At 43.1% G+C, this 64296-nt stretch overlaps 1 protein-coding gene across 1 annotated transcript; it reads left to right on the forward strand.

The window, feature by feature from the left end:
* Positions 1 to 16631: 16631 nt before the first annotated feature.
* Positions 16632 to 46330, forward strand: LOC106561209 (hepatocyte growth factor). The gene is made up of 18 exons (XM_014124920.3): positions 16632 to 16979; positions 18042 to 18198; positions 21408 to 21520; positions 21862 to 21976; positions 28321 to 28463; positions 29551 to 29671; positions 31720 to 31838; positions 33082 to 33247; positions 33694 to 33827; positions 34695 to 34782; positions 40581 to 40717; positions 40813 to 40845; positions 40952 to 41048; positions 41251 to 41325; positions 41415 to 41564; positions 41666 to 41772; positions 41898 to 42040; positions 42161 to 46330. Exons 1-18 carry the CDS (start codon positions 16931 to 16933, stop codon positions 42338 to 42340), a joined length of 2127 nt encoding a protein of 708 aa, XP_013980395.1. The 5' UTR covers positions 16632 to 16930; the 3' UTR covers positions 42341 to 46330.
* Positions 46331 to 64296: the final 17966 nt, after the last annotated feature.

Consider the following 64296-nt stretch of genomic DNA (forward strand, 5'->3'; position numbering starts at 1 on the left):
AGACCGTCATTGAAAATAAGAATTTGTTCTTAACTGACTTGCCTAGTTAAATAAAGGTAAAATAAATAAATAAAATGTTAATGCAGTATATTCAGAAGTTTGATTTAGAACAGTCAGAATGACATCCTAACTAAAATGACTATTTAACAGGTTTTTATTTAACTACGCAAGTCAGTTAAGAACAAATTCTTATATTCAATGACAGTCTAGGAACAGTGGGTTAACTGCCTGTTCAGGGGCAGAACGACAGATTTGTACCTTGTCAGCTCAGGGATTTGAACTTGCAACCTTTTGGTTACTAGTCCAATGCTCTAACCACTAGGCTACCCTGAGAGGTATGCTTAGATAACCTATGCAAGGGGGTTCCCAAACTTTTTCTGGACACAACACCAAATTGACACTAGAAAATGCAGGGGATCCCACTTTGAAAAAATGATATTCCCTAGTTAACTCTGTGTGTTCATATTCTCTCAGTTTTAGGTCTCGCAGGCTTCTCCAACACATAATAATGACACAGAAATGTATTATAAGACTGTAAAAGGCCCTTAGTTGAAACTAAAAGGTTGTATTCTATACCCATTTGAGAGAAACAAGTTTTTACTTTGTTTGATAAGATTATAGTTTTTCTCAGGGGACCCCATTTCAATTCCGAGTTTGGGAACCACTGACCTTTGCAGAAAAATATATTTTTGACAGAATTTGTCATAATGATAAAACTGTTCCATCCTCAAGTACTTCGTGCCCCCTCTGAAATAATGGGTTCATGACGCCCCTGTCTGTGTGTGTGTCTGTGCATGCACGTATGCATGTGTGTGTGTGTATCTGGTGGATTGAAAAGGAGCTGCTGTATATCATTAGGGAGTGTGTGTGTGTGTCTGGCAACAGTTAAAAGTCTAAGGGCCTTGGTTTACAGACTGGAAGGAGGTTTGACAATGTATATAATGATTGCAACATCAAAATGTAGTAGTTTAATTTATAGTTAGCTACAGAACAACATACCATGTTTATGTAGCAAAAGAATGTGAGTGTGTGTGTGTGTGTGTGGACTGTGCCTGTCAGCACGTTTTAATTAGCAGTGGTGGTCTGACAGGATGTGTGTGTTTGTTTACAGCAGGATCGTCTGACACTGTGTCTGTGTTTACGCCCTCTAAACAAACACACACACACACACACACACACACAGCAGGACACAGGAATATGTTTATAAAAGGATGTTTTTATTTCCTTTACCCCCAATTAGAGGTACATATCTGAGACCCCACTCCCCAAACCCCTCATCCTTCAGAATCACCCAGTCTAGGCTAGTGGCAAGGCCTCCACATTTTTTTATTTGTTTTCTTCACGTCTCTAATGCCACCTTTTTATGAAATAAATTGCTGCAAAATTGGTTACATTTATAGATATTGTGACACACCCCTAAACCAGCAGTTTCCAATCTAGGGGTGACGACCCCATGTGGGGTTGGCTGATAGGAAAATGGGGTCAGAGGAGAATTTCCAAAACCCTGAAGAAAAATAATATATACAAATACAAAAATATTATAATATTGTCTTTGTATCTCAAAATCATTGTAATGTGCTTAACCTTAAAAATATAAAGAAAAATTATTAAAATCTCGAAGATAAAATTCAACCAGAGAGTGCCCTTAGATCATGGGAGAAGGCTGCACTTGACCTTTGCACTTGAATCATTCCCACCGTGAATGGCTAGGCCCGCTACGCTATGAAACCATACACTGTTGCAGAGACCCTGATATTACCATCCACAATTGATATGGTGAAAACAATGTGTGGGGAGGCAGAGGCACAGAAACTTACAACAATACCTTGTCAGATATCACTGTTTAAATACAAAAACACTGACTGAACGACTCAAACTCCACAGTTTATGCTCTCCAAATGGACTTTAGCTGTGAAGGCCGAGATGCCCATGCATTGACTTATGTTCGCTATACATGTCAGGGGATGCTATTCACAAGGACATCTTGTTCTGTCTCACGATTCCTGAGCATAAAACGGCATATGGGATGTTCAGTGTGCTGCCTGGCTATATTGACGAAAAACAGATTCCACATGGGATTCCACATGGGATTCCACATGGGCTTTTGCACAGATGGGGCTCCATCTATCACGGGACGGCGGGCAGGTCAAAGGGAATACGCTTCCTTCTCCCTCTGAGCATTAATGCTGCGTTCTAAACAACTGGGAACTTGGAACTGGAAACTCGGGAATCTCTGACTTTAGATTTCAGTGCATTCAAGATAACTGGGAACTCATAAAGAAACAACCTCCTACTGGGATTTTTTTTTTGAACAGTCATCCAACTCGGAATTCCAGCTCGGGAACTTGGGCCTCTTTCTAGAGCTCTGACTTTCCAACCTGAAGTTCACTGACGTCATGATTTGATCTCGTATTTTTACGAGTTTCCAGTTGTCTTGAAATCACCATAAAATTCATGGTAGGCTACCCTTCACCAGCTCATAACTGGTGAAGGGTAGCCCAGGGGTCCTGGGCCAAAAAAGTTTGGTAACCCCTGCCCTAAACTCAAACAGTGCAGAATAATGCCAGGATGGAGGGGGATGGGCCACATAAACTAATGTAATCCTATATCGCAAGCTCTAATAGACAACTTCCAAGTCAAGTGTGCTCTCAATCAGTGCTGTATGGTCCCACCTGACAAAAATACATACAGTTACACATGTATTTTGACATTGTGGTTATTGTAATCGGCTCTAAGGAAAACAAGTGGGCTCAGACATCGAAATTACATTTTTGGGGTTCAAGGTTCCTTGAAGGATTTTGTATCTTTACCCCTTACTCTTGCAATTTAGTCAGCGGGTCTACCACAGATTATATTTGGGGTCAGCCTGGATTTGGCCTCAAATCCAATATGACATCAAAAATCCAATATAGCTGTCATAATACCATTTGTGGAGGTTAAATCACGTGTAAATATACATTTTGTAAATGAGGCATATATATTTTTAAATTGTATACAACACTCATGCCCATAAAGACTGTTGTGGTGTAAAGAAAATAGATTCTGCTTCAAATATGGCCAACTGAATTTACTCGTTCACCTACAAAGAAACTGCCCTGGTTTAATTTGTGTTGTGTTATTCTGTCTTTAAAAGGGTTTCCATAAGGCTCTTGGTATAACTAGGACTATGAGTGTGTTTGAATAGCTGAAGCCAACTATCTTTTCAATGTGTGTTCAGGTTTTTCACGATACAAGCACATAGCCACTGGGCACAGACGTCAGTTCAACGTCTAGTTTTGATTTACATTTGGTTGAGATGTCAAATAACGTGAATTCAATGTGAAATCAACAACAAAAATGTAATATCATATTTAGGTTAAAATCTGGGTGAGAAATAGGGCTTCCTGAGTGGCACAGTGGTCTAAGGCACTGCATTGCAGTGCTAGAGGTGTCACTACAGACCCGGGATTGATCCCAGGCTGTATCGCAGCCGGCTGTTACCAGGAGATCCATGAGGTGGCGCACAATTGGCCCAGTGTCGTCTGGGTTAGGGGAGGGTTTGACTGTCTGGGTTAGGGGAGGGTCTGCTCTAGCTACTCCTGTGGCAGTCCGTGCTCATGCATACCTATTTCGGTCACCAGTTGTACGGTGTTTCCTCTGACACAATGGTGCGGCTGGCTTCTGAGTTAAGTGAGCAGTGTGGTGTGGCAGGGCCATGTTTTGGGGGAGCAAGGCTCTTGACCTTCGACTCTCCCGTACGAGAGTTGCAGCGATGGGACAAGACTGTAACTACCAATTGGGGAGAAAAAGTGAAAAGAATACGAAATGCCCTTGCGTTGATGACTTTTGCAGCGTGTCACTGGCCTACACACAAAAACCCCATAATGTCAAAGTGGAATTATGTTTTTAGAAATGTTTGCAAATTAATAAAAAATGAAAAGCTGAAATGTCTTGAGTCAATAAGTATTCAGTTCAGGAGTAAAAATGTGCTTAGCAAGTCGCATAATAAGTTGCATGAACTCACTTTGTGTGCAATAATAGTGTTAAATGTGATTTTTTTTATGACTACCTCATCTCTGTACCCCTACACATACAATTATCTGTAAGGTCCCTCAGTCAAGCAAGGCATTTCAAACATAGATTCAACCAGGAAGACTAGGGAGGTTTTCCAATGGCTTGCAAAGAAGCGCACCTATTGGTAGATGGAAAATAATTTAAATAAAGCAGACATTTAATATCTCTTTGAGCATGGTGAAGTTATTAATTACACTTTGGATGGAGTATCAATACACCCAGCCACTACAAAGATAAAGGTATCCTTCCTAACTCCGTAGCCGGAGAGGTAGGAAACTGCTCAGGGATTTAACCATGGTGTCTTTAAAACAGTTACAGAGTTTAATGGCTGTGATAGGAGAAAACTGAGGATGGATCAACAACATTGTAGATACTCCACAATACTATCCCAAATGACTGAGTGAAAAGAAGGAAGCCTGTACAGAATAAAAATATTCTAAAACATGCATCCTGTTTTGAATAAGGCAATAAAGTAAAACTGCACAAAATGTGGCAAAGAATCTTTATGTCCTGGATACAAAGCATAATGTTTGGGGCAAATCCAACACATCACTGAGTACCAGTCTTCATATTTTCATGTTCTGGGTATTTTTAAAATCTTTATTTAAGTAGGCCAAACATTAACCCTGACGACACTAGGCCAATTGTGCACCACTGTATGGAACTCCCAATCACGGCTGGTTGTGATAGAGCTTGGAATTGAACCAAGGTCTGTAGTGATGCCCGCAAGCACTGAGATGCAGTGCCTTAGATCACTGCGCCGCTTGGGAGCTTGTCATTGGCAAGGACTAGGGACTTTTTGGGGATAAAAGAAATGGAATAGATCAAAGCAGGTAAAGTCCGAAAGGAAGACCTGGTTCAGTCTGCTTTCCAACAAACACTGGGAGACAAATTCACCATTCAGCATGACAATAACCTAAAACAAAAGGCCAAATACAGAGTATTCGGAAATTATTCAGACCCCTTGACTTTTTCCACATTTTGTTATGTTATAGCCTTGTTGATTGATTAAATTGGTTTTCCCCCTCATCAATCTACACACAATATCCCATAATGGCACAGCAAAAAGTTTTTTTTAGAAATGTTTGCTAAATAATTCAAATTAAATCGCATTTACATAAGTATTCAGATCCTTTACTCAGTACTTTGTTGAAGCACCTTTGGCAGCGATTACAGCCTCAAGTCTTCTTGGGTATGACGCTACAAGCTCGGCACACCTGTATTTGGGGACCTTCTCTAATTATTCTCAGCAGATCCTCTCAAGCTCTCTCAGGTTGGATGGGGAGCGTCACTGCACAGCTATTTTCAGGTCTTTCCAGAGATGTTTGATCAGGTTCAAGTCCGGGCACTGAATGCCACTCAAGGACATTCAGAGACTTGTCCTGAAGCCAATCCTGCGTTGTCTTGGCTGTGTGCTTAGGGACGTTGTCACATCCTGACCAGTATTTAGGTATTATTTGTATTATATTTGGTCAGGACGTGGCAGAGGTATATTTGTTATGTATGGTGTTTTTTTTTAGTGTGCTTACATGGAGAGACGTATGGAGTGGAGGGCGCCGAAGTTTGGAGAAGTGCGCACGATCTCGCCCATACGCTCGCACAGTCCCGTGCGAGCTATTCCAGCCCCTCGCAGATGCCGTGCTAGAGTGGGCATCCAGCCTGGTAGGAGGATGCCTGCGCAGCGCGTCTGGTCGCCGGTACGCCTCATAGGACCAGGCTACACTACGCCCGCTCTACGCACGGTAACTATCAAGCCCTTACACAGCCCAGTTCGACCTGTACTAGCACCCCGCTCGTACAGGGCTGCTAGTTCCACCCAGCCAGGACGGGTTGTGCAGGAGGTGCGAGCAAGACCACCTGTGCGCCTCCATGGCCCAGTCTTTCCAGTTCCCGCCTCTCGTGCTGACCCGGAAGTGCGTACCTCCAGTCTGGCACAACCAGTACCAGCACCACGGATTAAGCTTCCCATGGGTCAGCCTAGTCCTAGTCAGCCTATTCCCGCTCCTCGCACTAGCCATGGGGTGTGTGGTTTAAAACTGGCAGTTCCAGTACCAGCACCACGCATTAGGCCTATAGTGCATAAGAGTAATTCCTCTCGGCCGGTTCCTGCTTCCCGCACTAGCCCTAGGGTGCGTGTCTTCAGCCTGGTACCTCCTCTACCAGCCCCACGCACCAGGCTTCCAGTGCGTCAGCCCAGCCTCGAGAGTTCGGAGACTGTGCCCCATCCAGAGTATCCGGCACCAGTGTGCAGTCCAGAGTATCCGGCACCAGTGTGCAGTCCAGAGTATCCGGCAACAGTGTCTAGTCCGGAACCTGGGGAGACTGCCTGCGACCCGGAACCTGGGGAGACTGCCTGCGACCCGGAACCTGGGGAGACTGCCTGCGACCCGGAACTGAGTAAGTCTGTTGGCGACCCGGAACTAAATGTGATTAACTGTGTACAAAATGAGTTTGCTTACAGCATGGAATGGAATGGGTCTGCCTACGATCTGGAACGGAATGGGTCTGCCTACAATCCGGAATGAGGGGAGTCTGCCTGAGCAAGTCTGTCTACAGTCTGGAGTGCAGTAGGCCTGAGCCGGAACCACCTCCAGTTTAGGTGGGTTGGGGAGGGGGGGTGTAGCACAGGTGCCGTCGTTGTTGGCAGCCACCCTCCCTTCCCTCCCTTTAGTTTCGTTTTTTTTGGGGGGGGGGGGGGTTGTCTTTGTTTAGGTGCATTCGGTGTATGCACCTTTAGGGGGGGTAATGTCACGTCCTGACCAGTATTTAGGTATTATATTTGGTCAGGATGTGGCAGGGGTATTTGTTTTGTATGGTGGTTTTTTTTGTGTGTGGTGTAGAGGGGTGTTTTATTTATGTGTTCCTGGGTTTTGGGTGTATGTTCTGGGTTAGAATGTTCTAGGTAATTTTTTCTATGTGTAGGTTTGGGTGCTGGACTCTCAATTGGAGGCAGGTGTTTCTAGTTGCCTCTGATTGAGAGTCCTATAAGTAGGTATGTGTTTGGTTTGTAGTTTGTGGGTAGTTATCTTTTGCATTGCTGTCTGTTCAGCCTGTGAAACTGTCATCTGTAGTGTTTATTGGTTTTTTTTCGTGTACATCATATTTAAATAAAATGATGTGGAGCACGCAACCTGCTCGCTGAGTATTGGTCTGACAGTGATTTCAAGATATCTTCAGATGAAGGTGAAGATTGTGACAGACGTTGTCCTTTTGGAAGGTGAAACTTCGCGCGAATCTGAGGTCCTACACTAGAGTTGCTTACCAGGATGATATTGAGTGTTCCTGAGTGGCCAATTTACAGTTTTGACTTAAATTGGCTTGAAAATCTATGGCAAGACTTGAAAATGGCTGTCTAGCAATGATCAACCACCAATTTGACAGAGCTTAAAGAATTTTTATTAAAAAAAATAATGTGCAAATATTGTACAATTCAGGTCTGCAAAGCTCTTAGACTTACCCCAGAAAGACTAATCACTGCCAAAGATGATTTTAACATGTATTGACCCAGGTGTGTGAATACTTACGTAAATTACATATTTATGTATTTAATTTTCAATGCATTTGCCAAATTTTCTACAAACATGTTTTCACTTTGTCATTATGTATTGTGCATCGATATGTAACAAACAAATCAATTTGATCCATTTTAAATTCTGGCTGTAACAAAACAAGATGTGGAATAAGTCAAGGGGTATAAATACTTTCTGAAGGCAGTCGGGTAGGATGATTATTTGGCCTATATTTACTGTTGGTAGTTGGCTGGGATTCTGGTTTCGGGCAGGCCCAGCAGGAGATGAGGAGAGTGACAGAACCTGTGAGGGTAATCTCAGGTTACCTAGAGGTTACTTAGAGTGTAGGTCATAGACTATGAATATGTTGGTTATGAGGGACGTACACAGCTCCACACAGATACACATTTGATGGTCCCTGGGATTTGATGGAAAGTAAAGGTGTTGCAGGGTAGGTGGAACTGATCAAACATGGTGCACAAAGGCCACTCACTCACAGTCAATCCCCAACCATCATACACGACGACATACAGCATCTTAAGGCAATGCACGGCAGAACTTTCCAGATGGCATTTTGGCTGTTGAATGCCCTCCTGACATGTGGCAGTCCAGATCCACGGCGTCTCTGTCTTTAACTGCCAGAGGGGGGACTGATGGTGGAGTGGGCCTATCAAGGACAGTCTTGGGAGATTCAGGAGCTGCACAATTTTCTATGACATGTGAAGGTCCACTAAGTTAATGGCATTTCTTGTCAATAAGTGTCAGGTTGTGTTGGATCATTGTAGTGAACACCTGCCGTATGCGCTTGTCATCATGTGTTTTTGCATCCTCCCCATACACCATAATGTCACCAAGTCAACTCATACGGCAGCTCCAGGGCAGAAAGACAGGGTGGTGGACATTATTTTGGGGGAAAAAAACAATGTGCCAGCTCAACCCGAACAGCATAAGAGCGCATACACCAATGTGGTACACAAATGTAGTGAGCCAGCGAAAAGTCATGTTGGATTCAGGCAGCTGTTTTGGACTAGCAATAAATCAAAGCTTACTTGTAAATAATATGGAGGTGACTTAAGAGCCCAATCCTGGAGGCACAAGTTATCCCACAGTGGGGGCAAGTTGTAGAGCTAGGGAGATGGTATCCAGGTTTCTCTTTCCTTTCATTGGAGCCTCTGAGTTTCCTCATTGATCCTTAGAGGCTTGTGACTTGGAATTCTTTGTGTTGCCATGCCATGCAGTCTGCTGGTTTTTCTATATCCAGACAATGGTGTTTGAGTGTAATTATGGCAGGCCTATTGGATTCCCAACATAGTTGAATTACACAAAAAATTGTATTGCGTACAGGTCATAATTAGAGTACACAAATCTGAAAGATGTCTTTGATTAAAAACATGTACAGTATCAGTCAAAAGTTTGGACACACCTACTCATTCAAGGGTTTTTCTTAATTTGTACAATTTTCTATATTGTAGAATAATAGTGAAGACATCAAAACTATGAAATAACCCATATGGAATCATGTAGTAACCAAAAAAGTGTTAAACAAATCAAAATGTATTTTATGTTTAAGATTCTTCAAAGTAGACAACCTTTGCCTTGATGACAGTTTTGCACACTCTTGGTATTGTCTCAACCAGCTTCATAAGGTAGTCACCTGGAATGCATTTCATTTAACAGGTGTGCCGTGGTCAGATTACACGGATGCTATGCTACAGGACTTTTTTGCAAGCACGGACTGGAATATGTTACGGGATTCATCCAATGTCATTGAGGAGTATACTCCCTCAGTCACCGGCTTCATCAATAAGTGCATTGACGACGTCGTCCTCACAGTAACCGTACGTACATTTCCAAACCTGAAGCCATTGATTACAGGCAACATCCGCACCGATCTAAAGGCTAGAGCTGCCGCTTTCAAGGAGCGGGACACTAATCTGGATGCTTACAAGAAATCCTGCTATGCCCTCAGACGAACCATCAAACAGCCAAGGCGTCAATACAGGACTAAGATTGAATCCTACTACACCGGCTCTGACGCTCGTCAGATGTGGCACGACTTGAAAAATATAACGGACAACAAAGGGAAACCGGTACGCCTCATAGCTGCCCAGTGACGTGAGCCTACCAGATGAGCTAAATGCCTTTTATGCTCGCTTCGAGGCAAGCAACACTGAAGCATGCATGAGAGCACCAGCTGTTGAGGATGACTGCGTGATCACGCTCTCCATAGCCAATATGAGCAAGACAGTTAACCTGTTGAGGACAGACGTTCCGCCTGCGGAACCCCTAGCCAACAGCCAATGGCATTGCACGGCGCGAAATACAAAACCAACTAAAATACCACAATTCAATTTTCTCAAACAATCAACTATTTTACACTATTTTAAAGATAAGACTCTCGTTAATCTAACCACATTGTCCGATTTCAAAAAGGCTTTACAGCAAAAGCAAAACATTAGATTATGTTAGGAGAGTACTTAGACACAAATAATCACACAGCCATTTTCCAAGCAAGCATATATGTCACATAAACCCAAACCACAGCTAAATGCAGCACTAACCTTTGATGATCTTTATCAGATGACACTCCTAGGACATTATGTTATACAATACATGCATGTTTTGTTCAATCAAGTTCATATTTATATCAAAAACCAGCTTTTTACATTAGCATGTGATGTTCAGAACTAGCATACCCACCGAAAACTTCCGGTGAATTTACTAAATTACTCACGATAAACATTGACAAAATACATAATTATTTTAAGAATTATAGATACAGAATTCCTTTTGTCACGCTTGTCGTAAGGAGAGGACCAAAATGCAGCAGGGAAGTGTATACTCATCTTCTTTATTACGGACAAAGGAAAAAAACAAAATAAACACGTATACAAAAACACAAAACGAACTAGACAGTCTTGTCAGGCACACACAGCAAAACAAGAAACAATCTCCCACAAACACTAAACCAAACACATACCCATATATAGGACTCTCAATCAGAGGCAACTAGAAAACACCTGCCTCCAATTGAGAGTCCAACCCCAATTAACTAGACATTGATATACAACTAACCAGAAAGAACATAGAAATACTAATACAGAACATAACCCCAAAACCCGGAACTAACTAACCAAACACCCTACTAAATAAACCACCACCCCGAACTACATAAACAAAATACCCTCTGCCACGTCCTGACCAAACTACAATTACAAATAATCCCTAATACTGGTCAGGACGTGACACCTTTATGCAATCGCTATGTCCGATTTTAAAATAGCTTTTTTGGCGAAAGCACATTTTGCAATATTCTGAGTACATAGCCCGGCCATCACGGCTAGCTATTTTGACGTCCGCCAACTTCGGGGTCACCTAAACTCAGAATTACTATTAGAAAAATTGGATTACCTTTGCTGTTCTTCGTCAGAATGCACTCCCAGGACTTCTACTTCAACAACAAATGTTGTTTTGGTTCCAAATAATCCATAGTTATATCCAAATACCTCCGTTTTGTTTGTGCGTTCAGGTCACTATCCGAAGGGTAACGCGCGAGCGCATTTCGTGACAGAAAAATTGAAATATTTCATTACTGTACTTAGAAGCATATCAAACGCTGTTTAAAATCAATTTTTATGCTATTTTTCTCGTATAATAGCGATAATATTCCAACCGGGCAACGTTGTATTCATTCAAAGACTGAAAGAAAAACATGGCGAGTTCTCGTGAACGCGCATCTCCAGTCTCACTGTCCCCAGGCTGACCACTTACAAACTCTGCTGTTGTACTTTGCCCAGAGACAGCAGACACCCCATTCCACTTTCTGGCGGCTTTAGAGAGCCAATGGAAGGCTTAGAAAGTGTCACGTTACAGCACAGATGCTGTAATGTTGATAGAGATGCAACAGAATGACAACAAATTGTCAGACAGGGCACTTCCTGTATGGAATCTTCTCAGGTTTTGGCCTGCCATATGAGTTCTGTTATACTCACAGACACCATTCAAACAGTTTTAGAAACTTTAGAGTGTTTTCTATCCAAATCCACTAATTATATGCATATTCTAGTTTCTGGGCAGGAGTAGTAACCAGATTAAATCGGGTATGTTTTTTATCCGGCCGTGAAAATACTGCCCCCTATCCCAAAGAAGTTAAGCAGGTCAACATTCACAAAGCCGTGGGGCCAGACAGATTACCAGGACGTGTACTCAAAGCATGCATGGACCAACTGGCAAGTGTCTTCACTGACATTTTCAACGTCTCCCTGACCGAGGCTGTAATACCTACATGTTTCAAACAGACCGCCATAGTCCCTGTGCCCAAGAAAGCGAAGGTAACCCGCATAAATGATTACCGCCCCGGCTAGTCATGGCTCACATCAGCACCATCATGCGGGAAACCCTAGACCCACTCCAATTGGCATACCGCCCCAACAGATCCACAGATGATGCAATCTCAATCGCACTCTACACTGCCCTTTTCCACCTGGACAAAAGGAACACCTATGTGAGAATGCTGTTCATTGACTACAGCTCAGCGTTCAACACCATAGTGCCAATAAAGCTCATCACTAAGCTAAGGACTCTGGGACTAAACACCTCCCTCTGCAACTGGATCCAGGACTTCCTGACGGGCCGCCTCCTGGTGGTAAGGGTAGGCAAAAACACATCTGCCACGCTGATCCTCAACACTGGGGTCCCTCAGGGGTGTGTGCTTTGTCCCCTCCTGTACTCCCTGTTCATCCACGACTGCGTGGCCAAGCACGACTCCAACACCATCATTAAGTTTGCTGACGACACAACAGTGGTAGGCCTGATCACAGACAACGATGAGACAGCCTATAGGCAGGAGGTCAGAGACCTGGCAGTGTAGTGCTAGGACAACAACCTCTCCCTCAATATTTCTGTCTGTTATAAAAAAAACTTTTGTGATGAAAAACTCATTCTAAGTGGCTGGGCCTGCCTCCCCAGTGGGTGGGCCTGTACCCTCCAATGGCTGCACTCGTGCCCAGTCATGTGAAATCCATAGATTAGGGCCTAATGATTTGATTTAAATGGACTAATTTCCGTATATGAAATTGTTGCAGGTTGCGTTTATATTTTTATTCAGTATAAAATCCAAAGAGCAACCTTTGACTGAAAATAAATGTCAATTTTTACTGTCTGAGCCCACCTGTTTTCCTTAGTACCTATTAGACTACAATAGCCACAACATTAAAAAAACATGTTTAACTGTACACATTTTTTGAATAAGAGCACATTTGACTTGGAAAGTTTTATATTAATCAGTTACCAAAAAGAGTTAGCTTACATTCATCAGAAATATTCCTAGTTGATATTTCTGCATATGTATTAACAGGTATATATTTCTAAGATGCATTACGATATCCCAATGCTGTTTATTTTTGTATGTAGTGAACTAACTACTTGTACAATTTTAGCAATATCAGAGCTTGTAATATTGGGCTACATTACCTTTTTCACAACCATCCATTTCATAAATGAGAGATATTAGAGATGTGGGAAAAACTTGGTTGTATTTTGTTCTACCTTGGGTATGGGTATCTAAAAAATGAAAGCCCTTTTTCAGTATTGGCCACTAGCCTAATCTCACTCCCCATCTGCCTTCTTCCTTCCCTCCCTCAACAGGCCTGTTGGGTCACCCTAGGTCTGACGAGAGAGAAGAGAAAAGATGAAGCGAAGAATGAAGAAAGATGGCTTAAGGAAGAGAGAGAGAGAGGGAGAGAGGGAGAAGGGGTAAAGGTCAGCTTGAGGTATTCCCCAGGTCATTGCAGTAAATGAGAATGTATTCTCAGTTGACTTACCTGGTAAAATAAAGGTAAAATAAATAAATAAATAAATAAAAAGGTCAAGAAAATTTGTAGCAGATGAAACATGACATCTACATGCACACAAGCCACGCAAACACACAAATTACCCTGGTGCCTGGCAAATTTGGAGGAAATCAAATTAGCCCATCGATCCTATTACCCCCTACCCCCTCTACACCTACCCCCTCTACACCAGTGATGCATCGTTCCAACCAACATTTTAAGAATGTGCCTGCACCCTTATTAACTTGCAAATGTGGTAGGTTGAACTGGATGCTTACAAAGTGCAGGTTGAGGAGCTGTTTTTTAATATAGGCCTACTACACAGTTGAAGTCGGAGGTTTACATACACTTAGGTTGGAGTCATTAAAACTCATTTTTCAACCACTCCACAAATTTCTTGTTAACAAACTATAGTTTTGGCAAGTCGGTTAGGACATCTACTTTGTACATGACACAAGTAATTTTTCCTAACAATTGTTTACAGACAGATTATTTCACTTATCACAATCAGAAGTTTACATACACTAAGTTGACTGTGCATTTAAACAGCTTGGAAAATTCCAGAAAATAATGTCATGGCTTTAGAAGCTGGAGGAAACAGGTACAAAAGTATCTATATCCACAGTAAAACGAGTCCTATGTCGACAAAACCTGAAAGGTCGCTCAGCAAGGAAGAAGCCACTGCTCCAAAACCGCCATAAAACAGCCAGACTACAGTTTGCAACTGCACATGGGGACAAAGATCGTACTTTTTGGAGAAATGTCCTCTGGTCTGATGAAACAAAAATAGAACTGTTTGGCCATAATGACCATCGTTATGTTTGGAGGAAAAATGGGGAGGCTTGCAAGCCGAAGGACACCATCCCAACCGTGAAGCACGGGAGTGGCAGCATCATGTTGTGGGGGTGCTTTTCTGCAGGAGGGACTGGTGCACTTCACAAAAGAGATGGCATCATGAAGAGGAAAATGAAAAACACAAAAAGAAAGATGCCCAGGGTCTCTGCTCATCTGCGTGAACGTGCCTTAGGCATGCTGCAAGGAGGCATGAGGACTGCAGATGTGGCCAGGGCAATAAATTGCAATGTCCGTACTGTGAGACGCCTAAGACAGCGCTACAGGGAGACAGGACGGACAGCTGATCGCCCTCGCAGGGGCAGACCAAGTGTATCAACACCTGTACAGGACCGGTACATCCGAACATCACACCTGCGGGACAGAATGGCAACAACAACTGCCCAAGTTACACCAGGAATGCACAATCCATCCATCAGTGCTCAGACAGTCCGCAATAGGCTGAGAGAGGCTAGACTGAGGGCTTGTAGAACTGTTGTAAGGCAGGTCCTTACCAGACATCACCGGCAACAACGTCGCCTATGGGCACAAACCCACCATTGCTGGACCAGACAGGACTGGATAAAAGTGCTCTTCACTGACGAGCCGCTGTTTTGTCTAACCGGGGATGATGGTCGTATTCACGTTTATCGTCGAAGGAATGAGCGTTATACCGAGTCCTGTACTCTGGAGCGGGGTTCAATTTGGAGGTGGAGGGTCCGTCACGGTCTGGGGCGGTGTGTCACAGCATCATCGGACTGAGCTTGTTGTCATCGCAGGCAATCTCAACTCTGTGCGTTACAGGGAAGACATCCTCCTCCCTCATGTGGTACCCTTCCTGCAGGCTCATCCTGACATGACCCTCCAGCATGACAATGCCACCAGCCATACTGCTCGTTCTGTGAGTGATTTCCTGCAAGACAGGAATGTGACTGTTCTGACATTGCCAGCAAAGAGCCCGGATCTCAATCCCATTGAGCATATCTTGGACCTGTTGCATCGGAGGGTGAGGGCTAGGGCCATTCCCCCCAGAAATGTCTGGGAACTTGCAGGTGCCTTGGTGGAAGAGTGGGGTAACATCTCACAGAAAGAACTGGCAAATCTGGTGCAGTACATGAGGAGGAGATGCATTGCAGTACTTAATGCAGCTGGTGGCTACACCAGATACTGACTGTTACTTTTGATTTTGACCCCCCCTTTGTTCAGGGACACATTATTCCATTTCTGTTAGTCACATGTCTGTGGAACTTGTTCAGCTTATGTCTCAGTTGTTGAATCTTATGTTCATACAAATATTTACACATGTTAAGTTTGCTGAAAATAAACGCAGTTGACAGTGAGAGGACATTTATTTTTTTGCTGAGTTTAGAAATCTAATCTTAGTCTAATTTCAAAACACACACACAAACACTTCTATATCAGATCGTTATAAAGGACTAATGGAGATTTACTCAAACCATAACATCTGAATGATCCCAACACATCTGCTGCTACAGTAGTTACGTGTGTGTGTGTGTGGTTATGAGAGTTTAAGACCCTGATTCATTCGTATGGATGGTTTATTATCAAAGAGCATGACTGGTTTATAATAATAATACAAAACCTCCTATTAGTCATCTGCAGAGAGAGAGAATAGAGAGAGAGAGAGAGAGACATGGAGATGCATAGAATGCGTGTGTGTGTGTGTGTGTGTGTGTGTGTGTGCGCATTTAGGGGCGATGACATGATGAGGGGGCGATGACGTGATGAGATTCCCCATGTCCCAGGAGATATGGAAGAGCGGAGGTTTAGGATGCTGTGTGTCCTCCATGAAGACAGAGCTGTTTGTAAAAGCTGAGATAAATCCTGACACTCTGGCTCATGGGTCTGATGCTGTCATCAGGGGAACTTTTCCACTAATTAATACCTAATGATTTTCTTCATAACTTTTTCACTGAGATATAAACTGAGTGTACAAAACATTAGGAACACTTTTACCTAATATTGAGTTGCATCCCGTTTTGCCCCTTTAGAACAGCCGCAATTCGTCAGGGGCATGAACTCTACAGGGACACTGGCCCATGTTGACTCCAATGCTTCCCACAGTTGTGTCAAGTTGGCTGGATGTACTTGGGTGGAAGGTCCATTCTTGATACACATGAGAAATTGTTGAGCGTGAAAAACCTAGCATTATTGCATTACTTGACATACTTACCTACTACCATACCCCGTTCAAATGCACTTAAATATTTTGTCTTGCCAATTCACCTTCTGAATGGCACACGTACATGATCCATCTCTCAAAGTAAAAAAACATATTCTTTAACCTGTGTCCTCCCCTTCACCTACACTGATTGAAGTGGATTTAACAGCTGACAATAATAGGGGATCATAGCTTTCACCTGGATGCACATGGTCAGTCTATGTCATGGAAAGAGCAGCTGTTCCTAATGTTTTGTACACTCAGTGTACCTTGACTACGGTACTCAATGTGTTGTTAAACAGTGAGTGAGTGTAGTAGAGGAATAAAGTGGGAGGAGAGCGCTGAGATGAGGGGGAGAGAGAGATCCATAGTGTGTTTCTACTAAGAGGCATCTGTGCTGTAGCTGAGTGAACAACCCCAGTCCCTCCGTCCCGCTGTCTGGACCTTGTCAACGAACGACAACACCGTTACTATTATTGGGATATCAATAATCGTTTATATCGTGAACAGCCTTTGCAGGAACTATGTGGATTTACAACATTATTTTTACTCTCTTAATCGTCCGTTATTCAGGTAAGTTTGGGAGACAGTCGCCAGGGCATTTCAGACTTTCTAGTTGTAGGCTAATTGAGATTCAGCAGTTTGTTGTTTAACTTTTCTCCCCTCCCTCTCCTCACCTGGCACGTTGCAAAATCTTATTTTACGTGGGTAGGCCCTGCTAGCCTAATGTAGAATGGTGGATGTGTTGTTTTGTTGAAAATCACATCATAATAACCTGTTTAAATCCGTTACCGTTCAAGTTAGCTTGGCAAGTTTAAACTGTAAATTTTTTTTATAACATTCCGCACAGCTTTCTGTGAGGAATATAGAAACTTTGGAGCCCATCTCTAGACGTTCTGTGATGGTTCTACAGAAAACTTGCGTAACATGATTTTTTAAAGCTAATTAAGAGGAGCACCTGTACGTTTTATGTAAAACGATGTATATGGAGCTGAAGCGCCAGACGTAACTCTCTCCGCTCTCATGTCGATATTCCGCTTGATGTGTTGGTGGAAATAGGCTAAATTCATACAGGTTTCACTCAGAGTAAACAGTCATTCTAAAGCTTCTAGACGAGTCTGACGTGAACTCGCTGATCCCAGCCAGCTTTCACTATTTAGAAAGAAAGTAATGGTTGCTATAGGCTATTGATACTACTTGTATAGGTATTCTTCCATATTGTGGCTCTTATTACACTTTTTTCTCTGTTACATTTATTGAGGAGGAGAATACATTAAGACTAAACAGAGATATAGCCTGACTGTCTGCTACTGGGCTGTTTACGTGTGAGTCAACACTGCATTGTGGGGGGGAGAAGAGAAAGGGTAGGGGGGTAGGTGAGTGTGTCCCAGCTGAAACGGAGGAGAGGAGAAGAGAGTTATCAGTCTGTCAGTGAGTATGTCAGTAAGGGGACAAGGAGTGATGAGTGTGCATCCCATTAAGAGATTCATATTAATGGGGTTAAAACCATGATAATTTAAACATCATGATGCTGCTGGGTTTGTCTCAGTCCTGATGGGAAAATCAATACAGCCTCACTGGCCAGGGGCTGGACACTGCATTCAACACCTTAATTTCATACTGTGTGTATGTTAGAGTGCAGGAGGAATGCATTACAGGACTACCAGAGGAGTGATGGCGTGAGATTGGTCCAACTGCCAGACTCTGCCCTCCATACCAAAAGCAGGAAGTTGAGCATTGTGAAGTGTGCCCGTGGTTGCAGCCGCGACAAGATACTGCTCTTCACCTGCAGGTAGGTGTGGTGCATCTGTGACCAACTCCTGGGTATAGCAACAATTTCTGTGCCTGCAGCTTCACATGCTGTGTGTCTGTGACCATGTTTTCATGCAAACCACTATCCCGTAATTATTCGGGATACTGAAGTATTCTGTTTTTGAGTTGATGCAAATAAACCTATCCCGTTTACAATAACCCAAAATAGTTTGTATCTCGGTTATGAGAAACCTGGACAAATGCCTGGGATAGGCTGATCTAAGATGGGATAGTGTGGGATGTAAAACATCTTATCCTGTTTACTGTTGTTTTAGTTTCACATATCATGTGTGTTGTGTGATGATGTTTTATCTGATTGTCAAACCACTTCAAAAAGTATGCTACCTGCACAGTTTTATCCCTCATAATAATTCCATAATAATTTAGCCTACTATAATTAATTTACTACTAGCAACTTTCACCCCTAATTTAGACACGTTTCTACTTATAATTTACAACATTTGGTAGGCCATATTATAATTTCCGACATTTGGTAGGTAATTTGTTTGTCAAATATAGTCTGAAACATGGAACTTCTCTTCAGTCATAACTTGTTGCCCCAGAAGACTAAATAAAGTAGTGCTCACCGGTAACAGTGGCGGTAGGTACCGTTTAAGATGAGGGAGGACGATCATTTTTTTTATGAGCATGGCCTTATTTCTATTACATGATATTGGATGACTGTCATTCATATTCCATTCACCCAGCTCAATGTAACATCAATAGGTTTCGGCTACTGCACGGTACTAACATTTTCCCTATACCCATCATGAGGTTGCTACAACCTAGCCTATGAATGAAAGTTTACAATGTAGGTGCACAGGTCAAGAGAAAATTAGTAATCAAGGTGACAGACATTGACACATTAAATACCGCCTAGCACAATCTTGCCTGCATCTAGCTGATCTAGTGTGTAATCATTTGTCCAAAAGTTGCAAACGAGAGTTTCTATTGGACAGATTCAGGTATGTTTATGCCTGTTTCATTCAGTTTGCTTCCATTTAAGAAATGTTTTTCGCCAGACTTTGCAGTATGAATACACCCCTGATCACTCGCAATCACAGTTCTTTTTTCATCGTCAGTGACTGGGGAACTGGTCAGAATTGAAGGAATGATGGATGGCGCTAAATACATTTAAATGGATTGGAATGGCCTAGTCAAAGCCCAGACCTCAATCCAATTGAGAATCTGTGGTATGACTTAAAGATTGCTGTACACCAGCGGAACCCATCCAACTTGAAGGAGCTTGAACAGATTTGCCTTGAAGAAAGGGCACAAATCCCAGTGGCTAGATGTGCCAAGCTTATAGAGACATACCCCAAGAGACTTGCAGCTGTAATTGCTGCAAAGGGTGGCTCTACAAAGTATTCTTTGGGGGGGTGAATAGTTATGAATGCTCAAGTTAAGTTTTTGTTGTCTTATTTCTTGTTTATTTAACAATAAAACATATATGGAATCTTCAAAGTAGTAAGCATGTTGTGTAAATCAAATGATGCAAACCCCCCAAAAAATCTATTTTAATTCCAGGTTGTAAGGAAAGAAAATAGGAAAATAATACAAAATGAATACAAAAGAACGTTTTTTTTTCTTCTTTGTATTGTCTTTTACCAGATCTGTGTTATATTATCCTACATTCCTTTCACATTTCCACAATATTCAAAGTGTTTCCTTTCAAATGGTACCATGAATATGCATATCCTGGGCTGCAGGCAGTTAGATTTGGGTATGTCATTTTAGGCGATAACTGAAAAAAAGGGGCGGATCCTTATGAGGTTAATGTTTCACTGTTTTTTTTTAAATGAAAATCACTTCCCCTTCCTCCTCTGAAGAGCCTCCACTGACCAGTAAAGTTGTGTGTTTCATTTAGGGACCGGGGAGAAAACGTAATAACTGCAAAACAATGGAAAGATTGGTCCTGTGCGAAATGTCCAAATGCCATCCGTTTTAAGGAAATTAAAAGCTGAGAAAACGACGACTTCAGTTAGTCTTGGATGCATATTGTATGTGGTTGAAATACTTTTTGCTTGGAAAACAATTTCAAAGAAAGCACATTACATGCGCATTCACATTTTGTCTATAGAGATGCTGAAAAATATATATTTCTCCACTCCTGTTCCTGAGACAAAATTAACATATGTTGTATAATTTCACTCCAGGAAATGCATAGCCTAATTCTGCAGGAGTTAATATTATATTAGGCTACATGTGAGAGGTTATAGGCCTACAGTCAGTGTCCAGATTTCAGTTACTATTCCATTTAACCCATATGAACTTAAATGAGGAATATTCTGTTTATTCATGGACAGGAATACTCATGAGTGGGATATCAAAGGTGCAAACGGCTTATCCAAAATAAGACCTTAAGTGGGATATGAGCTACTATCCGGAACACTGTCCGTATGTAAATATGGTCTATGACAACTGTCGAGTTGCTTTCCACCTGTAGTTAGATATTGTCGCTGTCAAGTTTTTAATTCATTAAATGCAGTAACTCCATTCATTTCATGACTCTAGATCTAAGAAAATGTATTCAAAATAGCTTCTGAATTTTCATAATTCTATTTTCAATAATGGGAAAATCTGGTACTTTTTTAAATTTCCTGGAAAGTTTATGTTTTGGAGAAAATACGTTTTCATCAGACAGCGACAATATACTGTATTTGTTGTCCAAGCCAGTATGACACCATCCCCTGGCCTTCTTTGGCAGCAGCCCAAACTCTATATAGGTAACATGTGAGGGTTGGAGCCAATTCCATTTCAATTCCAGTCAATTCAGGAAGTACACTGAAATTCAAATTCTCTTGAATGCTTTTCAATGAGGAACATTTGGAATTGGAATTTGGTTTTCTTTTGATTGGCTCCTAAATGGAATTGTTCCCAACCCTGCTTACTGTAATACCCTACCACACTGTAATGACAGGTTTGGTTTCCCTTAGTGTCTTTCAGCAGCAAAATGAGTCTGGTATGCATGTCTAGGTTTCCCATGACAGACTCAGTCCTCTCTGCAGTCTCCTTTCAGCAGTAGCAGGCTTGGGGTAAATCCTATTTCAATTCAGGACACGTACTGTATTATCTGCATGTTAATTATAAGTCGCTTTGGATAAACATGCCTGCTAAATGGTTATATTACATAAATCAATCAATATTTCCCTCCATCCCTTCCTTCTCTCTTTCTCTCTCTCCATCTAGAGCGTTCTTGTATGATCAGAAAAACAGGAAATGCCAGTGGTTGTCGTTTGACAGGAACTCACCAGGAGTCCAAAGCCAACACGACTTCAACTACCAACTCTACCAGAAGAAAGGTATTGTACACTATCTCCCTGTCTCTCTCTCTTTCTGTCCTCCAGCCCTCTCCCCCCTTCTCTCTCTCTCCGGCAGTAGAAAGGCACTGCTTACAAGTGTCTAAAGTTTCTCTTTCTCCTTGTTCTCATCAGAGTTTGGTACCTGGGTTAGTAATGTTATGTATGTGTAGAGTCAAATGGAACAGTATGGGGGATGTGAGACCCGTCCTAACATGCTCTGTCAGATGAGAAACACAGAAATGTTCTTACAAACACAGTCCTTTTTTTGTTGGCTGTCCTCTTTCTCTCTCTCTCTCTCTTTCTCTCTCTCGTGCTCTTTCTCTCTCTCGTGCTCTTTCTAGCCTATGTGCAGGAGTGCATAGTGGGGACAGGCGTGAACTACAGAGGGAGGAGGTCTGTAACGGCCAGTGGAATCAGGTGCCAAGCCTGGGCCTCTCCTTTCCCTCATGAACACAAGTAAGCTAGAACCTGTGTTTGTGCATGTGTTGTGTGTGTGCGCCTGTGTGCATGTGTCTAGAGTGATACATTAGCTGGTGATTAGTCTTAAGGGGCCAGTCATTCATCAGTACTAGTCCTCTCTGACCTCACTCTAACACTTTACACAGTCAGGGATCACTTCCTGTTGTAGTCTCACTGTTTATGTTGGGTGTGTGTTCAGGAGAGTTTATACTGTAGTAAAACCTGTTAATTAAGTGATAAAAACCTGAGAGAGAGAGCACAGGGAGAGAGATGGGGAGAGAGAACACACGGATACAGGGAGAGAGATGGGGAGAGAGAACACAGGGATACAGGGAGAGAGAGGACACAGGGAGAGAGAGAGGACACAGGGAGAGAGAGAGGACACAGGGAGAGAGAGAGAGGACACAGGGTGAGAGAGAGAGGACACAGGGTGAGAGAGAGAGGACACAGGGTGAGAGAGAGAGAGGACACAGGGTGTGAGAGAGAGAGGACACAGGGTGTGAGAGAGAGAGGACACAGGGTGTGAGAGAGAGAGGACACAGGGTGTGAGAGAGAGAGGACACAGGGTGTGAGAGAGAGAGGACACAGGGTGTGAGAGAGAGGACACAGGGTGTGAGAGAGAGGACACAGGGTGTGAGAGAGAGGACACAGGGTGTGAGAGAGAGGACTCAGGGTGTGTGAGAGAGGACTCAGGGTGAGAGACAGCTCGTGACAGAAGTTCATTAGTAACACAACCATCCACCTCCTCCTCGTTCTTCCTCTCGTTCTCCTCTTACCTCGCCCTTCTCCTCTTTTCTCCTGACGTTTTTACCTTTCTTCCCTGTGCAATCAAATGTTATTTGTCACATGCGCCAAATACAACACCTTACAGTGAAATGCTTACTTACAAGCCCTTAACAAACAATGCAGTTTTAAGAAAAAAATAAGTGTTAAGAAAGCATTTACTAAATAAACGGAAGTAAACAATAAATCAATAAAAGTGAAAAAAATTGAAAAATAACTAATATTTCAAATGAAATTCTAATGAACTTACTTATGAATGGCGCCAGACGGGATGACTGCCGTTTTATGGGCTCCTAACCAGCTGTGCTTTTTTGTTCGTTTTTTCACATTGTTTGTAACGTATTATGTACATAAGAGACGGTAGCAGCAACTTTATGAGCGAAAAGAGCTTCTGGACATCAGAACAGCGATTACTTACCTCGAACTGGACAAAGCTCTCCCTCGCCCTCCATTTGGAAAATCTGACCATAACTCTATCCACCTGCTTACAAGCATATATATATATATATATATATATATATATACACTGCTCAAAAAAATAAAGGGAACACTTAAACAACACAATGTAACTCCAAGTCAATCACACTTCTGTGAAATCAAACTGTGCACTTAGGAAGCAACACTGATTGACAATACATTTCACATGCTGTTGTGCAAATGGAATAGACAACAGGTGGAAATTATAGGCAATTAGCAAGACACCCCCAATAAAGGAGTGGTTCTGCAGGTGGGGACCACAGACCACTTCTCAGTTCCTATGCTTCCTGGCTGATGTTTTGGTCACTTTTGAATGCTGGCGGTGCTTTCACTCTAGTGGTAGCATGAGACGGAGTCTACAACCCACACAAGTGGCTCAGGTAGTGCAGCTCATCCAGGATGGCACATCAATGTGAGCTGTGGCAAGAAGGTTTGCTGTGTCTGTCAGCGTAGTGTCCAGAGCATGGAGGTGCTACCAGGAGACAGGCCAGTACATCAGGAGACGTGGAGGAGGCCGTAGTAGGGCAACAACCCAGCAGCAGGACCGCTACCTCCGCCTTTGTGCAAGGAGGAGCAGGAGAAGCACTGCCAGAGCCCTGCAAAATGACCTCCAGCAGGCCACAAATGTGCATGTGTCTGCTCAAACGGTCAGAAACAGACTCCATGAGGGTGGTATGAGGGCCCGACGTCCACAGGTGGGGGTTTTGCTTACAGCCCAACACCGTGCAGGACGTTTGGCATTTGCCAGAGAACACCAAGATTGGCAAATTCGCCACTGGCGCCCTGTGCTCTTCACAGATGAAAGCAGGTTCACACAGAGCACATGTGACAGACGTGACAGAGTCTGGAGACGCCATGGAGAACGTTCTGCTGCCTGCAACATCCTCCAGCATGACCGGTTTGGCGGTGGGTCAGTCATGGTGTGGGGTGGCATTTCTTTGGGGGGCCGCACAGCCCTCCATGTGCTCGCCAGAGGTAGCCTGACTGCCATTAGGTACCGAGATGAGATCCTCAGACCCCTTGTGAGACCATATGCTGGTGCGGTTGGCCCTGGGTTCCTCCTAATGCAAGACAATGCTAGACCTCATGTGGCTGGAGTGTGTCAGCAGTTCCTGCAAGAGGAAGGCATTGATGCTATGGACTGGCCCGCCCGTTCCCCAGACCTGAATCCAATTGAGCACATCTGGGACATCATGTCTCGCTCCATCCACCAACGCCACGTTGCACCACAGACTGTCCAGGAGTTGGCGGATGCTTTAGTCCAGGTCTGGGAGGAGATCCCTCAGGAGACCATCCGCCACCTCGTCAGGAGCATGCCCAGGCGTTGTAGGGAGGTCATACAGGCACGTGGAGGCCACACACACTACTGAGCCTCATTTTGACTTGTTTTAAGGACATTACATCAAAGTTGGATCAGCCTGTAGTGTGGTTTTCCACTTTAATTTTGAGTGTGACTCCAAATCCAGACCTCCATGGGTTGATAAATTGGATTTCCATTGATTATTTTTGTGTGATTTTGTTGTCAGCACATTCAACTATGTAAAGAAAAAAGTATTTCATAAGATTATTTAATTCATTCAGATCTAGGATGTGTTATTTTAGTGTTCCCTTTATTTTTTTGAGCAGTATATATACATACACACACATACATATAAAAAAATGGTATTTGTCACATGCGTCGAATACAGTGAAATGCTTACTTACAAGCCCTTAACCAACAATGCAGTTTTAATAAAATACCTAAAAAAAAGTAAGAGATAAGAATAACAAATGATTAAAGAGCAGCAGTAAATAACAATAGTGGGGCTATATACAGGGGGTACCGGTACAGAGTCAATGTGCGGGGGCACCGGTGTCGAGGTAATTGAGGTAATATGTACATGTAGGTAGAGTTATAAGTGACTATGCATAGATAATAACAGAGAGTAGCAGCAGCGTTCCAGCTATGACTTGGGTGACTGGAGTCTTTGACAATTTTTAGGGCCTTCCTCTGACACCGCATGGTATAGAGGTCCTGTATGGCAGGACGCTTGGCCCCGGTGATGTACTGGGCTGTACACAGTTACTCTTGTACTCTGTAGTGCCTTGCGGTCGGAGGCCGAGCAGTTGCCATACCAGGCAGTGATGCAACCTGTCAGGATGCTCTCAATGGTGCAGCTGTAAAACCTTTTGAGGATCTGAGGACCCATGCCAAATCTTTTCAGTCTGCTGAGGGGGAATAGGTTTTGTCGTGCCCTCTTCACGACTGTCTTGGCGTACTTGGACCATGTTAGTTTGTTGGTGATATGGACGCCAAGGAACTTGACGTTCTCAACCTGCTCCACTAAAGCCCCGTCGATGAGAATGGGGGCATGCTCAGTCATCCTTTTCCTGTAGTCCACAATCTTCTCCTTTGTCTTGATCACGTTGAGGGAGAGGTTGTTGTCCTGGCACCACACCACAGGTTGCATCATCTGTGGATCTGTTGGTGCGGTATGCAAATTGGAGTGGGTCTAGGGTTTCTGGGATAATGGTGTTGATGTGAGCCATGACCAGCTTTTCAAAGCATTTCATGGCTACAGATGTGAGTGCTACAGGTCGGTAGTCATTTAGTCAGGTTACCTTAGTGTTCTTGGGCACAGGGACTATGGTGGTCTGCTTAAAACATGTTGGTATTACAGACTCAGACAGGGAGAGGTTGAAAATGTCAATAAAGACACTTGCCAGTTGGTCAGCGTATGCTCTGAGTACACGTCCTGGTAATCCGTCTGGCCTTGTGAATGTTGACCTGTTTAAAGGTCTTACTCACATCAGCCGCGGAGAGCGTGATCACACAGTCGTCCAGAACAGATGATGCTTTCATGCATGTTTCAGTGTTTATTGTCTCAAAACGAGCATAGAAGTTATTTAGCTCGTCTGGTAGGCTCGTGTCACTGGGCAGCTCTCGGCTGTACTTCCCTTTGTAGTCTGTAATACTTTACAGGCCCTGCCACATCTGACGAGCGTCCTAGCCGGTGTAGTACGATTCGATCTTAGTCCTGTATTGATGCTTTGCCTGTTTGATGGTTCATCGGACGACATAGCGGGATTTCTTAGAAGCTTCCGGGATCGAGTCCTGCTTCTTGAAAGCAGCAGCTCTAGCCTTTAGCTGGGTGCGGATGTTGCTTGTAGTCCTTGGCTTCTGGTTGGGATATGCCAGTGACTGATGTGGTGTACTCCTCAATGCCATCGGAAGAGTCCCGGAACATATTCCATTTTGTGCTAGCAAAACAGTCCTGTAGTTTAGCATCTGCTTCATCTGATCACTTTTTTATAGACTGAGTCACTGGTGCCTCCTGCTTGAAATTTGCTTGTAATCTGGAATCAGGAGGATAGAACTATGGTCAGATTTGCCAAATGTAGGGCACGGGAGAGCTTCGTATGCGTCTCTGTGTGTGGAGTAAAGGTGGTCTAGAATTGTTTTCCTTCTGGTTGTTAATTTAATATGCTGATAGAAATTAGGTAAAACTGAATTATGTTTCCCGGCATTAAAGTCCCCAGCCACTAGGAGCGCCGCCTCTGGATGAGCGTTTTCCTGTTTGCTTATGGCAGTATACAGCTCATTGAGTGCGGTTTTAGTGGCAGCATCAGCCTGTGGTGGTATGTAGACAGCTACGAAAATACAGATGAAAACTTTCTTGGTAGATAGTGTTGTCTACAGCTTATCATGAGTTACTCTACCTCAGGCAAGGAAAACCTCGAGACTTCCGTAGATATCGTGCACCAGCTGTTGTTTACATAAATGCATAGGACCCGCGCCGTGTCTTACCAGAGGCTGCTGTTTTGTCCTGCCGATAGTATATAACCCGCCAGCTGTATGTTCTTAATGTCGTTGTTCAACCACGACTCGGTGAAGTATAAGATATTACAGTTTTTAATGTCTCGTTGGTAGGATAAACGTACTTTGAGTATGTCCCATTTATTTTCCAGTGATTGAACGTTAACTAGCAGGATGGAAGGCATGAGCACATTAATCACTCGTCGCCTGATCCTCACAACGCACCCTGATTTCCTTCTCCAGCGAATAACAGGGATCTGGGCCTGGTTGTGTGTCTGTATTATATCCCTCCCGTCTGACTCATTGAAGAAGAACTCTTTGTCCAGTTTGAGGTGAGCAATCGCAGTTCTGATGTCCAGAAGCTCTTTTTGGTCATAAGAGACGGTAGCAGCAACATTATGTACACAACAAGTTACGAACAATGTGAAAAAACAAACGAAATAGCCTGGTTGGTTAAGAGCCGATAAGATGGCAACCTTCCCCTCCGGCACCATCACAAGGAAGTACCAATGACTCGCTCAATATGGAAGTGGCCCGATGACGAGGATGCTATGCTACAGGACTGTTTTGCTAGCACAGACTGGAATATGTTCCGTGATTCATCCGATGGCATTGAGGAGTACACCACCACAGTCACCGGCTTCGTCAATTAATGCATTGAGGACTTTGTCCCCAAATTGACCGTACTTACATATCCCAACCAGAAACCATGGATTACAGGCAACATCCGCACCTAGCTAAAGGCTAGAGCTGCCACTTTCAAGGAGCGGGACACTAATCTGGACACTTCTAAGAAATCCCGCTATGCCCTCAGATGAACCATCAAACAGGAAAAGCGTAAATACAGGACTAAGATTAAATCCTACTACACCGGCTCTGACGCTCGTAGGATGTGTCAGAGTTCTGTTAAGGCTTGGTATGTCAAGCAATAACAGCTAAATTGTGTGCATGTGTGCTTTATCAGTGAGTTTACACTGGGGCACCCACACATTACCATATGTTGCATTATGTTGCCTAGCTCTGTGCCTTCCAAATTGTTTCAGCTGTGACCCATATAAATCCTTCCAATTGATCATGTGAGTCAGCAAACAAAACCACAATTGAATTGTTCCTCAGTCAATACGTAGATGTGTATGACTCAAGGTTATTTAGTAACACATGGCCTGTTCTACGCTCCACCTCGGAGATTTCCCTTCTGCCTTTCAACTCTGCACCAGATAGAATGAGAATATGTTTGTGATTGAGTGAAATATTGATGAACACTGAAGTTCTTCTCTCCCTCCAGTTTCCTACCGAGGAGGAACAGGAAGAAGGAACTGACAAACAACTACTGCCGTAACCCTGACAACGCTATTTCAGGACCATGGTGCTTCACTACAGACCCCAATGTCAGACACCAGGACTGTGGAGTACCTGAGTGCTTACAAGGTAGGACGCGCGCGCACACACACACACACACACACACACACACACACACACACATTGACCACTGCCAACAACTAGTGGCTCTAACATGGTGGATTCTCTCCCTCAATGCCCCTCATTGGTCTCCACTTAACTGTGGCAAACTGCAGCCAAGTGGAATATCAGGTGCGTTCTCAGTAATGTAGTAATTATCCAACTGTTTGTGATGGTATTGACCTGAATTGCTGCATGCAGAAGTGTGACTCAGTTTATGTTGTCGATTCTCATTTCATCCTTCTCTGGCTTTGTTAACTATTTCAACCCAAAGGGACTCCGTCTGCTTTTTTGCTTTTCAGTCTATACATAACCCCTGTTCCTAGTGGGGATTCTTACTCTAGTAGGTCAGTTAAATGGCTTTAACTTTAGGCATGGAGCAGTGTTCGCACCACAGGCCATGTTCTTTTACAGTGCACCATTTAACTGTACTGTGATCCCTTCTCCCTGTGGCACTGGATCATGGCCTGTGGTATCTAGAACTGGATGACGCAAACTGTCACAGGAGAATCACTGTTTCTCAGATAGTGTCTAGAGGATAAATGTCCTCTGTGGATAATACAATGTATCTAGTTAATAAACAGCTGACAGTGATGTGATAAGATGTGTATGAAATACACAGTACTACCAGAGATGTGTGTGGGAGGGAGGAATCCACAAGGTTGTTATAAGAGTCAGAGGAAATCTAATGGGTCTGTGTTGTAATGGGAATGTGTGTTTTGGTCCAAAGAAAAATGACTGGAAAGGTTGATTTGAAAGAAAGTTTCCAGTAATGAGGAACACTGGGACATCACACACACACACACACACACACACACACACATAATGGGAATAGTAGACTCATAAACATCTGTTTCTAATCTGCTCTGCTCTGCTGTTTACACTGCTCCACACACACACACATACACACTGAATGTTGACTCATTGGACTTAAGGGGAGACGTTTTACATGAACGTTTAAATAGATGGGACAATTATACAGAAACTATTTTGGTATTACATGTAGTATCTGCATAAATAATGTCCATGGCATGTGTGTGTGTGTGTGTGTGTCCAGTGGAGTGTGTGAGCTGTAATGGGGAAAGCTACAGAGGTCCCATGGATCACACCGAGACGGGACGGGAGTGTCAACGCTGGGACCTAGAGGAACCACACAAACACCACCTCCACCCCAAGAGGTAACACACACACACGTATACACGCGCACACACACACACACACTCAGTATGAGGTTGAATATTAATTACAGAAACACAAGGATGACTAAAGACGTGTTAACGAGTCTAACACTAATCCACACCACCTGCGGCTGGGGCAGGATGCACACACACCCTTCAACGCTGTGATGAAGAGGTTCTCAGTACCTCTGAGGCTCTGTTAGTATGCCTGGAGGAGGAATGAGATGCAAAACAACTGCAGTGGACCAGTATACTCTGCCCATGGAGGCCCTATGGCCAACACACACATACTTATAGATACACACACACACACAGAAACGTATAAATGCACGCTTAAACTGATGGAGAAGCACGCACACACACCGACATTCCCAGTTTGCTCACTGCTCGTATTTTTGAAGTCGGACGTTTACATACACCTTAGCCAAATACATTTAAACTCAGTTTTTCACAATTCCTGACATTTAATCCTAGTAAAAATCCCCTGTTTTAGGTCAGTTAGGATCACCACTTTATTTTAAGAATGTGAAATGTCAGAATAATAGTAGAGAGAATGATTTATTTCAGCTTTTATTTTTTTCATCACATTCCCAGTGGGTCAGAAGTTTACATACACTCAATTAGTATTTGGTAGCATTGCCTTTAAATTGCTTAACTTGGGTTAAACGTTTCGGGTAGCCTTCCACAAGCTTCCCACAATAAGTTGGGTAAATTTTGGCCCATTCCTCCTGACAGAGCTGGTGTAACTAAGTCAGGTTTGTAGGCCTCCTTGCTCGCACACACACTTTTTCAGTTCTGACCACAAATTGTCTATATGATTGAGGTCAGGGCTTTGTGATGGCCGCTCCAATACCTTGACTTTGTTGTCCTTGAGCCATTTTGCCACAACTTTGGAAGTATGCTTGGGGTCATTGTCCATTTGGAAGACCCATTTGTGACCAAGCTTTAACTTCCTGACTGATGTCTTGAGATGTTGCTTCAATATATCCACATAATTTTCCTCCTCATGATGCCATCTCTTTTGTGAAGTGCACCAGTCCCTCCTGCAGCAAAGCACACCCACAACATGATGCTGCCACCACCGTGCTTCATGGTTGGGATGGTGTCCTTCGGCTTGCAAGCCTCCCCCTTTTTCCTCCAAACCTAACGATGGTCATCATGACCAAACAGTTATATTTTTGTTTCATCAGACCAGAGAACATTTCTCCAAAAAGTATGATCTTTGACCCTATGTGCAGTTGCAAACCTTAGTCTGGCTTTTTTATGGCGGTTTTGGAGCAGTGGCTTCTTCCTTGCTGAGCGGCCTTTCAGGTTATGACGATAATGGAATTGTTTTAATGTGGATATAGATACTTTTGTACCTGTTTCCTCCAGCATCTTTACAAGGTCCTTTGCTGTTGTTCTGGAATTGATTTGCACTTATCGCACCAAAGTACGTTCATCTCTAGGAGACAGAACGCGTCTCCTTCCTGAGCGGTATGACAGCTGCGTGGTCCCATGGTGTTTATACTTGTGTACTATTGTTTGTACAGATGAACATGGTACCTTCAGGCGTTTGGAAATTGCTCCCAAGGATGAACCAGACTTGTGGAGTTCTACCATTTTTTTTCTGAGGTCTTGGCTGATTTCTTTTGATTTTCCCATGATGTCAAGCAAAGAGGCACTGAGTTTGAAGGTCGGCCTTGAAATACATCCACAGGTACACCTCCAATTGACTCAAATTATGTCAATTAGCCTATCAGAATCTTCCAAGCTGTTTAAAGGTACAGTCAACTTAGTGTATGTACACTTCTGACCCACTGGAATTGTGATCCAGTGAAATAATCTGTCTGTAAACAATTGTTGGAAAAATTTGTTGTCATGCACAAAGTAGATGTCCTAACAGACTTTCCAAAACTATAGTTTGTTAACAAGAAATTTGTGGAGTAGTTGAAAAACAAGTTTTAATGACTCCAACCTAAGTGTATGTAAACTTCTGACTTCAACTGTATGTATCTACATCTTTCCCAATGACTTGTTGAAATCCTTCTCTTCTGTTTGGGATGTAGGTATCCTGATAAAGGCCTAGATGACAACTATTGTAGGAACCCAGATGGACGTCAACGACCGTGGTGTTTCACCCTGGATGCACACACATCCTGGGAGTACTGCAACATCACAGCCTGCCGTGAGTGTGTGTGTGTGTGCATGCGTATGTATGTGTGTGTGGTGTGACTAACTACTCCAAATGTACAGCTTCCTGTACCTGTCATTCCACCCCCTCCTCTCTCTCTGATTGGATAAGGCAGAGGAATGTGGTTTTGAGCAACACACACACACACACTCATTCCCAGTTATGTCATGGTTAATAGACTGTGTTTATTTTAGGCTGTATCACAACCGGTCGTTATTGGGAGTCCCATAGGGCGGCGCACAATTGGCCCAGCATTGTCTGTGTTTGGCCGGTGTAGACTGTCATTGTAAATAAGAATTTGTTCTTAATTGACTTTCCTAGTTAAATAAAGGTTTTAAAAAAGTGAGCCTATAGAAGGTTGACGGAGAACAACACTTTAAAGCTGTGTGAGTGTTGTTTCGTTGTTTGGCTCTTCTCTGCTAGTCATCAGCAGCACTGGAACTGGGACTTTACCAGATAGCATGTTACTGGTTGGACTCTCTCTCTTTGTCTCTGTGGTACAGGCCTTGGAAGTCAACCCAGTCCAGTTTTATGGTCTAACCCTTAAACGTTGTGTTAATGAAACCAAGGCAGAAAGAAAGAGTTGTATTGTTTTGGCCTTTTCTATTCCCTGGTCCTGTCTTTATAATCCTCACCAGTAGCACTCTATTTTTAGACAGATCCACAAAATACTGCAGATTGTGGAGCGACAAAAGCTGCCGTGTATACTTGTGTACAAAATTAATCAGCGTTGTTTCCTTGTTATTTCAGTTTAATCAACTACATGACTGCAATATAATCTATAGACAATATAGGCGTTTTAGTCCAAGTCAGTCTTGTTCTTGCTACTGTGTCTGAGTGGCACAGTGGCCTCAAGGAGAAGCTGGTGTAGTTTAACAGATGGTGCAGGTGATATGGCTATATCTAACCATGGTGCATCTCTCTGTCTGTCTGTCTGTCTGTCTGTCTGTCTGTCTGTCTGTCTGTCTGTCTGTCTGTCTGTCTGTCTGTCTGTCTGTCTGTCTGTCTGTCTGTCTGTCTGTCTGTCTGTCTGTCTGTCTGTCTGTCTGTCTGTCTGTCCTTCTCTGTCTCTCCTTCACTGTCTCTCTGTCTGTCTGTCTCTCCTTCACTGTCTCTCTCTCCTTCACTGTCTCTCTGTCTCTCTCTCCTTCACTGTCTCTCTCTCCTTCACTGTCTCTCTGTCTCTCTCCTTCACTCTCTCTCTCTCCTTCACTGTCTCTCTGTCTCTCCCTCTCAGCCTCAGACAGTGTGGGAGAGGTAGATGTGACTACCAGCTGTTTCCGGGGTCGAGGTGAGGGCTACAGAGGGACAGTAGCAGTAACACCCAGTGGGGTGACCTGTCAACGCTGGGACTCACAGTACCCCCACAACCACACATATATACCCCAGGACTATCGCTGCAAGTGAGTGACCCACACTTGTACGGACACACATCGACAACCCTACACACACTATATTACATGTTGAAGGGCAACTTCACCACTTTTCAATCTCATTTTCAAATATAACGTTAACAAGTTATTCCCAGTGACATCATGATTTTCAAAAACTATGAGATTCGTGGTGACGTGGGGAGCCAGAAAATACCCTCCCTCTGGCTAGAAACTCACTGCAGGTTTTGGAAATCACCGTTTGTCTTACTTTTAATCCTACCCTTTGATATCACAGAGAATTCTTTTTTTAAAACCTTTCTTCCCATCTTTTTGACCACAGGTCGTAGAAACATGCCTCTTTCACATATGTAGACACTGGTTTGGTGCTGGAGATAATGAATAGGAGGTTGAAAAAGGGTGGAGTTGCACTTTAACTTGTTTAGAGAATATATCTTAATTGTGTGTGTGTGTTGCAGAGACCTGAGGGAGAACTACTGTAGGAACCCTGACGGCCTTGACCTCCCATGGTGCTTCACTTCAGACCCTAACGTTCGCAAGGCATTCTGCACCAACATCCCCCGCTGTGACACACAGAATTCTGAACCCCATGGTGAGAGCCTAGCATAATCAAAACCACAGTAGTCCCCTGAGCTAAAGCCTATAGCTCCAGGAACTAATACAGGTCTTCATGTCTCAGACAATGGTAGTGCAATGGACATTTACTGCTTTTGGTTAAACTAACATGTGAAGGGGTGGTGGGTAGCCTAGCGGTTATAGCATTGGGCCAGTAATCAAACGCTCACTGGTTCAAATCCTGTGTGACTAGGTGAGAAAAATCTGCCGATGTGCCCTTGAGTAAGGCACTTAACCATAATTGCACCTGTAAGTTGCTCTGGATGAGAGCGTCTGCTAAATGATGTCAATGTAATAGGCTTCTGGCTCCTAAACATTTTTATTTTGACCATGCAAAATAGATGGATTCCTGATGCAGATATGTTTTCTCTGAATAATAATATACTTGGCATTAGTTCAGTGTTGTCTCTGAAGTATAATCTCCTGAGCAACTTATAAAGTATGTTTCTATAGAAGTATTACTGAAGGACTCTGGGAATCACAGCCCACTGCACATAAATAAACTAGCTCTGACAGCGTTACAACATCGCTCTGTCCCATTGGATAGAGAGTACAAGGAAGCTGTGTCCCATTGGATAGTAAGTGGATCTGGAATACAGATTCTTTAGGGTTGTGTTTTTCCCACACTCAGATGAGAATCTCAGAGTTGGGACAGTTTTGTGACTGGTGTTTTGTGGTCATGTTCTGGTATACTAGTCAGGACACCAGAGATTGTATAGTTTTAATACCATATTTCCCTGGGGTTGGTGTGGTCTGTAGCATTCTGACTTGTATTACAGTAACATAAATATGTTTTCATATTTTATTATCCTGGTATCATACTGTATGTGTGTGTGCGTTCCAGACTGCTACGAGGGCAATGGAGAGAGCTACAGAGGAGAGGTGTCAAGGACCAGGTCAGGTCTTCCCTGTTCCCTCTGGAGAGACCACAGGTAACAAAACCACATGCTACACATCTGCTTGTGTGTTGTGGGGTGGGGCATAGATGGGAGTAGGGCTGTGGTGGTCATGACATTTTGTAAGCTGGTGATTGTTGAGCAAATAACTGCCGGTCTCACGGTAATTGACCGTAAATTAACATAAACACGTTTAGCATAACCTGGCTTCCACGCATTGCCTACAAGCCACTGATGCAGATCTTTGGAAAATCAATATTTTCAAAAGTCTAATAAATCCGTTTAATATAGCCTACACCATCACAATAAATCCATTATTTATTTTGGATTTATTGTGAGAAACGTGATATGAAGAAAATGTAGTTTATTTCAGAAGAACAGGATAGTGCACTATGAGTTGTGCTTACGTTAGGCGCTAATGTAGCTATGCCATATGGCTGTAGGCTACACTAGTTCATTTAACAGACAAGATTTGCTTAGAATGCTGTGGTATTATTTTATAGTATGAAGAATACAATTGAACATGCCGAATGCTGTTCTGCCTGCGGCTATAGAACCCTGACCTGTTCACCAGACGTGCTACCTTGAACTGCTGTTTTCGACTCTTTCTCTACCGCACCTGCTGTCTCTAACTCTAAATGATCGGCTATGAAAAGCCAACTGACATTTACTCCTGAGGTGCTGACCTGTTGCACCCTCTACAACCACTGTGATTATTATTACACAGCCAGAAGAGGACTGGCCACCCCTCAGAGCCTGGTTCCTCTCTAGGTTTCTTCCTAGGTTCCAGCCTTTCTAGGGAGTTTTTTATAGCCACCGTGCTTCAACATCTGCATTGCTTGCTGTTTGGGGTCTTAGGCTGGGTTTCTGTATAGCACTTTGTGACATCGGCTGATATAAAAAGGGCTTTATAAATACATTTGATTCAATTTGATTGAATAAAATAGAAAGGATATTTTCTCAATGATAAAAAAACAGGTCCTCCTGTATGCTTAATTTAGAGTTATTTATGCAACTTTAGTTGTGATACAAACGTTGGGCTATATGTTTTGATTTGTAATACATAAAAAGTTGCATCAAAGGCATGCACTCTTTGTTTCTTGTGCAGGCTGTGCACAATTCATCAGTCTCTCATTCACAATTTGTCAAGCACTTGATAATATTCTCACAAGGCCTCGAATTTCCCGACAGCATCCCACATGTGTGGCTGTAATGCCCCCTAAAAAATGCTATGCCTTTTGCGGCCAAAGTGGCCGTTGTGCCTTTTGGGCTGAATATAATAATTATTATTCCCTTCTACCGGCTGCGTGCTCCGAAGCATCTCTCACATGGCTCTCTCAGATATCTCAATTCTTATTAGCCAATGCCCATCACCTGATTGGGTCCTTCTCACAGGCATCTGAGCTCCGAAGTAGGCTACAAGTGAAGACAGACACATCGGGCAACTGCCTTCTTATAGAATTCCGAAGCGCATATTGGAGATGTTAGAAGACCTGTCCACATTTACTTTTTATCAGCCAACAAGATGAGTTGGTCTAACAAACAGCAAAAGCTCTAGCTTATGTCAATCTACTGTCCCCCATAGTACATAACGTGACCTACTCTATTGGTCAACTTGTCCTTCTGTGCGAGAAATAAATATTCCAAACATAGTCTGGGACAGTTGTGGGATGCGATAGATCCCAAATTAATACAACCACTGCATAAAAAAAGTAAAAGCAATGAGGCTGATGCAACAGATCAGAATGTTTAGCTTAAAAAGTTAAACTATTAGGCTATTTGTTCACATTATAAGCCAGCAGTGCTCACACGGCAGTAGGCTATAAGTGCGAATGTTCCAAAATGCAATTAGCGGGAAAACACATTCTCCAAAGTGACCTCAAATGTGATTATGCATGTAATGCTTTATTATAAGCTCCATTTTTATGGTAAAAATTATCTTCCCCAAACTTGAAACTCACACGCCGACTATGAGCCAGTTAGACTCTACACCGGTTATAAAGTGGATTAATGTGCCTAATTTTAAGTAGATATTTGGCCACTTTAGTTGTGATACAAACCTTATCAAAACAAATGGGCCTATGGGCTAGGCTACATGAGGTGTGCGACTAACCTTTGAAAAAGTCGCAAAAAGAAGTAATGCGCTGTTTCTTGCATAACTGCACATGCTGTGCATCATTCACAAGTGATAATATATATTTCACAAGTGATAGGATAATATTGTCACCCATCAGACTATTCTTAATTTAATCTTGTCTTTACATACAGTACCAGTCAAACGTTTGGACACCTACTCATTCCAGGGTTTTTCTTTATTTTTGCTGTTTTCTACATGTAGAATAATAGTGAACACATCAACACTATGGAATAATGTAGTAACCAAAAAATAGTTAAACAAATTCTTCAAAGTAGCCACCCTTTGCCTTGATGACAGCTTTGCACACTCTTGGCATTCTCTCAACCAGCTTCATGAGGTAGTCACCTGGAATGCATTTCGATTAACAGGTGTGTCTCGTTAAAAGTTAATTTGTGGAATTTATTTCCTTCTTATTGCATTTGATCCAATCAGTTGTGTGAAAAGAAAGGGGTGGTATACAGAGGATATCCCTATTTGGTAAAAGACCAAGTTCATATTATGGCAAGAACAGCTCAAATAAGCACACAGAAACGACAGTCCATCATTATTTAAGACATGAAGGTCAGTCAATCTGGAACATTTCAAAAACGTTGAAAGCTTCTTCAAGTGCAGTCGCAAAAACCATCAAGCGCTATGATGTAACTGGCTCTCATGAGGACCGCCACAGGAAAGGAAGACGCAGAGTTATTTAGAGTTACCAGCCTCAGAAATCAGCAATCAACTGCACCTCAGATTGCAGCCCAAATAAATGCTTCACAGAGTTCAAGTAACAGACACATCTCAACATCAACTGTTCAGAGAAGACTGCGTGAATCAGGCCTTCATGGTCGAACTGCTGCAAAGAAACCAGTACTAAAGGACACCAATAAGAAGAAGAGACTTGTTTGGGACAAGAAACACAAGCAATGAACATTAGACCAGTGGAAATCTGTCCTTTGGTCTGATGACATACGGATGATCTCCGCATGTGTGGTTCCCACTGTGACGCATGGAGGAGGAGGTGTGATGGTGTGGTGGTGCTTTGTTGGTGACAGTGTCTGTGACTTATTTAGAATTCAAGGTAAACTTAACCAGCATGGCTACCACAGCATTCTGCAGCGATAGGCCATCCCATCTGGTGTCCGCTTAGTGGGACTATCATTTGTTTTTCAACAGAACAATGACCCAAAACACACCTCCAGACTGTGTAAGGGCTATTTGACTAAGAAGGAGAGTGATGGAGTGCTGCATCAGATGACCTGGGCTCCACTTTAACCCAATTGAGATAGTTTGGGATGAGTTGGAACGCAGGGAAGGAAAAGCAGCCAACAAGTGCTCAGCATACTACCGTTCAAAAGTTTTGGGTCTTACTACTTTTGCACACACTGTACATAGATGTTTCTATTGTGTTATTGACTGTACGTTTGCTTATCCCATGTGTAACTCTGTTTTTTTTGTCGCACTGCCTTGCTTTATCTTGGCCAGGTCGCAGTTGTAAATGAGAAACTTGTTCTCAACTGGCCTACCTGGTTAAATAATTTTTTTTTTTTTTTTAGAAGTGTCCTTGTTTTTAAAAGAAAAGCATTTTTTTTTTGTTCGTTAAAATAACATCAAATTGATCAGAAGTACAGTGTAGACATTGTTAATGTTGTAAATGACTATTGTAGCTGGAAACGGCAGATTTTTTATGCAATATCTACATAGGCCAATTATCAGCAACCATCACTCCTGTGTTCCAATGGCACGTTTTGTTAACTAATCCAAGTTTATCATTTTAAAAGGCTAATTGATCCTTAGAAAACCATTTTGCAATTATGTTTGCACAGCTGAAAACTGTTGTTCTCATTAAAGAAGCAATAAATCTGGCCTTCTTTAGACTAGTTGTGGGTTCGATTACAGGCTCAAAATGGCCAGAAACAAATAACTTTCTTCTGAAACTTGTAAGTCTATTCTTGTTCTGAGAAATGAAGGCTATTCCATGCGAGAAACGGAAGATATCGTACTACTCCCTTCACAGAACAGCGCAAACTGGCTCTAACCAGAATAGAAAGAGGAGCGGGAGGACAAGTACATTAGTGTCTAGTTTGAGAAACAGACGCCTCAACTGGCAGTTTCATTAAATAGTACCCGCAAAACACCAGTCTCAACGTCAACAGTGAAGAGGTGACTCCGGGATGCTGGCCTTCTAGGCAGAGTTCCTCTGTCCAGTGTCTGTGTTCTTTTACCCTTCTTAATCTTTTATTTTTATTGGCCAGTCTGAGATATGTATTTTTCTTTGCAACTCTGCCTAGAAGGCAAGCATCCCGGAGTCGGCTCTTCAACATTGCCATAATTTTGAATGGTAGTGTATGTGGGGACTCCTTCAAGACTTTTGGAGAAGCATTCCAGGTGAAGGTGGTTGAGAGGATGCCAAGGGTGTGCAAAGCTGTCATCAAGACAAAGGGTGGCTACTTTGAAGAATCTCAAATGTAAAATATATTTTTTGGTTACTACATGATTCCATATGTGTTATTTCATTGTTTTGATCCTTTCACTATTATTCTACAATGTAGAAAATAGTAAAAATAAAGAAAAACCCTTGAATGAGTTGGTGTGTCCCAACCTTTGACTGGTACTGTATACTAAATAATGTGTGAAATTAGTTTTGATTTAGAATGGACCATTATCATGCACCTGTCTCAGAACAGAGGCAGGGGGTAAAATACATGTCATCTATGCACTTAAATAGCGAATGGAGGACGCTTTTCCCATGGTTCATTTTCATGCCAGCCAGGTAGGCTATACTCCTGTTTTAAACTGAAGCAATGTGCTTAATATTAGGAAAGCTGAGAAATAAATATAGTAGGCCTAGCCTATAGAAAGCTGATGGAATCCTCCTCTTTATAATAGAGGCCATCAATTGCATAGCTATAGAAATGTTGCACAACATGAGCTAATGGGCCCTCATGAAGTGTTTGATTTGACTTTCGATCACATTTACATTGATGTCAGAGTGATTAGAGGGACAATATGGTGTGGAGTACCAGGCAGTTAGCAAGTTTGGAATTTGACTGCGGTCATGAATTATGACTGCCGGTGTGGCGGAAATACGGTCACCGTAACAGCCCTAAGATGGAGTTCTCTATTCAGAAACACATGGTTGAACCTAAGAGGTCATGGGGGAGTTAACCTGTAGCTGACATGTGGTCAAGTCATATTGGTCTAACAAAGAGTCAGAGCCTGGCTGTTCTCAAGGAGAGAAAAACTGGTCCATTACTCCACTGTAACGGATGGTTGAGTGGGTGTGTAATAAAGCATCTGGAGGACACGCTGCAGGCTTCCTCTGACCCTGAGCCTCTTTCCTTCTCGGAATACTTCAAAGCCAATCGGTTCCTCTGCTTGGCTCCCGCCCAGAGGTCAGAGGTCAGCAGTTATTGTTTATGTTAGAGAGACTCAGAGGGATCACTCTCTCAGCACACACGCACACGCACAATGTGCGTCGGTGATTGGTCCTCCTCTGAATTCCCCTATTATCATCCTGGAATGTCTGGGAAGGAATTCTGTTGGAGACGTTCCAAACATTACGATCGCTGCCCTGTGTCAGTGTAGGTGTGTGTGTGAGAGAAAGAGATGGGTAAAGAGAGAGGCCATATACAGCTGTGGCTCCTCTCATTATGATGGGCTGACAGTCTGTCTTTAACCGTCTCTCATACTCTCCTTTGCTTTTTTTTGTGTATAGTTGGGACAGAGATGCAGCGGTGCTGACTGTGGGACAGGAGGGGAGTTTCTGTAGGAACCCAGACAGAGACACACACGGCCCCTGGTGTTACACTAACAGCACTGCGATACCCTGGGACTACTGCAGCGTCAAACCATGTGAGTCATACACACACACACACCACTGCTGTAGTGGCATTGTCACTGTGTTGTCACTGAGACCTCTATCTTGTGTTTCATCCTCTGTCATACAGGTGAACCATCAGAGTACACCATTCCACAGCGAGGTCAGTCGCTCTACTCCGCCTTCTGGTTTTCATGTTTTCATCTTGTACTTCTCTCTGGGTATAAAATGGTTGTTTCAACATAGTTTCCTCTTTCTCAACTTGTCAGTGGAGGTGTCATGTTTCATCCATAAGACGACCAGGATAGTAGGAGGAGCTCCAGTCGCCATCACAGACGGAAGCTGGATGGTCAGCATACAGAAACGGTACACACACACACACACACACACACACACACACACACACACACACACACACACACACACACACATATATATATATGCCTGGCTTTGCTTCTCTGTGTTATCTACTGTAGGTATAAACTCTGCTCTAGTGGCAGATAGTGTTGGAGTTAGCAAAGGTCCATTCCCAGTGTGTAATATCATGTGTGGTGTGTTCCCTCCCCAGGTCCAGTCACTGGTGTGGAGGTTCTCTCATACGAGAGGAGTGGGTCCTCACTGACAGACAATGCTTCTCCTCATGGTAACTGCACCTCGCTCTCTCTTGCTCTTTACCTTTCTTCCTCTGCCTCTTTGTCTTTACTATGCTTATGTCCACCTGTCTCCACACAGTGTTCCAGACCTGAGTGAGTATCGTGTGTGGTTGGGTGTATCAGACCTTCGTGGCTTGGCTCCTAACAGCTCCTTCAGACAGGAAGTCTCCATCTCCCATGTGATCTGTGGTCCTGAGGGCTCCAACCTGGCCCTCATACGGCTGGCCCAGTGAGTGCCTGAACATAAATATACAAACACTCCTGGTCGTATATCATACGTTTTCTAGTCTTGTATTTTTCAATAACAACAAAAATATTTCTCTCACTCAGGCCTGCCCTCCCTGCAGACAGTGTCCACACCATTCAGCTGCCGGTGGCTGGGTGCTCCATTCCTGATGGCTCGATGTGTAGCATGCATGGCTGGGGCGAGACCAAAGGTACACACACATACCATCACATCCATCAAAATTATGTCATCTAGGAAAGGGACTGGTTACTCATTAGCTGTACTGATGTCTTGTTGTCATGACTATAATCTCCCCTCCTCTCACCTATCACTCAGGTACGGGTCATGAAGGTGTACTGAAGGTGGTCCATCTGCCCATGGTCAGTAATGAGAGGTGTAGAGAACAACACAGAGGGAACCTCCACATCACAGACACCAAGATTTGCGCTGGGGGGAGGAAGGACGAGGGGGTCTGTGAGGTAAGGAAGCTGGTGAACTGTGAATGAAATATGCACTGAAACACTTGGAACAGTTCTCTCTCATCAGGAGTTGACTGTATGTTTTTCCTAATGTATGCATTATGTCTCTCCCCCTGTCAGAGGGACTATGGCGGCCCCTTGGTGTGCCAGGAAGGAGAGAGCAGGGTCATAGTGGGGGTCAGTGTCCATGGCAGAGGCTGTGCCCGTGCCAATCGGCCTGGCATCTTCATCAACGTCCCCTTCTACACCCAGTGGATCCACAAGGTGTTCCGACACTACCCCGAACCTCAGATCAACTAGGCACGACCCTCAGATCAACTAGGCACGACCCTCAGATCAACTAAATATCAAAATAGAGATAAACCTTTATCCCATCATCAATCAGAGACTCACTTGACCCCCCCTTGATATAGATACACATTGTTGTCTCTACTCTTACCTGTGGCTCAGTCACGTAAGGACCAACTGAGTCCCTGTGCATTTGAAAGGGGGAAAACTCCAGCCATACAGAAAAATATCAAGCGCAACTCCAAACTTGATTCTGGAATTCAGACTCATGGGCTTCTATATGTCTTTGGAGTGGACCTGTGAAGTGGAATGTAATTGTGTTGATCAGACTGCTGGATCGATCCTTTAGATAATATAAATATGTAGTATTACAAACATGCTACTAAGGACAACAGAGGTGTGGATATGTGGTTGGCCAACCACCATGTCCTGAAGCTGGTAAGGTTTGGATGTTCAGGACACATATTGTACGCAATCAGTAAGAAGCTGTAGACAATGTGGTAATAGGGGAGAGTGGGGTAAATTGAGACACCCCTTGTTTCTAGGAAACCATATACAAAATGAATAATGTGACCACATTTTTAGGAAGAGGTCATTTCATGGAGTCAGAAGGAAGAAACCACCCCACAAAGTAAACTGAATGTATTGTGTTACAGGTTTTATGATGCTTGTATCTAAACCAAAGTAGATGTACATCAGTTGGGGTCTCTATAAGCTACAATATGAGGTCCTAAACCTAGCATGAAAGTGCATCCTTGTAGCTGTGTGGGCTAATATAATCAAAATGTTTGCCTTGGGGTAAGTTGAGCCAATGGCCACCATACCCCATACAAATGATGATTACATTTTGTCAATTTTATGCATATTACGCATAGTATTTTTGCAATGTGTCATGCATATAAACTCATGATAGTGCATTTGTATTATTACAGAGCAGACATCATCATGCCCCTTGTATACAAACGTAAAACAAGCAGGGGTCTAGCCGCCTTGAGTTTCTTGAGAGAGCAGCCAAGGAAGTGAGAGAAGGGAAGAAGTCAATTTGAGAAGCAGCAAAGGATGGAAAAAATAGTCCTTATGACACTGAAGAGGTACATTGGCTATGACAGAGTAGCGGAGGCACACAAGGTCTCATCTGATGACATGGAGTCTCAGCTTGCGGATCATATCAAGAATCTGGCAGACCAGTTTCATGGGCTTAGCCTTAAATGCAGAGAACTACCACAACTGGCACATACGAATTGGCACATTGAAGCAACATCTCTATCCCAGGCAACTGGTTAAGAAATGAAAGGGTCAGTGATATTGAACAGAGAGAGCTATGTCTGAATGAAGATATACACTATACCACACCCCCATTCCATTAATTAAACTTTGACCTACCAGCACTATCACCCACTATCACAGGTCACCATCCCCCACTATCACAGGTCACCATCCCCCACTATCACAGGTCACCATCCCCCACTATCACAGGTCACCATCCCCCACTCTCACAGGTCACCATCCCCCACTCTCACAGGTCACCATCCCCCACTCTCACAGGTCACCATCCCCCACTCTCACAGGTCACCATCCCCCACTCTCACAGGTCACCATCCCCACTTACCTCAAGGCGGCTCAACTGACCTTGTTCCTATGCTCAACTTACCACATACCCGGGGTAAGATGTGCCAAAATACCACTTTTTTTGGACAAGCTATGTTTTCAAAGCTGTTATTTTTCCAGGGATACACAACTACCTGAAATACACTACGGAAGTGTGCTCATCAAACATCTCATTCGAAAATCATGGGCATTAATATAGAGTTGTTACCCCTTTGCTGCTATAAAAGCCTACACTCTTCTGCGAAGGCGTTCCAACATCTAGTGGAAGGTTGCTGCTTGGACTTGCTTCGCCTCAGCCACAAGAGCATTAGTGAGGTTGGGCACTGATGTTGAGCGATTAGGCTTGGCTTGCAGTCGGCATTCCAATTCATCCCGAAGGTGTTCGATGGGGTTGAGGTCAGGGCACTGTGCAGGCGAGTCAAGTTCTTCCATACCGATCTCGACAAACCATTTCTGTATGGACCTAGCTTTGTGCACGGGGGCATTGTCATGCTGAAACAGGAAAGGGCCTTCCCCAAACTGTTGCCGAAAAGTTGGAAGCACAGAAGCTGTAGCATTAAGATTTCCCTTCACTGTAACTAAGGAGCCTAGCGCTAATCATGAAAAACAGCCCAAGACCATTATTTCTCCTCCACCAATCTTTACAGTTGGCACTCTGCATTCAAGCAGGTATTGTTCTCCTGGCATCCGCCGAACACAGATTTGTTCGTCGGACTGCCAGATGGTGAAGCGTGATTCATCACTACAGAGAACGCGATTCCACTGCTCCAGAGTTCAATGGCGGCAAGTTTTACACTACTCCAGCTGATGCTTGGCATTGCACATGATGATCTTAGGCTTGTGTGTGCCTACTCGGCCATGGAAACCCATTTCATGAAGCTCCCGACGAACAGTTATTGTGCTGACGTTGCTTCCAGAGGTAGTTTGGAACTCTGTAGTGAGTGTTGCAACCAAGGACAGATGATTTTTAAGTGTTACGAGCTTCATCACTCGGTGGTCCCGTTCTTTGAGCTTGTGTGGCTTACCACTTTGTGGCTGAGCCATTATTGCTCCTAGAATTTTGTACTTCACAATAACAGCACATACAGTTGACCGGGGCAGCTCTAGCAGAGCAGAAATGGGATGAACTGACTTGTTGGAAAGGTGGCATCCTACTGTATGATGGTGCCACATTGACAGTTACTGAGCTCTTCAGTAAGCCATTCTACTGCCAATGTTTGTTTATGGAGATTGCATGGCTATGTGATTGATTTTATACACCTGTCAGCAATGGGTGTGGCTGAAATAGCCAAATCCACTCATTTGAAGGGGTGTCCACATACTTTTGTGTATATATAGTGTATATGTAGATATCTTTGGTAGAAACAATACTATTTTTCCCTTGACATAGTGATGCTGAATGTAAAAAGAAATGGCTCAACCTACCCCAATCTCCCCTACACTTGATTCCTGAAGTTACTTGAATGTACTGAAAATCAAAAGGCAGTAGCTCTCCACTTCTGTAGTGTTCTTCTGTAGGGCACTGTCAAGGTCACTAAAGCACAACTCTGTACTTCTTATGGCCTTATGAGGGCATTATATACTGTACTATGCCAATAAGTGTCACAGTGTAAATAGTTTGCCGAGTGTGACTCTAACACTCGGAATGTGATACTGGTCTTATAGACCTGTGAGAGGATGGTGAAGTTGGCCTTTTAGGAATATGGAAAGATCAATCTGAAGCCATTGAATGTAAATATGTTTTATTTCTCTATATGTACAGTATTTTAAAGGTAAAAGGGAATGGATTGCAACTCCAAGCCTTACCAGTGTCCTCTTACCCTCTCCCCTCCTTTCTATTTCCACTTCTCTCCTCCCCGCCTCTCTTACTGCAGTAATGTATTCTGTTTGATAAACACACATAACTCCTTACCACAGGCCAGTATGACTGATTGTGTGTGTGTGTGAATTCTATTGGAGTGAGTTATATTCCCTCCCCTCCCACAGCCTCTGGCAGACATCCAGTAACTATCTACTCTGGAAATTAACTTTCACAGAATCTGTTACTGCAAACTGTTACCTAAATGGAGGTGTACTGTATTTTTTATGTTATCATTGTGGAAGTATTAGCCTCTATATCTATGACATGTTGGTCTGACTATTTCACCTGGGAATGTGAGGGGTCAGACAAGTAGGCCCATTTTATAGCTTTTCTTATATTTCATGCATTTGTATTTGAACATTTAGTGAAGTTGTATTCTGTGTGTGTGTGTGTGTGTGATGCTGCTATACAATGTTACATTATCTGTACCTGTATACTCTAGGCTACTGTACCTGTATACTCTAGGCTACTGTACATGTATTGTTTTTAATTTGAATACTCAATTTCAATACAGTACTATCATATACCTGTAACAGCCTACACCGTGCTCCTTTCTCAATGTATCTGTAAGTTAATCATTGAATACTATGTATTAGTGTTACAGTATATTACGGCATGGCACAATGAGTTTGTCTATTTAATAAGCATTAGGTGGTTGGGAGTGTAATCATAAGACCTAATTTCCATTTCAACCTTTCGGGGAGAATTTGTTGCATGGTGTTATAACAGTAGGGCCTAGGCTTCTACAGGTGTCTAACATTACATTTGCTTCAGAAAGCGTCCATAAAATGAACAGAAGGAAATTGTCTTTGACACGTGGGTCACATATCAAGCTCATTAAAAGCACCAATGCTGACATACATAGGACAAGACAATTAAAAAGGTAGGCACTAAGTGCAGCATTAGCATTTGTGTCTAAATGTACTGTTTAAAATTGTTATTGCAGAGCGAGGATTTGTTGTGGATTTTCATTTTGACTTTGTACTATACAAGCGGCCTGGCAGAAGCAATTTGTTTGCTGAGTAGGCACGTTTGTAGTTGGTTATGAAGCTGCTCTCTGAAGTGTATCTCATCAATAGACTACTCCCAGTCTGGAATTTATATCTTCCATGTTTCACCTCCATGGCGGACGAGCTGCAGACGCTGGTCAAACCCTCCTCAGTTGAATCCTAAATGATAGTATTGTTTCCAAGCTAGTTAGACTGAAGTGCTGTGAGAGGTATCACCTGTCTAGCTTATTCCAAGACCAGCAATTATCTTTGGAATCATGTTTTATGTTTTTTGTGGACCCCAGGAAGAATAGCTGCTGCATTCGCATCAGCTAGTGGAGATCCTAATAAAATGCGGGAACTCGGCTGCAGTGTCCACTAGGTGGTGATAGTGTACAGGCAATATGTGGAGGAAGAATAAGATTTAAACCATAAGTCTAAGCCCTTGCTAAATTGGAGGAGGGGGATCATTTTGCTATTTGATTTAGAATTTTAAGACCCCTTGAAATGAAAAAAAATTAACATTTTTATTTGTCCCTACTGCTATTAGTCCATACAAACGCATTGAATACATATTCACTACATGGAACAGCAGATAGTGCCCCAAAAAAGGTTTGTCATGAAGTGTATGTCCTATATCTGAGAGATGTAATCTCTTATTTTTGGAACTAAACAGTCTCCATGTATACTTCCATTCATTTTTTTCACCTGATCACGGGGGACCTTCAGACGAGTGTTGTGAAGCCTGTGGGTGTTCTAGAGCAAAACAACCGACATGTACACTACTGGTCAAAAGTTTTAGAACGCCTACTCATTCAAGGGTTTTTCTTCATTGTTACTATTTTCTAAATTGTAGAATAATAGTGAAGACCTCAAAACTATGAAATAACGGATATGGAATCATGTAGTAACCAAAACATTTTATATTTGAGATTCTTCAAATAGCCACCCTTTGCCTTGATGACAGCTTTGCACACTCTTGGCATTCTCTCAACCAGCTACATTAGGTAGTCACCTAGATTGCATTTCAATTAACAGATGAGCCTTCTTAAAAGTTAATTTGTGGAATTTCTTTCCTCAATGTGTTTGAGCCAATCAGTTGTGTCGTGACAAGGTAGGGAGGTATACAGAAGATAGCCCTATTTGGAAAAAAAACAAGTCCATATTATGGCAAGACAAGCTCATATAAGCAAAGAGATACGACAGTCCATCACTTTTAAGACATGAAGGTCAGTCAATATTGAAAGTGCAGTTGCAAAAATCATCAAGCGCTATGATGAAAGTGGCTCTAATGAGGACCGCCACAGGAATAGAAGTCCAGAAATTGCAGTCCAAATAAATGCTTCACAGAGTTCAAGTAACAGACACATCTCAACGTCCACTGTTCAGAGGAAACTGTGTGAATCAGGCCTTCATGGTCGAATTGCTGCAAAGAAACCACTAGTAAAGGACACCAATAATAAGAAGAGACTTGCTTGGGCCAAGAAACACGAGCAATGGACATTAGACCGGTGGAAATTTGTCCTTTGGTCTGGAGTCCAAATTGGAGAATTTTGGGTCGAACCACCTTGTCTTTGTGAGACGCGGTAAGGGTGAACGGATGATCTCCGCATGTGTAATTCCCACCTTAAAGCATGGAAGAGGAGGTGTGATGGTGTGGGGGTGCTTTGCTGGTGACACTGTGATTTATTTAGAATTCAAGTCACACTTAACCAGCATGGCTACCACAGCATTCTGCAGTGATGTGCCATCCCATCTAGTTTGCGCTTAACGCTTAATTTGTTTTTCAACAGGACAATGACCCAACACACCTGCAGACTGTGTAAGGGCTATTTGACCAAGAAGGAGAGTGGAGTGCTGCATCAGATGACCTGGCCTCCACAAATCAAATCAAATGTTATTGGTCACTTACACATGTTTAGCAGATGTTATTGCAGGTGTAGCGAAATGCTTGTGCTTCTAGTTCCGACAGTGCAGCAATATTTAACAAGTAATGTCTAACAATTTCAGAACAAATACCTAATACACACATCTAAGTAAAGGAATGGAATTAAGAATATATAAATATATGGATGAGCAATGTCAGAGCGTCATAGACTAAGATACAGTCGATAGTATAGAATACAGTACAGTATTTGCATACTGCATGAGATGAGTATTGCAAGATATGTAAACATTATTAAAGTGACTGGTGTTCCATTTATTAAAGTGGCCAATGATTTAAAGTACGTGTATGTAGGCAGCAGCCTCTCTGTGCTAGTGATGGCTATTTAACAGTCTGATGGCTTTGAGATAGAAGCTGTTTTTCAGTCTCTTGGTCCCACAATCCCCCCGACCTCAACCAAACAGAGATGGTTTGGGATGAGTCAGACCGCAGAGTGAAGCAAAAACAGCCAACAAGTGCTCAGCATATGTGGGAACTCCTTAAGACTGTTGGAAAATCATTCCAGGTGAAGCTGGTTGAGAGAATGCCAAGAGTGTGCAAAGCTGTCATCAAGGCAAAGGGTGGCTACTTGAATAATCTCAAATATAAAATATATTTTGATTTTTTCAACACTTTTTGGTTACTACATGATTCCATATGTGTTATTTCATAGTTTTGATGTCTTCACTATTATTCTACAATGTTGAAAATATTAACAATAAAGAAAAACCCTTGAATGAGTAGGTGTTCTAAAACTTTTGACCGGTAGTGTACGTGTTCATGAGAGTCCACAGAGGGGTCATCAGTGTGTATCCTAAACTATTCAGATGCTACAGACAGATGTTGGCAGATTGGCTGTACCGACTTCTGTCAAGTCCCAAGACGCTTGTGGGGATCGTAGAGCAAAACGGAGAACACCACCGTGTTTGTGAGAGTTTAATCTTCCCTTAGAATATCTTCTTTCCATATTTTGTAGTCCAAACCGTTCGGACGCTACAGACAATTTTGTGAGAAGAGGTTGCATGGTCTAACAAACACCGCTCTAGCTGTCACCTTTCACTGCAGATGCAGGGCTGTGTGTATGTCACAGCAGTGATGCTGTGCTAGAGCAGGGTTCTCCCTGACTGACGGTGTCTTTAATGTTGGCTGCTCTTATAGCCCTGCACCCACATCATTCCCCACATAAGCCACTATGCACCCAAACACACTTAAACAGAGGCATGCCTGAGAGACACTGAAACGCAAGGGATGGAGCTGGAAGGGAGAGAGAGGGAGAGGGGATTAAATGCTGAATCCATTGATGTAGCATTTAAGAAGTTACAGCCAGCAGAAAATACACAGAATTGACATTTTCTGTTGTGTGAGTTCTACATGCTACTGCTGACATGCACAACACACACACACACACACAGCCACCGGTGTCCCAGCAGACGTGTGGGGGCCGTACTCGCAAACATTTGCTTAGACCTGAGGTTTATACTTGTGGTTTAAAATAGCTAGCTGCTATCTTTTCTCATAGGCCAACCTGGCACAATAAGTAACCTGGCACTATGCTGAGGCCAACCAGCTGAGCACATGATTATATCCTGTAACAGCATAACGAATCAACCTACCAGATACCTTACATGATAGAGCCACCATCCAATTGCATTTGTTAAATTTTTTATTTATTTTTTATTACTTTTTACAATCGCTAGGACCCATTTCTCAATACTTAGGTAACTATTTTCAAAACTCTTCACACAGTGAACATAACAGCTGTCACAGATTTCTTCGTCGTCAGACGATATAGCGAAATCATCGTTGGAGAACGTGGACCAAGTCGCAGAGGAGTTAGTGCTCATCAACTTAATTTATTAAATGAATGTGCACACGGGAAAACGAAATAAGACTAGTGACAGTTTTACAGGCATAAATAAACGCAGTGCAAAATACAACTACCCACAACCTACCAAACAAATACACACCTACTTATAGGACTCCCAATCAGAGGCAACTACAAACACCTGCCTCCAATTGAGAGTCCAGCACCCAAAACTACACATAGAAAAACAAACCTAGAACCTATACCAAAACTAACACCCCCACTACACCACACACAAAACCCCATAATACAAAACAAATATACCTCTGCCACGTCCTGACCAAATATAATACAAATAATACCTAAATATTGGTCAGGACGTGACAACAGCAGTCAATGTGGGCTAAACTATGGATAATTTTTCATTGCTTTGGCACAAAATGCATTCAATGACTACATGACTACAATTTTCATGAACTCTTTTCTCACTCAGACACAACCACCACCAAAACTCTATGTACCTACAGGCCAATTTGCACATGTTTACATACTCTTTTCAAAACTGTTAAACTTAAGTTCAAAACTTAAAATAACACAAAATTGAATAAGAATTTGCTACATTTCTACAGTAATACCGTATTGAAATATATTCCAAATCTAAAAAATTAAATACTATCAAAACAATTAGACCAACCACAGCTGATTCCCATTGTAGCTGAACACCTACACAGGTGTTAGTCTGTCAGTTACATTACCATCTATACAAAAGGGGACATCTTAGGAATAATGCTGTACTGTAATGTAAACATGGACCCAGCCAGAGATAGAGAAGTGGCTGACAGAGGAAGAAGAGTGGCTGGGAGAGGGAGAGGAGTACATATGCGTGGTGGAAGAAGACAGAGTGAAAGATCAAGAGCTGTAGTCTCAGATGAGATTAGGGCTACTATAATTGATCATCTAATAAATCATGATCTATCAATGAGAGAGGCTGGTCTGAGAGTGCAGCCAAATCTGCAACGCTCAACAGTGGCATCTATTCTGAGAAATTTCCGTCAAAACAACAGGTAAGATGTATATTCTGCAAGGGCATCTGACTGAACTGCACATTACAGAAGTAAATTGAGCAAAGCCTCCAAACCTACTTGTGTGTAATTGTAATTGTTTTTGTACTTCTGCTTAGGACCCAACGATTACCTCCTACAGGCGGGAGAGGTAGGATTTTCACTGCTGTGCAGGAAACTGCAATCATTGATATGGTCATCAGAAGCAATGGCATAAAACTCACAGAGATTCGGGACGAGTGTTGGCAGACAATGTAAGCATAACAAATATTTATAGAGTCCTGAAACAACATCAAGTCAGGATGAAGCAGTTGTACACTGTCCCCTTTGAGAGGAACTCTGAACGAGTCAAGCAACTTAGGAACCAATAAGTCCAGGTAAGATGACTATAAAATACACAACTGGTTTTGAACCAAACCAAACAGGGCAGCGGCACACAATGGCATGTTTTAAGGTATAATGTCAACTACCGTAATAGCCTAACTCTTGTGTTGCCTTGTGGATTTATTTTAGAGAGTCATGGAGATTGAAGCCAGGCAAACACCCCACATATTCATCTTTGTGGATGAGGTTGGTTTCAACTTGGCCAAAACACGGCGGTGAGGAAGGAATGTGATTGGGAAAAGAGCCACAGTGGATGTCCCGGGCCAGAGGGGTGCCAACATCACAATGTGTGCAGCAATATCCTCTGATGGATTGCTGTTACACAAACCGCTTATTGGGCCACACAACACCGAGCATCTCATTTCATTCCTGGATGACCTCTATGGAAGGGTTGTGCCAGGTGAGGAAAGGGTTGCAGTGAGGCGAAATTGGCCAACGTAATTGTATGGGACAATGTGGCATTTCACCACTCCCGTGCAGTCACAGAGTGGTTTGCAGCCCATCCCAGGATGATGTCACTTTTCCTCCTTCCTTACTCTCTATTCCTCAACCCCACAGAGGAATTATTTTCCTCATGGAGGTGGAAGGTTTATGACCACCATCCACATGATCAAATGTCCCTCCTGGACGCAATGAATGCTGGATGCCTGGACATATCTGCAGAAGATTGCCAGGGATGGACCAGGCATGCCAAAAGATTCTTTCCTAGGTGTATTGCCCAAGATGACAAAAGATGTGACATGGATGAGAACATGTGGCCGAATGCATATGACAGGGTTGACTAGTATTGCTACTGAATCTGTATCAGTAGATGGTGTATATACAAATTATTGCATTTTGGAATCACTCAATGCCATAAAATGACATAAAACATATTGAAGCATATTGCATCATGTCTGATACATTCCTGTAACATATACTGCAGTGAATTCTAAACAGTAGCGAGGTGTCATTCCTGTTTTGTAAAGAAGACATTGTGTAATGCTACCTGTTGTTAGTGTTGTTTAGGTTGTTGTTTTATGAGTGACAATGTGTGCTTGTTGGGTGACAAACTTTGCTAGTGTTATGGAAGAACGAGTTGATGTGAGACATGTAATGAAGTGTTTTGGTAGTTTTAGGGCATTTTGAAAGTGAAATGAACTGCTGTGCCAAGCTGAAAGTTAGTTAGGAGAACTGTGTGAAGAGTTTTGAAAAAGTGACCTAAGTATTGAGAAATGGGTCCTAGTGATTGTAAAAAAAACTGTAAACAGGTCAACTTGGCCACCAGAGGGAGATTTTAAAACCTCCAACTTCAAGGTTTCTTTCTTTTACCCATGTCTCAGTCATAGGTGCAGTGTGCAAATATACATTTACATTTACATTACATTTAAGTCATTTAGCAGACGCTCTTATCCAGAGCGACTTACAAAATGGTGCATTCACCTTATGATATCCAGTGGAACAACCACTTTACAATAGTGCATCTAAATCTTTTAAGGGGGGGGGGGGGGGGGTTAGAAGGATTACTTTATCCTATCCTAGGTATTCCTTAAAGAGGTGGGGTTTCAGGTGTCTCCGGAAGGTGGTGATTGACTCCGCTGTCCTGGCGTCGTGAGGGAGCTTGTTCCACCATTGGGGTGCCAGAGCAGCGAACAGTTTTGACTGGGCTGAGCGGGAACTGTGCTTCCTCAGAGGTAGGGGGGCCAGCAGGCCAGTGGTGGATGAACGCAGTGCCCTTGTTTGGGTGTAGGGCCTGATCAGAGCCTGAAGGTATGGAGGTGCCGTTCCCTTCACAGCTCCGTAGGCAATCACCATGGTCTTGTAGCGGATGCGAGCTTCAACTGGAAGCCAGTGGAGAGAGCGGAGGAGCGGGGTGACGTGAGAGAACTTGGGAAGGTTGAACACCAGACGGGCTGCGGCGTTCTGGATGAGTTGTAGGGGTTTAATGGCACAGGCAGGGAGCCCAGCCAACAGCGAGTTGCAGTAATCCAGACAGGAGATGACAAGTGCCTGGATTAGGACCTGTGCCGCTTCCTGTGTGAGGCAGGGTCGTACTCTGCGAATGTTGTAGAGCATGAACCTACAGGATCGGGTCACCGCCTTGATGTTAGTGGAGAACGACAGGGTGTTGTCCAGGATCACGCCAAGGTTCTTAGCACTCTGGGAGGAGGACACAAGGGAGTTGTCAACCGTGATGGCGAGATCATGGAAGGGGCAGTCCTTCCCCGGGAGGAAGAGCAGCTCCGTCTTGCCGAGGTTCAGCTTGAGCTGGTGATCCGTCATCCACACTGATATGTCTGACAGACATGCAGAGATGCGATTCGCCGCCTGGTTATCAGAAGGGGGAAAGGAGAAGATTAATTGTGTGTCGTCTGCATAGCAATGATAGGAGAGACCATGTGAGGATATGACAGAGCCAAGTGACTTGGTGTATAGCGAGAATAGGAGAGGGCCTAGAACAGAGCCCTGGGGGACACCAGTGGTGAGAGCGCATGGTGCGGAGACAGATTCTCGCCACGCCACCTGGTAGGAGCGACCTGTCAGGTAGGACGCAATCCAAGCGTGGGCCGCGCCGGAGATGCCCAACTCGGAGAGGGTGGAGAGGAGGATCTGATGGTTCACAGTATCAAAGGCAGCAGATAGGTCTAGAAGGATGAGAGCAGAGGAGAGAGAGTTAGCATTAGCAGTGCGGAGAGCCTCCGTGACACAGAGAAGAGCAGTCTCAGTTGAATGCCCAGTCTTGAAACCTGACTGATTAGGATCAAGAAGGTCATTCTGAGAGAGATAGCAGGAGAGCTGGCCAAGGACGGCACGTTCAAGAGTTTTGGAGAGAAAAGAAAGAAGGGATACTGGTCTGTAGTTGTTGACATCGGAGGGATCGAGTGTAGGTTTTTTCAGAAGGGGTGCAACTCTCGCTCTCTTGAAGACGGAAGGGACGTAGCCAGCGGTCAAGGATGAGTTGATGAGCGAGGTGAGGAAGGGGAGAAGGTCTCCGGAAATGGTCTGGAGAAGAGAGGAGGGGATAGGGTCAAGTGGGCAGGTTGTTGGGCGGCCGGCCGTCACAAGACGCGAGATTTCATCTGGAGAGAGAGGGGAGAAAGAGGTCAAAGCACAGGGTAGGGCAGTGTGAGCAGGACCAGCGGTGTCGTTTGACTTAGCAAACGAGGATCGGATATCGTCAACCTTCTTTTCAAAATGGTTGACGAAGTCATCCGCAGAGAGGGAGGAGGGGGGGGGAGGGGGAGGAGGATTCAGGAGGGAGGAGAAGGTAGCAAAGAGCTTCCTAGGGTTAGAGGCAGATGCTTGGAATTTAGAGTGGTAGAAAGTGGCTTTAGCAGCAGAGACAGAAGAGGAGAATGTAGAGAGGAGTGAGTGAAAGGATGCCAGGTCCGCAGGGAGGCGAGTTTTCCTCCATTTCCGCTCGGCTGCCCGATATATATAATATATAATATAATAATAATAATAATAATAATAATATATAATATACATTACATGACGCTTCCTTGACTAGGCTACTGATGTTACACAAAATTCTAAAGGCACGTTTTTGCATATATGAGAAAATGCAAACTTTTTGCTTACTGTTTCACACACATCGATTTGCTTTTAGTGATAAAACAAGTAAAAGGATTATACTTGTATATTTGTAGCTACACTGTAAAAAATAGTAAAAGAAGATGGTGGTCTTGTCAAATAGCTGTATTTCATCCCTACTACTATTCCAAATTGGTGTTGCAGTATGCTAAGACAGTTTGCCTGAAGTTTGAGAGATACCACAGCTGTAAGTTCAAACCCCACTTGGGGTCATTTGTTGTTTAAAGGAAATAACACTCCACTCCTGGTCCTCAGGTCAAATAACGCATATGTGACAAAGTACATAATTATACCAATGCATAGAAAACAATGTAGGCCTATATGTAAAATGTAATATAATTATTAGGCCCTATCATATCAGTGTGTTTCTCTACAAGGCTGAAAAAATATGTACAGTTGAAGTCGGAAGTTTACATACACTTAGGTTGGAGTCATTAAAACTTGTTTTTCAACTACTCCCCAAATTTCTTGTTATTAACAAACTATAGTTTTGGCAAGTCGGTTAGGACATCTACTTTCTGCATGACAAAAGTAATTTGTTTACAGACACATTATTTCACTTATAACTCACTGTATCACAATTCCAGTGGGTCAGAAGTTTACATACACTAAGTTGACTGTGCCTTTAAACAGCTTGCAAAATTTCTGAAAATTATGTCATGGCTTTAGAAGCTTCTGATAGGCTAATTGACATCATTCGAGTCAACTGGAGGTGTACCTGTGAATGTATTTCCTCTTTGCTTGTGCCTCTTTGCTTGACATTATGGGAAAATCCCCCAAAATTCAGCCGAGACCTCAGAAAAAAATTGTATACCTCCACAAGTCTGGATCCTCCTTGGGAAACAAAAATAGACCTTTTGGCCATAATGACCATTGCTATGTTTGGAGGAAAAAGGGGGATGCTTGCAAGCCGAAGAACACCATCCCAACTGTGAAACACGGGGGTGGCAGCATCATGTTGTGGGTGTGCTTTGCTGCAGGAGGGACTGGTGCACTTCACAAAAGAGATGGCATCATGAGGAGGAAAATTATGTGGATATATTGAAGCAACATCTCAAGACATCAGTCAGGAAGTTAAAGCTTGGTCGCAAATGGGTCTTCCAAATGGACAATGACCCCAAGCATACTTCCAAAGTTGTGGCAAAATGGCTTAAGGACAACAAAGTCAAGGCATTGGAGTGGCCATAACAAAGCCCTGACCTCAATCCTATAGAAAATGTGTGGGTAGAACTGAAAAAGTGTGTGCAAGCAAGGAGGCCTACAACCTGATTCTGTTACACCAGCTCTGTCAGGAGGAATGGGCCGAAATTCACCCAATTTATTGTGGGAAGCTTATGGAAGGCTACCTGAAACGTTTGACCCAATTTAAACAATTTAAAGGCAATGCTACTAAATACTAATTGAGCGTATGTAAACGTCTGACCCACTGGGAATGTGATGAAAGAAATAAAAGCTGAAATAAATCATTCTCTCTACTATTATTCTGACATTTCACATTCTTAAAATAAAGTGGTGATCCTAACTGACCTAAGACAGGGAATTTTTACTATAATTTAATGTCAGGAATTGTGAAAAACTGAGTATATTTGGATTAAGTGTATGTAAAGTTTCGACTTCAACTGTAGCTCCTTATTAAATCATTCTTAAACTTTATTTTCAAGGTGTTAATTCCACTTCCCTTCAACACCCTAACAACATAAATGTAATTCTACATTTCAAAAGGGGAAAAAATACATCCATTAGAGATTCAAATCTATGCTGGGTACTCTACACTGTGAGCTTTTGTAAGGTGAGAACAGCGATTCAGTGTATGGGCTTTAATACGCTTCCACACAAAACGACAGCCAACCCCAAACAGCGCACAGAGCGCACAACAAAGCAAAGTGCCCCAAACACACGGGACAAAACACAGCTTGCGCAAACATACGCACCACTGAAGAATGTGCAACAAACCGTGTGTAATCACGCACAGCATACAATGGAAAAATAATCCCGCACACAGAGCAGGCGGGCCTGCTGGCTAATAAAGCCAGCTAATTAGCCCAACTAAGAACAGGTGCACCTAATAACGAAAAGGAGGGAAAACAAAAAGGGAATCAGTGGCAGCTAATAGGCCGGTGACGACGACCGCCGAGCGCCACCCGAGCAGGAGGGGGAGCCACCTTCGGTGGGAGTCGTGACAGCTTTTGTGCAGTCACTCATGATCTATACTGAACAAAAATATAAACGCAACATGTAAAGTGGGGTTCATTGTTTCTTGAGCTGAAATAAAAGATCCCAGAAATGTTCCATATGCACAAAAAGCTTATTTCTCTCAAATTTGGTTCACAAATTTGTTTACATCCTTGTTAGTGAGCATTCCTCCATCCACCTGACAGGTGTGGCATATCAATAAGCTGATTAAACACCATGATCAGTACACAGGTGCACCTTGTGCTGGGGACAATAAAATGCCACTCTAAAATGTGCAGTTTTGCCACACAACACAATGCCACAGATGTCTCATGTTTTGAGGGAGCCTGCAATTGGCATGCTGACTGCAGGATAGTTGCCAGAGAATTTAATCTTAATTTCTCTACCATAAACTACCTCCATTGTCATTTTAGAGAATTTGGCAGTACGTCCAACCGGCTTCACATCCGCAGACCACGTATAAACACGCCAGCCCAGGACCTCCACATCCAGCTTCTTCACCTGCAGGATGGTCTCAGACGTGCCACCCGGACAGCTGATGAAACGGCGGATTTTAACAACTGAAGATTTTCTGCACAAACTATCAGAAACCATCTCAGGGAAGCTCATCTGAGTGCTCATCGTCCTCACCAGGGGCTTGACCTGACTGCAGTTTGGCGTCCTAACCGACTTCAGTGGGTGAATGCTCACCTTCGATGGCCACTGGCATGCTGGAGAAGTATGCTCTTCACGGATGAATCCCAGTTTCAACTGTATCAGGCAGATGGCAGACAGCGTGTATGGCGTCGTGTGGGCGAGAGGTTTTCTGATGTCAACGTTGTGAACAGAGTGCCCCACGGTGGTGGTGGGGTTATGGTATAGGCAGGCATAAGCTACGGACAACGAACACAATTGCATTTTATCAATGGCTATTTGAATGCATAGAGATACCGTGATGATATCCTGAGGACAATGTTGTGTCATTCATCCGCCACCATCACCTCCTGTTTCATCATGAAAATGCACGGCCCCTTGTGGTAAGGATCTGTACACAATTTCTGGAAGCTGAACATTTCCCAGTTCTTTCACGGCCTGCATACTCACTAGACATGTAACCCATTCATTGAGCATGTTTGGGATGCTCTGGATCGTCGTGTACGACAGAGTGTTCCAGTACCTGCCAATATCCAACAACTTCACACAGCCATTGAAGAGGAGTGGGACAATATTTCACAGGCCACAATCAACAGCCTGCATGAGGCAAATGGTGGTCACACCAGATACTGACTGGTTTTCTGATCCACACCCTACTTTTTTTTAAGGTATCTGTGACCAACAAATGCATATCTGTATTCCCAGTCATGTGAAATCTATAGATAAGGTTCTAATTAATTTATTTCAATTAACTGATTTCCTTATATGAACTGTAACTCAGTAAAATCTTTAAAATTGTTGCATGTTGTGTTTATATTTTTGTTCAGTGTAGTTCATTTTGTGAAAAAGTTTTGGATCACGTCCAGCTACATCAACGATTTTAATTGGCTGATACGGAATCTGTTATCGGATATAATCATGTGCTCAGTTGGTCGTCCTCAGCATAGTGGCTTATTGTGCCAGGTTGCCCTATGAGAAAAGATAGCAGCTAGCCATTTTAGACCACCGGTCTAAACCTTGGATCTAAGAAAAAGTTTGCGAGTATTGCCCCTTGGTGTCTCATCTAGAGGCAGAGAGCAGCGTGACTGCCATGGCTCCTGTCTGCTTAACGACCCGTAGCACACAGCTACTGTCACGGACCATCATGCCTGGCTGACTGCTGACTGCTCATACATGTAGGAGGGAGGGAATGAAGGAAGGACGGAGAGGGAAGAGAGAGAGAGATAGAGAGGGCTATATGGCTGATGAAAGTGCTCTCTATGATTACAATATTAACTCTTGGTTTAAAGGCCAAGTGCAATCAAAAACGTGGTTTCCTATGTTTTATTTATATTTCCTCACAATTGAGTTTGGAATAATACTGTGAAATTGTGAAAATTATGAAAATGCCTTTTTAGTGTAAGAGCTGTTTGAAAAGACTGCCTACAATTTCAGCCTGTTTTGATGGGTAAATTAGTTAATAGACCGATAAGAAAGAGAGTTCCAAACCTCTCTGCCAATAACAGTTAGTTTTCAGTTTTCCCCTCCCCATTCAGATCATTCTCAGAGAGTCCTAGCAAAATTCTTGCTTGAGAATTCCTCTTTGCTAAGAAGCTATTTTTGTTAATTTTTGACCATTTTAATTGAAAACATTACAGTAAGGTACTTATTTTAATGATCTCCTTCCCCAAACAGATTTGGTTGGTCTGGACCGGACCTAATCTGAACCAATCATAGACCTCTATGTTTCACAAGTTTGGAGATCAAAATACAGCACAGTAGAGTACAGCAAAGTACCGTATCAGTACAGTACAGCACAGTAGAGTAAAGTATAGTACAGTACCAAACAACACATTTTCACTGCACCTATCTGGAGTATGTGACAATATTTTGAAAATGTCTTTTTACAGTAGAGTTCAGTCTGAACCAATCATGGACTTCTATGTTTGGCCCAAATCAATAACGGTCCTGGCCCAGACCAATCTACATCTGTGGATGATGGACGTTGAAATTAAAGCTGGTCCAGATCGTACCAAAAAATGACGTCTGTAGACAGACTGATCAAATTTCAACTACTTTCCAACGTCTATGGACGTCCAATGTCGGTCGGTGCTTAGTGGGTAAGGATGCTGGTTACAGTAAATGGAAAAAGAGAGGGGGCTCATGAGTAGGTGTCAGTAAGAGCAGGGAGAGATGACATTAACTGGGGAGAGAGAGAGAGAAGGATGAGAAAGAGGCAGAAAGTGGGAGAGAGAGGGAAGGATTTTCAGACTTGGTTTGACCACCAGACGACAGAAAGAGAAAGAAAACAGTTCTGAGCTGAATATAACAGTATGCCAGTGGAAGGGAGGACAGTAGCAGGTGACACAACTGTGGTTTGTGACTACTATGACTTCCCATTGTAGCCAATTCAGTTGCAGTAATTCCATTACCATTTTTGTTTTGCAATTTTGCTACCAATTTAATAAACCAAATAGATACCAGTAAAAACACTGTAACTAATTGGTAGGTCTGCCTTTACTTGTTTCTTCTGTGAACTTTCATTATTCTCCATCCTCATGAGGGAGAGAAATTATAAACTATATTAAAGATATGAGGGTTTTTGGTAATGGAATTTCAAGGCACAGGGCAATGTTTCTTAAACGTACACAAGGCAAATAATTTAGTTTGTGTGGGTGCACAATGAGTTCTGAGACAGACAGGAGGAGAGATATTTAAACCACAGGACTCATACTACAGACCTCGAGTTTCAGACGCAAAAGCATTGTACATAATGTAATTGTCTTGTCTTTTGAACTGCATTAACCCTTGTGCTGTCTTAAGGGTAAAAAATGACCCGTCTCTATGTTTAACAGCAGAGAAAACACCCTAAATGATATTTTTTCAACTTTAAATTTGATGTCTTTTCCTAGTGACCCCGACATTAGAAAAAGTGAAACATCGCCTTTGTTCATATTTCCATGAAAGCTGTACACCACCAGCATCAAAGATTGTCATTTTTGACCCAGCAGTTATAAAAAGATGGACTGAGGGGGCACAATGTCACGTGTGACAATTTCTTCACCTCTTATGAACTCAGCCAGCAGCTCCTGAAGAGGAAGATCACCATGGTTGGCACAGTTAGAAAAAACAAGCCTGAGCTCCCCCCTGCACTCCTCGCAACAAGGGGGAGAGAGGCCTTCTCATCAAAGTTGCCTTCACCCCCACCACCACTCTAGTTTCTTACCTCCCAAAGAGGAACAAGAATGTGGTCCTCCTGAGCACACTCCACAAAACGTCTGAGATCAGTGATCGTGAAGACAGGAAGCCAGCCATCATCCTGGACTACAACCACAACAAAGGAGGTGTGGACAACCTGGACAAGGTGATTGGAACTTACAGCTGCAGGAGGATGACTGCCCGCTGGCCTCTGGTCATCTTCCATAACATCATTGATGTCTCCACTTACAATGCCTTCGTGATACGGAACAAGATCAATCCTACCTGGATTCCTGATAAGCGGAACAAGAGAAGGGTGTTCCTGGAGCAGCTGGGAAAGGCACTTGTAACCCCACACATTCAAAGAAGGGAGTGCCTCCCCTGCACAGCAGCCTCTGCAGCACTTGTGAAAGCTGTTCAGGGAGCTGAATCTTGTCCTAATCCACCTGAAGCTGCAGCTGGGGCAGGCAAGAGGAGGAGATGCCAATTCTTCCCCCCAAAGAAGGACTGTAAAACAAATACTATGTGCTGCACATGTGAGAAATACATCTGCAAAGTCCATGCACACACATTTGCATACTGTCCTACATGTGCTAATTAGAGTTGATTGATTTATGTTCTACAGGTTTTTGTTTTGTATGTATTACCTTATTTTATTCTTATTTATTGTTGTTGTTTATACACCTTGTGGGTGGGTGGGGGCAATGGTTAAAAAAATGGGAGAAATCTAGTATTTTGTAGTTGAATTCCTCATTGTACACTATATAAGAATATACAGTGGCTTGCGAAAGTATTCACCCCCCTTGGCATTTTTCCTATTTTGTTGCCTTACAACCTGGAATTAAAATGGATTATTAGGGGTTTGTATCATTTGATTTACACAACATGCCAACTACATTGAAGATGCTAAATATTTTTTATTGTGAAAAAAACAAGAAATAATAGAAAAAAAACAGAAAACTACATAACGATTCAAAGTGAATACTTTGTAGAGCCACATTTTGCAGAAATTACAGCTGCAAGTCTCTTGGGGTACGTCTCTATAAGCTTGGCACATCTAGCCACTGGGATTTTTGCCCGTTCTTCAAGGCAAAACTGCTCCAGCTCCTACAAGTTGGATGGGTTCCGCTGGTGTACAGCAATCTTTAAGTCATACCACAGATTCTCAATTGGATTGAGGTCTGGGCTTTGACTAGGCCATTCCAAGACATTTAAATGTTTTCCCTTAAACCACTCGAGTGTTACTTTAGCAGTATGCTTCGGGTCATTGTCCTGCTGGAAGGTGAACCTCTGTCCCAGTCTCAAATCTCTGAAAGAGTGAAACAGGTTTCCTCAAGAATTTCCCTGTGTTTAGCGCCATCCATCATTCCTTCAATTCTGACTAGTTTCCCAGTCCCTGCCGATGAAAACATCCCCACAGCATGATGCTGCCACCACCGTGCTTCACTGTTGGCATGGTGTTCTTGTGGTGATGACAGGTGTTAGATTTGTGCCAGACATAGTGTTTTCCTTGATGGCCCAAAAGCTCAATTTTAGTCTCATCTGACCAGAGTACCTTTTTCCATATGTTTGGGGAGTCTCCCACATGCCTTTTGGCGTGCACCAAAGGTGTTGCTTATTCTTTTCTTTAAGCAATGACTTTCTTATGGCCACTCTTCCATAAAACCCAACTCTGTGGAGTGTACGACTTAAATTGTTCTTATGGAGAGATACTCCAATCTTTGCTGTGGAGCTTTGCAGCTCCTTCAGGGTTACCTTTGGTCTCTTTGTTGCCTCTCTGATTAATGCCCTCCTTGCCTGGTCTGTGAGTTTTGGTGGGGGGACCTCTCTTGGCAGGTGTGTTGTGGTGCCATATTCTTTACATTTTTAATAATGGATTTAATGGTGCTCCGTGGGATGTTCAAAGTTTCTGATATTTTTTTATAACCCAACCCTGATCTGTACTTCTCCACAACTTTGTCCCTGAACTGTTTGGAGAGCTTCTTGGTCTTCATAGCGCCACTTGCTTAGTGGTGCCCCTTGCTTTGTGGTGTTGCAGACTCTGGGGCCGTTCGGAACAGGTCTATATATACTGAGATCATGTGACAGATCATGTGACACTTAGATTGCACACAGGTGGACTTTATTTAACTAATTATGTGACTTCTGAAGGTAATTTGTGGCACTAGATCTTATTTAGGGGCTTCATAGCAAAGGGGGTGAATAGATATGCACGCACCCCTTCCTTTTTTTTGTAGTTTTTGATAGAATACATTTTTTTCATTTCACTTCACCAGTTTGGCCTATTTTGTGTATGTCCATTACATGAAATCCAAATAAAAATTATTTTAAATTACAGGTTGTAATGCAACAAAATAGGGAAAAATGCCAAGGGGGATGAATACTTTTGCAAGGCACTGTATTACTATGTGTCACGTCCTGACCAGCAGAGGGCGTTTTGCTTAGTCTTGGTCAGGATGTGGCAGGGGGTTTGTGTTTGTTAAATGTTGGGTTGATGATTGGGACTTCCAATTGAAGGCAGGTGTGTATAGTTGCCTTTGATTGGAAGTCCTATATAGGTGTGTGTGTTTGTCTTTGGGGTTGTGGGGAATTGTTTTTGCACTGCGTTTTAGATAGCCTGCAAAACTGTTGTAAATCGTGAGTACCGTTCATTGTTTTGTTTTCCCTGTGGATGCTTTTTTTCATTTACCAATTAAAAGAATGAGTGTCCACACTTCCGCTGCGCCTTGGTCCTTCTCTCTCCTGTCTGACATTTTCGCCG

The sequence above is a fragment of the Salmo salar genome, chromosome 10 (assembly GCF_965601325.2).
Source record: "Salmo salar chromosome 10, fSalSal1, whole genome shotgun sequence".
NCBI lineage: Eukaryota > Metazoa > Chordata > Actinopteri > Salmoniformes > Salmonidae > Salmo > Salmo salar.

Excerpts from the sequence above, each read along its gene's own strand:
- LOC106561209 (XM_014124920.3), top strand. The coding sequence starts at position 16,931 with ATGTGGATTTACAACATTATTTTTACTCTCTTAATCGTCCGTTATTCA. Across the intron at positions 21,521-21,861 it reads CCAACTCTACCAGAAGAAAG|CCTATGTGCAGGAGTGCATA; the intron begins GTATTGTACACT and ends TGCTCTTTCTAG. Across the intron at positions 40,718-40,812 it reads CTACTGCAGCGTCAAACCAT|GTGAACCATCAGAGTACACC; the intron begins GTGAGTCATACA and ends TCTGTCATACAG.